Source organism: Sceloporus undulatus, chromosome 4 (assembly GCF_019175285.1).
Source record: "Sceloporus undulatus isolate JIND9_A2432 ecotype Alabama chromosome 4, SceUnd_v1.1, whole genome shotgun sequence".
NCBI classification, from domain to species: Eukaryota; Metazoa; Chordata; class Lepidosauria; order Squamata; family Phrynosomatidae; genus Sceloporus; species Sceloporus undulatus.
The window spans coordinates 242,850,986-242,923,074 of NC_056525.1; the positions used below are offsets into that span (position 1 = coordinate 242,850,986).

A 72,089-nucleotide genomic window follows, 5' to 3' on the forward strand; every position below is an offset into this window, starting at 1 on the left:
CAGGCTAGAAGAGAGGGGAGAACGAGTGTTACATACTTTAGTCTGAGTGGTGGAATGTTATATTTGTCTTTGAGAGGTGGCACATCTGGCCTTCCACTCGTTGAATTTGCACCCTACTCACCTATACTGACTCACAGGTAAGTAATGTAGAGACCTCTGCTCCAGGTATGTAATGTAGAGACAGTCAGGGACCAGGGATCCTTCTGTACCACACAGTTATAGTACAGTACTATTTTAGTCCCAGAAGAGGACATGGAGAAAGAAGCCTATTGCTAATGGACAATAAAATTTCATTTTCAAGCAGAACCACAAAGATGGGCAAAAAGGTTAGGGAGATCTATAGTAGACAACTACATGGGGGCAGGGACCAATCTCTCCCCAACCCACCAACACATCACCCCGTGATGAAACTTCTTTGTCCAATTCCTGGCCACTATGGTGACTAGAAGTGACACAATGTCACTTCCAGTCACCATTTTGGTTGGGATACAGCTGAAAAGGCAGTCATTTGGGGACAGAGAACTTTGAGGATCTATTCAGTATGTGTATGGGGGGGGGGGTGTCAATTAGACCACCATATTGGTTGGGAAACAGCTGAAAAGGGAGTCATTTGAGGATGGGGATGCTTAGTGTTAGTATTCAGTATGTGTGGGAGTGGTTTGGTGGATTCAGATAAGTGGGAGGTTGGTGTGGTTTGGGGGCACACAATGCCTAAAAATCAGGCCAGGGGGGATTGACAAGGGTCTGTCAAGGCCCCACTCACACCATCTCTTCAGCGTTTTAAAGGGACACATGCAAACACCATATTCTGTTTCTGCAAAACAACAACAACGGATTATTATTATTATTATTATTATTATTATTATTGATATTCCACTTAATCTCTTGGAATCCAAATGGATTAAAACAATAAAAGAGAATACAGTTAAAATTCTAAAACCCCTATCCCCCCCCCCCCAGTATAAAAACATAGTAATACTAAAAAGAGATTAAACCAGACAGATATTAAAACAGTAGTATAAAATCACAGTTAAAATCAATGGAAAGGTATAGTGGGGACCAGACAGGATGGAAAAAAGAGATGGAGAAAAGGGGAGAGAAGTGGAGGGGGGGGAGGCAGGAAAATAGAGGTGGACCTAGTCTGGAAAGGCCTGCCAGAAGAGATCCATCTTTAATAGCCTTCTTAAAGGTTTCCAAGGTGGTAATCTGACGGATCTCATCCGGCAGGTCGTTCCAGAGTCTAGGAACAACTGCTGAAAAGGAACGCTGGGTCACTGCCGAAAGTCTAGTCCTCTTTGGTTGAAGCAGAATCTTCCCAGAAGAATGAAGAGTGTGGGGAGGATGATATGGGAGAAGGCGCTCCCGCAAGAAGTCAGGACCCAAGCCATGTAGGGCTTTAAAGGTTAAAACCAACACTTTGTATCTTGCCCGGATACTAACAGGCAGCCAGTGAAGGGATTTTAAAACTGGTGTAATGTGGGCAAATCTAGATATGCCAGTAACCAGCCTGGCTGCCATATTCTGTACCAGTTGAAGTTTCCAAACTTGACACAGAGGTAGCCCCATGTAGAGTGCATTACAAAAGTCGAGCCGAGAGGTTACCAGTGCATGTACTACTGTTTCAAGGTTTGTATTGTATATACAAGGATTGTATATTTCTACACTCACAATTGCTGAGCCATATGATCAGGATTTTTTGTTTCTTCCCCTACACAATGATCCTATTTATCTCTGAACTATCAAGAAAGAAGAATGTGAGAGATAAACATCTGCAGTAAGAGCATTGCATTTGAGCTGGAGATTGACACTTTATTTCCAGAGCAATATTAGATCCATTAATAGTTATCCCAGAGATCACAGCGTGTAGTCTGATCCATTAACACAGGAAACATCAGGTTTCTTGAAAGCAAATTAGGGATGATTTTTTTTTTAAAAAAAAAAAACCTTACTGCATCCTCATAGCATGTTTCTTCCCATTGGACAAAATTAAGAGAGGTTTTTGAAATTATTTCCTCTACACTTTCCCTCTCCACCAGGAATTGTGAGGCACTAAAATCATTTGTGCAAAAAATCTCCAGAAAAGCAACATTTTGCATATAAAATAGCTTAGCTTTGCAAAACACTCTGTTCTGTGCTCTTTTGTACAAAACAATAATATTAAAAGACCCACAGGTTTTTACACAAGTAACTTTTATGCAACTGATTCCCCAACTATCAAGTCAAAAGTCTGAGAGAGAGCTGTTTGAGAGCTTGTGGACTGACTGATTTAGGGCCCAGATATGACATTTTAGGAAAAAACAGATTATTTGGATAGCCAAAAAGACTTTTTTGGGGGGGAGGGGCACATTTGCAAATATGGGTTGTTTTTTTTTAAAGAAACCCTCCCAAATTGGAAAAGAAATGTCATCTAATTAGAACAGAAAGTCACATAATCTCACTGAGAGGGAAGACTCCTTTGGAAATTATTCATGCTTGTATGTTAAAAAAAATGGTCAAGGAAGCAGCCAAGGAGAATAATGGATCCTGGTTTATAAGCATGTGGCTGATATACACACGCCCTTCAGAATTGTGGCACAGACACAAAAAAGTGCATTTGTGAATGAAAAAGAATTGAATTTTGCTGATGCAACAAGGTAAATATTGAGGGATTGACGGGGGGGGATTGTGGAGTGGGTTACTAAGGCTCACATCTGACCAACAGCTCCTTGTGCTATTTTTCAGTTTCATTATTTGCTACTCTGCTCTGGCTGGTTCCTGCCTTTTCACTCCCTTCCAGGCCGAATGATGTCAGATGTGTTTCTATAAAACATTGTTGTAATAAAATTTATTCGGTCTTTGACCAGTATAAAAACAAAACCACACAGTGTATCAGTATAACAGTAACAGGTTAAATACAGTAACAGGTTATATAAAACATTATATAAAATATTCAAATACAGGTCCCTTTGCCTAAATTTCAAATGTTGCAAGCATTGTTAGATATTCTGTCCATTGGATCACAGGTTAAGAAAAAAAATCTTTTCAATGACAAAGTTTCCATTTTTGAGCAGTCAAAAGGGTGCAAAAATCCACTTCCAGTGGCCATTTCTTAATTTCCAAGAAACAGGTGAATAATTCAAAAGAACATGCATGTCTAAGAATATCAATGAACTTTCCAAAACCAAATTTACTCATGCGATTAAAGGTAAAGGTTTCCCCTTTACATGAAATGTCAAGTTGCAACTCACTGTAGAGTGTGGTGCTTATCTCCGTTACTAAACCCAGGGAGCCAGTGTTGTCCAAAGATGACTCAGCATGCCTGCACTGAATGCTGTTACCTTCCCACCAAAGTGGTACTATCTATCTACTTGCATGTGCATGCTTTTAAACTGCTTGGTTAGCAGAAGCGGAGACTAATGACGGAAGCTCACTCCATGGGCCTCAAACTGTCATCCTTCCAACATTATGATCATCATTTTTTTAATCTGTGTTTTAATTCTTTGGTTTTAATGTTTAATATTGTATTGTTCTTGTTTGTCGTTTGTTGTTGCCATGATGCTGTAACCCGCCTTGATCTCAAGGAAAGGTGAGCTATAAATAAACGATTTATTTATTATTATTTATCAGAATCAGCCACTTAAATACTAAGCCACCATGTCCTGCATTCATGTGATTACTTCCTCCAAAAATGTAGCTATTACAGGACAACTCAAAGATATATGCATTAAAGAAGGATTAACAGTATCAGATTTCCAACAATTTGTTGATTTAGAAAGTCCTTTCTTGAATAAATGTTCTGGTGACCAGTATACCCAAAAGGACAATTTCTACTGAATAAGATGTATTCAGAAACCTAAAGCCATACAGTTATAGATGTTAAAACCATTGACTAGTCAGAACTGTATAACCAAATTCTCTATTCCATTCTTACTGTAAACCTTGCAGTCATATTTATTTGGAAATAACAGAAATGTGTGTGTTGTGTTGTGCTGTGCTGGTTTAGATACTTGACTGGCCTCAACTAATGTCTCTAATATTAAAGGTGCCTCAAATGCACACTAAATCTGGGACTGTAGCAAATGTTTCAGTTGTAAACATTGTCATGTGCTAGTTTAAACAGCTCTTGCAAAATTAAAAAAAAGGCAAAATCTCAACACCAACAGCCTTATCGCATAAGAATCCTATCCTGTGACAATTGTGTTTTCTGCAAAAACATGATTGCTTTCTTACCTTGCACTGCTTTGGAATAATTGCAGGATTAAAGTGTTCATTTGAGCTAAGATGTTTTCATACACAGGGATATACAGTCTGCCAAATAGGCTGGCAGACTGTTGTCAAGCCAGGTATCACCCCTCCTATATCTATGTATTTCAATTTTTTTCTTTCCACATATAGTACATTGCATTTCTCCCTGTTGAAATTAATTTTGTTAATGACTTGGTTGATGGAATAGATGGAATGCTTATCAAATTGGCAGATGCCACCAAATTAGGAGAGGTAATACTCCGCAGGACAGTACTCAAAATAATTTTAACAGATTTGAGAGCTGGACCAAAACTAACAAAATTAATTTCAACATGAAGAAATGTAAGGTACTACGTGTGGGAAGAAAAAAAATGAAATGCATAGATATAGGAGCGGGTGATACTTGGCTTGACAACAGAAAGGGATCTAGGAGTCTTAGTGGACCACAAGCTGAGCATGAATCAACAATGTGATGCAGCAGCTAATGATACTCTAAACTGCATTTATGATTTTATGATTCTCTGATTCATACAAATTCTTGTGTAGGGAGCATCTAAAATAGGAAATCATATTTGTTCCACTTATTTCTTTGAGTACTTTATCACAAAACACAGCTGGACATGCCAGATAAGGCCTAGCACAGCAAAGCCACCAGTTACCTAGAAGTAATCTCTATAATCTGATGTACATTGTAGATACTCACAGACACCAGTCAAGTGATCCTGGCAGGAAGCTACTATTCATTATTACGGTATCCTTCTCAGAAACATAGGAAAATGGAGTCTCAGCCAATGTTAAGCACACTTAGAGTGAGCCGACTGAAGTGGATGGGACTACAGTGGGGATATGAGCAAAATCTGCCATATAATCTGCAGAACTGGATTTGCCATGTTTTGAAGACAAGGCATTATTGTGATGCCAAACTGTCTTGTCTCCACAAAGTCTGTGGCCAGATGCCAAGGATTCACTCCCCTTGAAATGTATAGAGAAATATACATATGTTCTGAAATAATAGCAATAAAGAACAACATCAACAGAACAGCTCTACTGAGTGCTAGTATATTGAACCAATACCAAACTCACCAAAGTCAATAAACATGTATTAGGAAAAATCTAACGAGTATCTCCAGTAAACATTTTTTACTTTCATGTTTTACCATTGCCTTAATCACACACAAATTGAAGATATATGAAGTTATCTTCAATAAATAATATTTGGCATATTTGTCAGTTGGACTGATCACAAAAAAAAATCATTGGACAGTTTTGTTATGCTCAGTGTCAGTTAAACTATTATAGCCATTATAGTCAGCATTTTAAGAAAGATCTTTATAAATCAGTTTTCAGATATTTTGAGTAGAAATATGTTTTCCTGGAGATTTGCTGGAATAATTTTTACTCCCTTCTGGTTGACGTCTAGGTTAACGGATTGCCAGTCACCTTCCATGAGAATCATTCAAAAATTCACAGGCCAGAATTCACAAATATTTTAGAAGATAAGAGGAGCATCAGAACTGGACATCAGCCTTGAAACAAGGAGAGGTTTGCAAAAGAAATAATAGGGGAAATCCAAATTCTACAAAAAGTTAAAAAGTGGTAGGTATTCAAAGTGATCCATGTGGATTAACAAATGAAAACTCTTTCAGACTGGCAAAAAAAAGGAGAGAGTTCTATTAATATAGGTCCTTTTCTTTTGCCAAATTTTACCAGTTGTTTTTGCTTCTTCTCCTACTTATTCCATTCTTTTTAGGCACTGCTTTTAACCATTTTTTAAAAAAATGTACACTAGCACTCTTCCAAATGTGTTTAAAGCATGATGTGAGCTGTTGAAGTGTTCCTATGTTTTTATGAGCAAATTTACTTTTCTCTGGATTGTTTTAAAGGGCATTAGAATTATAATGCAAGAAAATAGTCCAGAACAACAGAAATGTCATTTGGATATTTCCATTACAAATCCCCAAACTCCCCTCCCACTCAAAAACCCCAACTAAACTAATAACCTCTCTAAACATTTGGCCTATTGCGAAGAGATCCATCTAATTTTTACCTTTTACAGTCTCCTTTTTTTTAACAACCACAAAAATCTCAGGTTTTGTGTGTGTGTGTGTGTGTGTGTTGCACTCATGATAAAAACTGCAAATTTTAAAATAGCCTTATAGAAAAAATATCAAACAAAATTTTGTGTAGTCCCTTCAGAATCTACAACATCCCCACAGTTTTGTAGGGGAGGTGCTTTAACCTGTTCTGGATAGGGTTGTACTCTCACAAATTTGGAGAAAAATACAAGTGGAAGCTGCGTTTAATATTTTGAAAAACAGAGGACTTGGCCATTACAAAAATAGAGGACTTTGTTTGGTTAACACATCCTCTTTGTTACCTGGTAGTTGCAAATTACGTTGTGGCAATGCCTAGGGATCTTTGAGCTACATAGACTCCTTGGAATACTGGAGGGCTGCACTATGTACTCATCAAGTCTGAACTCTCCCTGGAAGCCAAGGCTTTTGTACTTTGGCCACATCATGAGAAGGCATAAATCATTAGAAAAGGTGCATGGCAATAGAAAGAGAGGAAGACCACACACCAGATGGATAGACTCCATCAGGAAGATCACGGGTTTTAATTTGCTGGACCAAAGCAATGCAGTGGAGGGCAGGGGGTCTTGAAAATGTCTCATCCACAGAGTCACCATGAGTCATGGTTAACTTGAGGGCAGTTAACAACAAAACTGTGTACTGCAGCCTCCTGCATCACCACCCTCTCTCAAAAATGAAGAGAGATGCACCCCAAAATGGTCAATTGATGTCTTCCAGCATGACCAACAGCTCAATTCTAGTTTGCCACATTTTCAGGTATTTTCATACACACATGTGCACACGTGCACACGTACACACACACACACACCACTATTTAATTTCTATACAGGCCTTTTTTTAGGGAGGAGATGAAAAAGTAATCAAAGTCCCACTTCTGAAAAAGATCACATTTCATCCAAATTAGAAGGAGATTTCTGATTCTTCCTATCAAATGAAAAGGAATTAGGGGTGGGAAAATATTAGAAATATAAGAAAAATGACTGAAAACCCTGTTGTTTAAGTGTCAAGAAGCCTGACAGTCAGACTCCTGGACTGGTTATAACTGTCTTCATTCAGGATTTATTCTGTGCAAAATCCAAATATGGTTTTGCAAGGAAAACATACTTTTCTATTCAGGAAACAGTCTTTTCTGTACTGAAGTATTACTTTCTGTACAAAAAAGGCTGTTTTCATCATAAAACAAACACACGCATGATTTGCAAATAATAAATCCCAATAACAGCCTTTTCTGCACAGGAAACAGCCTGTGGTGATATTTCTTTGCAGAAAAGTCTGTTCCCTGCACAGAAATACCTGTACAGTGGGAGTTTGGTATTTGTGGGGGATCTGTTCGGCCCCCCCCCCCCCACCCAAAATCCACAGATGCTCAACTCCCGTTGTCCCAATGGTGATGCATACACATGGCTGTGCTACCATTAGGGATAGCCCCTGTTGTACCCAATGGTGGACATGCACATGACTGTACCACCATTAAAGACAATGGGCTGGGGCTTACCTGAAGTCCCACTGTCGCTAATGGCAGTGTGGCCATATGTATGCACCACCACTGACATCTGCAGATGCTGAAATCCATGAATACCAAGTCCATGAATAGCGAGGCCCCACTGTACATGGTGACTTTTCTTTCCTTTTCTGCTCAGGAATGGCTGTATTCTGTGCAAAACACTCACATGTGAATTTACACTGGCCTAAAGTAGACGGGCAGGAAAGAGCTGCCTCTGGTGCTCTGGCTGCTATCAGGCTGTGATTGGTCCAGGACTGTGGTGACCGCATGGCCCGCTCTCAAAGTAGGCCACCACCATGGTCCCAGAGCCAACAGCCAGCAGGAACAAATTAAATCCACTTCTGGAAGGGCTGGCTTTTGCTGGTTCGGTGTAGCCTTGCTTCAGTGTCTAGCATACATCATCTGAACACCACATCCCAGAAGTGGCTGGAAGCTGCTTCTTTTGGGTTATCTGTTTCAGAGGACAGGATCAATATTCAAAACGACCTGAATAGACTAGAAAGCTGGGCCAAAGCTTACAAAATGAAATTCAACATGGAGAAATGTAAGGTACTGCTCTGGTGATCCCTGGGGCAATGAGCCCTGTGCGTGACTCTTACTCCCAGGGAGTCCCTTAAAACTTCCCTTCTAGGATCTCCTAGTCTCCATTCTCACTCCCTGCTGAGCTGAATGAGACCCCTTGAGGCCCTATATCTCGCTGCCACCACTCAGTGAATTTTCCAACCAACCTACGTTTCCCCTAAGCACACACTGAGACTTGCTAGGGATCTCTAGATTCCTTCCTTGCTAGCTTACAGCAACCAGTAAACCGAGCTTAAGATGCGTGTACAGGAGCAGAGAGAGACAGCAGATACTTTTTAAAGAAAGATGTTTATTTTAAAGAAATAGCATAGGATAGGAAGGTATCTTTTGTGCAAAGCCCCCTTGCCTTGCAGGTATAGAAAGCATAGTTACAAAGATGTTCATTTCAGGCAAGCTATTAGATAAACATAACAAAACCTAAGCGCACTAACTAACACATTCCCTAGCTACTCACACAATGATAATAATAATAATAATATTTATTTCTATACCGCTTTTGATGGGATTTGCAGTCTGTGTTGAGTTCTTGGATGCAGGGAGCTGGCTTCTTGCCAACTCCACCTGCATTCCTGAGACGGTTCCCCAGCTGCCCAGAGAACAAAGAAACATCTGGTTTTCCCCAAGAGGAGGGAGGGAGAGACAAAGAAGCACATGGCCCCCAAGGATCTTTTAAAGGTTTTCCATGGAATGTTCTTGAATCTCGCAGTCCTACTCTCTGATTGGTCAGTTAGAACTTACATCAGCTATGATGTCACAGCTCATTAGCATATGATGTCAGCTCTCATTAGCATGGACCTCCCCCTAGATTAACCCTTTGTAGTTCAGGAGAAGTCCCCAAATGACTGGAGGGCCCAGTCATTACAACTGCACTTAGGGCGGAAAAATGAAATGCATAGATATAGGATGGGGGACACCTGGCTGAATGAAACTACATGTGAAAGGGATCTAGAAGTCCAAGTAGACCTCAAGTTGAACATGAGTCAACAGTGTGATGCGGCAGCTAAAAAGGCAATGCTACTTTAGGCTGCATCAATAGAAGTATAGTGTCTAGATCAAGAGAAGTAGTAGTGCCACTGTACTCTGCTTTGGTCAGGCCCCACCTGGAATATTGTGTCCAGTTCTGGGCACCACAATTCAAAAAGGACAATGAGAAACAGGAGCGTGTCCAGAGGAGGGCAACTAAAATGGGGAAGGGCTGGAAACCATGTCCTATGAGGAACGACTTAGGGAGCTGGGGATGTTTATCCTGGAGAAGAGAAGGTTAAGAGGTGATATGATAGCCCTATTTAAATACTTGAAGGGGTGTCATATTGAGGAAGGAACAAGCTTGTTTTCTGCTGCTCTAGAGAACAGGACCCGGAACAATGGATGCAAGCTACAGGAGAAGAGATTCCACCTCCACATTAGGAGGAACTTCCTGATAATTTAGGGCTGTTCGACAGTGAAACAAACTCCCTCAGAGTGTAGTGGAGTCTCCTTCTTTGGAGGTCTTTAAACAGAGGCTTGATGGTCATCTGTCAGGAATGCTTTGATTGAGAGTTCCTGCATGGTAGGACATTGAACTGGATGGCCCTTGTGGTCTTTTCCAGCTCTATGATTCTATGATTCTAGGCTGTATAAAAGGATCCAAATTGTAAATAGGCTTTGTGGTATTCAAAGACTTTTTCATTGTATGAAGAAAAATATTAAAATTGTTAATTTCCTCCTTTGAGAAGAAAAATAATTTTAAAAAATGCATCCCTAAAAAGAAGATAATCTCAGCCCCCAACTGTTAGCTGTTTGTTTCATTATGGTTCAGCATGATAGCAGAAACTTAATTTTATTGTCGTCTTCTTTCTTTTTCTCCTGCATGAATATAGAAAAAGGTGCCCAGAACAAAAGAACGAGCCTCATGACCTCTCTGCCCCCTTTGGATGTGGGAAAAGAATATTATAAATACAACGGAACTAGAGTCACAAATGGCAATGACACATTTTATATTGACTTCTTCCTCTGTGATTTTGGAGAATGCAAATATATGAGGAGCTTTGCCTTTCTCATCTCCACTTTTGGACTTGTGGGGAATGGGATTGTCATCTGGCTTCTTGGTTTCTGCATGAAGAGGAATCCTTTCACAACACTCATTCTGAATTTGGCTGTTGCTGACTTTGGGGTCCTCATATACATAGTTATTGATTGTACTCTTTATATAATGTCTTTATTTTCAAACAAAGATCCAGTTTCATGTGGGCATTTTTTGGAGGTAAAGGTGACATTCCTCAATATCTTTTTCTTCTTGCAATTCACTGGACAACTTCTACTGACAACCATCAGCATTGACAGATGTGTTTCTGTCTTCTTTCCAGTTTGGCACAGATGTCACCGCCCGACCTATATGTCTTTTACTGTATGTGCCTTCCTATGGATCACTTCCTTCGTGTTCTCTCTAATTCCCTACATTCACATTCTAACTTTTCAATATGAAATATTCTACATTGTGTTTGCTGTAACTCCCTTGCTTTGCTTCCCACTCATGATTATCTCTTCTCTTATGCTCTTCATCAAAGTCCTCTATAAGTCACCAAAACATAAACAGAGAAAGGCCTTAACAGCCATCGTCTTTACTCTTCTCTTCTTCATTATATTTGCTTTTCCAGTTACTGCTTCTCTTTTCGTCATGTTTGTAATTCCCATTCTATCGTATTATGGTGTGATTCACTATTTGTTCCTGGGTGCATCTCTAAACAGCAGTGTTAACCCCTTCATTTATTTCCTGGTTGGGAGGCAAAGGGAGGCCAAAGAAGGGAGGAGATGAAAAATATCCTTCAAAGGCTTTTCAAGGAAGAGCATGGAGCAGAAACAGACTCCCCAGCTTAAATACAGCTATTCAGCGACCTCTGAAACCAACACTATAGCAATAGCAAGTACATTTCTATACCACTTATCAGTACACTTAAGCACTCCTTAAGCGGTTTACAAAGTGTAAGCTAGTTACCTTCTAACAATCTGGGTACTAATTTTAGCGACCTTGGAAGGATGCAAGCCTGAGTTGAGCTTGAGCCCCTGGGTTGGTATTGAATTCGCAACCATATGCTTTGTGAGTGGCTGCAGTACAGGCATTTAACCACCGTGCCACCAGGGTTCAACACTATCTTTGTCAATACAAAAATAATGCATACCTGGACCTGTGAGGTGAATGGTGATGTGGGCAAAGGTATGTGTTTTATAATCTCCGGGGATAGAGACCACAGGTGGTTGCCTGTAGCATTGCATGTCAAAATGTTGCACATTATAGGGGCAGAGTCAGTCTATTTGAAACCTGACCACCCCTTCATATACTTTGGTTTCTTTTTATGAAATCAGCTTCTCATCATCGCTTCTAAAGTTTACCCTTTACTTTTGTTCATTTCCATCCACTGTCCCATATGATTCCTTCCCTTTGTTGTAGATTTTCTTTCTAACTTGTGTCATTTTTTGTTTAAGGGTTTTGATTTATTTTAATTTTAATTAGATTCCCATTTATTTCTGCTTGGGCTGGGTTACTCTTGGTTAATTTTATCATCAGGTTCTCTCCACTCATGATTTCCCCCCCACTTTATTTTAAAGCCCCCCCCCCAAAAAAAACTTGTTTGCTTTCCAGGGTGGGTACAACTTACTTCCTAGAATCATAGAAGAGTTGGAAGAGATCGCAAGGGCCATCCAGTCCAACCCCCTGCCATGCAGGAAATCTCAGTCCCATCTGTGCCTACTCAGAGAGGGCATATGAGGCAAATGGGATCTTTATAAAATTTGTTAGGCCCATCTGGGTGCCATGTCACACAACTGAGACCTTAGCAGTCCTCCTTTGGTGCATAGGGCCTTATCTAGACGATATCAGATGAAAGAGAGCTGGCTGGCCCTTTTTGGCGTCTTTGATGTTTTGGATCTGGTATCAGGAGCCTCGATGTGCCACATTGAGCATTGTGGCAGCAGTCTTCTGTTTCCAGGCTTTGCTTTTTGTGGTGCAGTCCTTGCTAGTTTGCACATGTACTGATTTCTGCTGTACCAACTTTCACATTATTATTAATCATATGATGAAGGCACTGCTTATTTGATGTTGGAGAGAAGCAATATGTTCTATGTATATTAAACAAAACATATACTTTCTTTTAAATTTTTTATTATTTTCATATTAACAAGCACAACAACTCATTTAATCATTTAATCCACACATAATACCATATCCCCATATAATCCGCCCCGCACACTCAGGTCATCTGAGAAGAGTTTATTGAGGATCCCTTCTACAAGATATAGGTCAACCTCTCAAAGGGCATTTTCCATCTTGGCCCCTGGGATCTGGAACACCCTCCCTGAGTAGCTCCGCACCGCCACCTCCCTGGATCTCTTTAAAAAGAGACTGAAGACCTTTTTGTTTCATCAAGCCTTCCCTGATGTTTCGTGATATATGTGGGCCCCCCTATATGATTAACATCTTCGAGTATATTGCTGGCTTGGTTTAATGCTGATTTTATGTATACTGTGCACTGTTTTGTAAGTTTTATGCAATTTTTATCTTGTATTGTATCGTTATTGCAATTGTTGTACACCGCTGTGATCAAATGGAATAGCGGTATATAAATAAATTTTATTATTATTATTATTATTATATCACATAAGCACATATCTAACATACTAGTATACTAACAATACATCACATATACAATACTAAAATAGACTTCTTTTCCTCTAGAGTTGAATATTTTTTGTATATACTCTTTCTTATACTTTCCTTCTTCTTGTATTATACCATATAACTTTATAACCAGTATTTCCTAACATGCTGAAAGAAATAACAAAACATATAGTTTCAGTGTGTCGGGAACAGGATTTTCTCAATTTGATGTACAGGAATGATTGCTTGCTGGGTTGACTATACGAAGGTATAGTATTACTGCCCCTTTCCAAAACTGAATTGAAATCCAAATCTCATATTTCTGTTTAGGCTGGATTTATCTGTACATTTATTCTGCTGCTTTGAAAAGTTCACAAATAAATGTATTCATTAGACCAACTCCCAGCTCTTTTACAATGGCCTGAAATGCCTGGGCCAAAACATATGGCTTCTGGCTACTTTGGGGGGCATGGTGTGCAAATGACATATGTTTCCAGATCAGCCAGAAGCTGCTCCATGGCCACCTAAGGCAGCCCGAAGCCATCAAGAAAAAGAGAGACGAAAAGCCTCTATTTGCCAGCTACCCATTTAGAACCATGGCAGCAACCAGCATCAGAACCACAGCAGCCAGTTGCCTCAATCCCAGGTTGATTGGGGGTTGATCAGAGCTGGAGCAACCAGAGGCCACCCCAAACCACAAGTTTATCTGATCCCAATGACTAGAGAAAGCATCATCCTCACTGAATTAAAAGGTTTTGTTTGTACTTTACTAATTCAAATTTTGTTTATGTTGATTTTGTGGAATAAAAAATCTCCACAGTTGCTCTTGGGTCAATAAGAGTTATTCAATTTCTGTGATAGATTTGTGAGCTGAGATGATTGAAATACTTTACAAATAAAACCCATGGAGAGAGGACATGTTCATTTAATGAGTTTGCTTTTAAAACCATTTATCCTTTATTTATTGCTTAAAAAGCTCTCATATAAATGTAAATCCATGCTGCTTAGTCCTGCTCCAAATGGAGGATGTTTTTGAATCCCTCTTGGACAGGAGGCTGGAGCAGAACAGATGCACACACCTGATTCACCTGTACTGTACATGCATTAGTCTTAACAGGAAACAGGATGTTTGACTGCACAACCTGCCCCAGCAAAACAAGTTTTGTACAACAAGGCTCTTCAAGTCAACTGGTATTTCTTTGTTTAAAACATTTATAACCTTCTTCTTGATCATGGTGTCTCCCCTGCCAGGTAAGTATATAACCACCTTCTTTACAGTGTATAGTTGGATAAGATTGATTCATCACCATTCAGTCTGACAAAATTGAAAAAAGGAGAATGAAGGAATCCAGCTGCACTTTTGAAACTGACAGAAATAGACACTTCAGAAACAGAAAGATATTAGCAGAAACACAGACTACAGAAATGCCAAACCTGTTACTCTCAAAGGTGCTGCTGGAGTCCCTTCATCCCTGCCTCTTCTCAATTTTATTTTTAAACAAACTAACATGACTTGGAGGCACATGATGACAGCAACACTTTAAAAACAAAACAAAAACACCACAGCCCCAATCTGGTGATATGCCTAAACATAACCAAGAGTAAAAAGGTTAACAATGCTACTGTCACTGTGGCTGAAGTCAGAGGTACAAAACATATTGCAGAAATGATACAGTTTGAGATGGCTTTAACTGTCCTGGCTCAGTGCTTTGGAATCCTGGAATTTGTAGTTTGTTGTGGCATTGGGTCATTGTCTATTTCTGCATCTGGAAGGGAGTCAAGTCAGCTGGAAAGATAACTGAGTGGCAAAACAGATGGCCCCGAAGTGGTGGCTTGATGCCCCCCCTTTCAGCTCCAGATCTGGCCTGCAGCAACTGCACACCACAGGCCCAATCTGATACCTTGCCAACTCTAAAAAGAACAACAAAATGCTGCTCCTTTTTAGAGTAGCAAAAAGCCACCCTTGCTGCCTTGGTGGTGAATTTCCGGGTTTCTTTGGTGTAGCGTGTCTAAATGCTGTGCCAAAGAAATGGTGTGAGAAATGGTCAGACAGTGTGACACTGGCATCGGGGCAAAGTCAGGGCATGTTGTGTGCAGTCACCTTGCTCCCACTTCACCCCATCATGTATTGAGAGTCTGTTTAGCCTTTGAGTCTTCCTAGAAAGAAATTATAAGTCTCCTCTGCAATTAGATTGCACTACAGAGAAACTTGAGAGAAAGTATAAAAGCATATCTTGGCAAGAATCTCACTGCAGCTGCACTGCAGAATTCATTCAGTTTGACACTGCTTTAACTACCAAGGCTCAGTGCTTTTGAATTAAGGGATATTCAGTTTTGTGAGAAAATTCACTTAGCATTGGATAAGGAAGCAAATTTCTCCTCTCAGATTCTCACAGCCTCTGTTGGCATTCTTTTTCTTCTGGGAAAAACTTTTGAAATGCATTGTAGTCTGCATGCAGTCTGTGGTCTGCACTGGGTACACTGGTGATGTAGGACATGAAAGGTCCTACAACTAGTACAGGATTCAGGGAGTGCAGTTTGCCCTGGAATTTTAAGTCTCACCCTTGCTTCCCTTTCCCCTTGCTATAGTCTGTTTCTAAGCAATAGTGCAACACTTCTTGTTTCTTTTTTCAAAAAAGACTTTTCTTTCCTATAACAAAAAAAGGGAGAAATTAGAGGGCAAATTGAACCCATGGCTTCTAACATTGTAATTTGCCCTGGGAAGAAATGGGAGAGAGAGGGAGAAGAGAGGGGGGCCACATGGTAATCTAAGAGATAGCAAAAATCTTGACTGGACTTTCAGAGGTTCCAAATGTTTTGGATCCCACTTATTTGAAGGACTACTTTTGGGAAGAATAGGGGCTTGAAAACAAGCAAGCAGGAACTGAACAAAGTTATGTCTCCATAACACACCAGCTGCTGAGCTCACACTGACTGGGTTCTCGCCTGGCTTCACTCATGACCTGCTAGATTTATTTGAATATTTTCACTGAAATTCTTGGTTTCTTATTACTGCAGTGAAGAATTTGATTGGACTTGGATGTCTCATGACCCAATAAACCATTTTTGCAACTCCTCAGCTTTCTTGCAAGAACAAATTCACCTCATCTTAAGAATGATCAAATTTCAGAGGGAATTTATTAGAAAGCAACATGCATATTATAAAACAGGCATGGCTAAAATGCACATAATTGGGAAAAATTCAGGAGCATGCTTGCATCAAGGAAAATTCACTTAGGGAAAAAGATATAAAAACATTGCATATGGATGTCAATGCAAGAAGAAAACACAAAACCTCACAACCTGATACAGGACTTGGACTGAAGGAAAAACTATGTGGGACTGGGAAAATGTGATGAAACTGAAACAGATTTTCACACTCTTCCTTGCTCAATTTGGCACTAGATTGTATGGAGCTTTCGCACTGCCAGACTCCTAGTCCCACATTTTCTAACAATGGTGGAGTGGATCCGCCCATCCATGGTGATAACGCATGGCGAGCTTATTTGCTATTACAGGTCTCAATCCTAAATCCTCAACTGACACCAGTGGCAACTGATGGCTCCTAGTTCTGTCCATGTTTGGCAGTGTGTGCAGCCCCCCCCCCCCAGATGTCCCAGGGCAAAAAACTGGTCCCTGGATCCATCACAGCTGCCCACCCATGATCAAAACTGTTGGAAACTCTTCATCCAATAAATGTTAAGGAATGTCCTCCCAGGAATATTTTCAATTTCATCAAAACAAGCTGAAGCCAATTAATGCTGCAGTTGAACCCACCAGCTGCACCTAGCCATCTGTGCACCTGCACCTTGTCTGGGGCATTTCTCCATCTTTGGAATTCTTCCAGGACTTAATTGGCTCTCTGTTTTATAAGACGGTTAGAGCATTACTGATTTCCCCAGATTTGTAATAGTTCATGCATACAAAATCTGGTTTTATTGAACTTTCAATTTTGTATTTGAAACTTATTGTATTGGCAAATGCATTTCATTTGTTGATGTCATTTTAATAATATGGATGTTTTCATGGTTGTTCTTTACTTCCTATGATTCATCTCTCAGAATCAGGAACAATTGGGATCAGCATATTTAACTTGTGCTGTCTCGCTCCTATTTGGAATCAGCGAATCTCCTCAATTAGATAATACTACCAGTGGAGGCATCAACCATCAAACAAATCTCCATTTGCTCTCTCAGCTGTTGCCACGAACACCAGCTGTATGTGCCAAATTATCACTGCAACTCCTCATTAACACTTACATTGCATATGAGTGTAATCTTCTGTGCATTTACTGTTTATGATTGTTTTTTAGTAATCACATGCCTAGTTTTCAATCTAATAAAGAAATTGCCAACATGTCATTTCAAGAAGTGCACAGTGTTTTACACATGCTTCCTGTCACATTCAGAGATGTTTATCTAGATAGCCAGTAAAAGAACTTTCTCTACATGCTATGATATGAAACTGACAACTGATCAAGCAAAGAGTAAGAAGAATTGAGATCTCTTTTCCAACTTGCAGTGGGTTTGAGGAACAACTCACTTTTGTCCCATTGGGTCTTGAAGTGTACATCTTCTCATCCCATACCATGCCAGCAGAGGACACAACACGTATTTGTCTTCTCCTTAACCAATCTGAAAAATGCTGATCCATTTTTCCTCCCAGGTATGTGTAACACTACAAGGGCAGGCGGGTGCATGGCTGGGGAGTATTAATTCTTTCCATGTAGAAGTTCACAGACTCAATGCTTTACATTTGGAAAGAATGGAATTTAGATAGAATGGATTGTAATGGGTATAGGAGATGTTTCAGAGTAACAGTCAATCCAAGGAAGTAACCTAACAAACTGAATGTGTTACTTTTGTATTACTTCTTTAACAGAACATTTGGCAGCAAGCATAAATAACACTGAAAGAATAGGATCCTTCTTCCACAAAAAAGAAAAGCAGTTCAACGTGCTTTGGCAACTTTTTTTAAATTTAAAACTAACAATATGCACTTCTGAAATCAAACAGCCAGGTCAGGTAAATCTTGCATTAGTAGCAAAAACATTTTGAATCTTCCAGAGACCACTAAACAGATTCTTCTGAAATCTATTTAGGGATAGGTTTTTCTTTCACAGGCCTCCATTTTTCTTTGGTGGTAAAACTTACAGATTTATGTTTTCTCTAACATGTTGGGGGCAGCTGATGAGGCAGGCTTATCTGCTTTCTCCTTTTCTGTGTTGCTGATCATTCTGTTCATGTTGTTCCATAACAGATTCTGGAGACAGCTGCTGTTTACCTTGTCTATTATAGGTAATCACACAAAACTATGGTAGTATCAGCTAGCTGCTAGAGCAGACTCTCATTTTTTCTCAGTTTAAGCTTATTGGATTGATTTTTCCCACAGTCAGGCTAGTGGGAAAATATGAGTTCTGGTGGTTCTCTATTTGCAGAGTTTCTCATGTGCTGGCTGAAGTTAGAAAACAGTAACCAGCCCACCTTTCCCCAAGATAGTATCTAGCAGAGAAAGAAAAACAAAAACTTAGACCCTATGCAGACCAGCAGAAAGCACCAGCCTGTGGGCAGAGTCAGGGCTCAGAGTCCACATGCTGGATGCCCTGATTCTGCCCCCGGGAGCCTGCTGCATCCACATGATACAGCGCCAAAGAGGAGTCATAAAGACATGCTGCCATGGCTATGGTGTCCCTTGAAGGGCACAAAAATGAGCTGTTTTTGCAGCTCCTTTTTGCACTTTTCAGAAGCCAGTTCGGGACCACAGCGTGGGTTTGCTGCAGCCCCAATCCAACCAGTAAAGGGCGGCTGCAGACTGCCCCTTTGGAGTAGTCTGTACAGCCCCTTAGTATATAAAATGTAGTTTTTATTCACAACATTTGTGCATAATCACACAAGTTCATCTTCTTGAGGAAAAGTGAAGGGTGAAAAAGGAAGGCATATATGCTGTTAGGAAAGGTTGGAGCATCTCACTCTGGAGATGACTCCTATCTCTAGTGTACCATGGAGCCAAGCTGGGAGAGGTATGGGCAGATGGGATCCAGACAACAAAAAATCTACATAATATATGAAGTGTCATTGTGAACAAACACAAACAAAACGGAAGTGTCCTGGTCTCATCCTTCCCATGCAATCATGGGGAGAACTTTCAGGCAACATTGCACAGTTCCTGTCCTTATCCCATCTGGGAAGTGTGAGTGACGGTGATTGCACAAAAGCCTTTCAAGTGGCTTTGCACTGATCCTGTCATTGTCCTATCAGTGAAATGGATTTGTCCCATCCTTGGCCTTCATTTGGCATTAATGGAAGAACCCATTAATGCAATTCCACTTCACAGACAGGTTTATGACAGGATCAGCACAACAGGTGAGAATGTCTTTCATGTGATTGCTGTCACAGATGGGAAAAGAATGGCTTCACTCTCATCCCCCATCTGATAATCTCCTATGATTATATGATTTTACTAGTGAGTCAGACATGCAAAGGGTAATAATCTCTAACACACACTGCTGCAACTGCACAATGTGTGTTTCCAACCCTCTTTCATTATCCTCCTATTGCTGATGCTGCTAAAAAAAAACCCTAAGACAGATGATGAAGGTGAAAGAGGGAACTGGGCATAAAAATACTTTGTGAAAAGGAGATTTATTTGTTGATTTTTTGTCATAGGCTTTATTAACTGAGGCATTTCAGTAGCAATAGTCTGACTGGACCTACCTTCTGATTATTACCTAGCATTAGGCAGCTTTATGCATTCACATACAAAAGATCTTATGCAATCTTGGACACCAAAAGATCTTGCCTTATGATGAATTTTAAACCCAAAGATCTAGATAGTGGTTAGAATATTCTCCCAGTGGCAAAGAGGAAAGATCATCTGCAACAACAAATGCTCATCAGAACAGATTTCTTACAGTGGTGGCAGCTCCATTTTATGTTTCATTTTGGTGAGCCATTTTATCTTAAAAAGCTAATATTCAAACATTTTTACTACAAGTCTCACATTGGCTTTCTTAGAGGCTTTGCGGGAATAAATATTCCTTCCTGTCTGAAGGCAAAGTTCAGTTGTCTATCTAAAAAAACCATGCATGATGCAATAGAGTCAAAAGAGCATAGAGAATGATATATATATATACACACATATATTTTAATTAAGCTAAATATGTCATGCCTTCTAGAGACTTCATCCTATATACTGTAACATCACACATTGTTGTGGCCATGAGGGCAATAGTATTTCAGGTGAACAGGGAGTAAGATGCAACAGATAATAAAACAGTCTGGTTCACTTCTTTTTAAATTAGTCACTTTTTAAATTACTTCACAAGCCAAACAACACCTAGCTGAAATATCCACAGAAGGAAAGTGATGGTTTCTCTATCTGTTTTGCTCTAGGAGACATCTCTGCTCCAAAAGAAACAATAATTCAGATATCGAATATGGTGACAACTTTCAATTTGTCAGTGTTATCTTCATTGGATGCCAGAATGGATGATAATGGAACACACAACAGCACTATATTCCACCCCAACAGCAGTAACAATCCAGACTTTAACATATCTAGAATGATAGGATTGCTTTCAACAAGCACCATCATTCTTCTTAGTTGCTTCCTTGGATTTTGGGGGGAATGGACTCGTCATATGGCTTCTTGGGTTTTGCATTAAGAGGAATCCCTTCACCACCTACATTTTGAACCTCTCAATTGCTGACTTCGGGGTGCTTACAGCTCTAGCTGTTTATATTATAAGTTGTATTTTTTATTGGTTTTATGATATTGACACTGTTTTTCTCATAGTATCATTTGAGGCCTTCTTCCTATTCACATTCACCACTAGTCAGTTTTTACTGACAGTCATCAGCATCGACAGGTGTGTGTGTCTCTTCTTCCCACTTTGGCATCGATGCCACCGGCCTCCACATTTATCTACCACTGTTTGTGTCATCATATGGATCCTCAGCTTCCTCCTTTCTGCTACCTTCTTTGCACTATCATTCAAGAAGTGGTATGACATAAAATTCTACCAGTTTGTCCTGAATGCCCTACTTTTCACTCCAGTCATGTCAGTCTCCACCATCACTATGTTAATTAAAATCTGCTTAATATCAAAACCTTATAAGCGGAGAAAGCCTTTAACAGCCATTTTGCTTAGTCTTCTCTTCTTCCTCCTCTTTGCTTTTCCATTAAATGCTGTTCTGTCTCTCTTCCTTAAGGCCTTCATATTAATATGTATGTCATTGCATATGGCTATATATGTGTCTCTCTAAACAGCAGTATTAACCCTCTGATCTACTTCCTTGTAGGCAGAAAGAAAAGAGGTCGATCTAGGGAGAGAATAAAGAAAATATTTGAGGAGATGTTCAAAGAGGAGGAGAACTGTACAGAGGAGGTGGATCCACCAAAAGAAACTAAGTTATGATCTCCATAATAGAGCCTTAGTATTGTAGATTTAATTATGCATATTCCGTCCCACCTTTTAATCAAATAGATTGGTTCATCCTAAAGTAATGGTTGCCCACAACAATTTTCCTATTCAAAGATATAGCCATGTGAGTCTGTATCAGCATACAAAGGAATGCTACAGGATTCTTTTGTGAACAGTTTCCATAGTATGAGATGTACAGAAATGATCTTTTATTGCTGTTGAAGAGACAAGATAGATGACACTGCAAGAGGCTTTGACATGGGAGTGAAAGAGTTTTTGTAGCATAAAATATCTATTTCTTTCTTGGAACATGGGATTCCTAAAGCTCCCAGGAAGACTTAAGGCCAAAAAAGAAAAAGAAGAAAATAAAAGAAAAAGAAAAAAATTGTGTAATAATTTAAAGACACAAGCTGTTATTCCCCATCACAATTATGGATATGTAACCCGGAGTTACTTAGCCATAACTGCTTCATATTCATGAACCCTCCATACTCCTGATTGTGCCACTATTGCCACAGTTGTAACAGTTCTAACCTACTTTATCAGGCACCACCTGCTCAGAGGGAAGGAGGTGAATTCTGTTGCGATCAAGATGCACGTTAGTGACATTTCCACACACGCACCACCAGCAAGAAACACTAAAACAACCCAAAACACACCCCTGTCACCATTTCTCACTACAACCTTGCTTGCTGGTGGGAGGATGCTGGAAACAATATACCCAATGTCTGCCAGAATTGACCCGTTTCTCTTGGAGCAGCTGCTACATTGTAAAGTAGGTTGGGGGAATGGGGTTGAGCCCAGAATTGCTGTTTAGTGAAATATACATAATAATAATAACAATAGTAATAACAAATTGTATATCTTTGGCGTGGTACAGACTGGCCTTTTGCACCGTGCTGGAGCCAATTTTAGGGTTAGGAAGCATGCACCAACCACATGCTCCCTAACCGTAGTATGTGTGAGGGCCACCATGATTGCACGGCCCCACCCACACATTGCATGCATCGGTGACATCACAGCTGCAGAGCATCCAAATGGTGCTGTGCAGCTGCAATGCCACTGCCCCGTCCTACGGCACTTTGCTGCATTGCAGCTGCACTGCAAACAGAAGCTGCTTCTAAGTGCTCCTTTTTATGCTGCACAGCAGTATTGCGCCATTTGGATGCTGCGGTAACTCTGCACAGCAAAGTGAGGCGACCCCAGCCCATCTTTTGCCGGTGGTATGTACCTCCCTTTTCCCACCTTTCCTCAAGACTTGAGGAGGGGTACAACATGATAAAATGCAAAACATAATTAACCAACAGTTAAAATACATTACTATAACCAATCTTTCTTATAACAATCGATGTTTCCTTCTCATATTATGATTGTTAATTTATCCATCTCCAGTAGTTCATATATTTACCAGTTATAAATTATCTCTCTAAAAATGAGAGAAAAAAGTGTAATTGCTTTTAAGGATTAGAAATTTATACTTAGGTTGTTTTTGTGGGAAAAGAAAAGGTGAAATATGAATGTTCTACAGTTGGTATAAGAGTAAGGGCATGATAACGATGAATGAATTTAAGAATTTAATAATATTAATAAAGAAAGATTGGTTATAATGATATACACACACACACACACACACACACACACACACGTATAGAAATGGATATTAAAAAGAAAAATAAGTCAAATATTTAATAATATTTTATTCACAGTAAAGGGAAGTCACTTTTAAATGTATAGTCGTATTTATCTAGAGAATAATAATAATACTTTATTCTTATATACCGCTATTCCTTTTTCAAGATCACACGTTAAAAAAACAGTATAAAAACAGTGTTTCATGCTTTTGTCTTTATGATTTGTCAATTCTATTCAATGTGTAAGTAGTTGTATATGTTTTTTATCAATAAAAAACACAGTACTATAAAACCATTAAAATACAAGTAAGTATTAAGTAGATAAATATACTTAGCTAAGTATCCAATGTAGAATATTGCCCTCTAAATGTTATGCTGCAATAAACTATTGAATAAAAAGATTAAAAGACTGTTTTGTGTGACTTCAAGTCATTTCAGGCTTATGGTGACCCTAAGACAAAGCTATCACATGATTTTCTTGGCAAGATTTGTCCAGAATTTGTCCTTATCTTTCTCTTAAGATGAAAAGGTATGGCTCATCCAAGGCCACCCACTGATTTTCCATGGCTGAATGGGGATTTGAACCCTAATCCCCTGAAATTTAGCTGGACACTGACTTAGAATACCTTACATGACATGTAATGCTAAAGGTCCATCTACTGATTGCTTTACATTTCTTTAAGTGATTTTGTTGTACACTGTCCTGTGGTTCCTTGATCAAGGGTGGCCTATAAATGTTAACAAAAAAATAGATGAAGTATTATTTCTTTTATATATCACATAAATTTAAGCTGCCTGCATTGTGAATGTCTTAAATTTTTGCATGTTTGTTGATCTTTAATGATAAAGTCCCATTTACCATCTCATTCTGCATTTTGTTTGATGCCTCATCTATGAGGATATATTTATTCCTTATATATATTAAAGAGTAAATGAATATAACAAATGCAGGAAAGAGCCTAGTTTATTTGTCTGTTTTTAAGTAATGATGATGTAAGCATAAGGTAAATTTGGGCTCACAGAATCATGAAGATTGATGTGATCTCAGACATCATCTAGTCCATACCTCTCCTATCTAGGAATACATGGCTACATCAATCCCATTTTGGGAAACGGTTGGGATATAAATCAGATAGATAGATAGATAGATAGATAGATAGATAGATAGATAGATAGATAGGTAACCTCTGAGAGGTGGCCATCTAATATCCATTTTGAAGTGTCCAGTGAAGGAGATTCCACCATCTTCCACCATCTTCTGAGAGAATATGTTCCACTGGCAAGCAACTCTTTGTCAGGAACTCCTTCCTAAAGTTTATTTCAGCTGGACAATGGCTAGACTGTAAGTAGTGTAGGTCATGGGACACGTTTGAAGCAATGAGGATAGAAAAGAAGTCATGCTATGGCTATGCTCTTGCATCCATGACACACCATTCAACAGAGTTATTCTGAGTGTTGAAGAGCCTGTTGGGATCAAGCTCAGAGAGAGCAGAAGTATACCAGTAGTAACGTTGTTCCCATCTTAAAAAAAAAAAAAAGTGGGGGGAGAGGATCCCAACAATTATTGTCCAGTTAGTCTGACACCAAGACCAGGAAAGATTGTAGAGCAGATCATTAAACAGAAAGTCTGTGAACATCTAGAAGGCAATGCCATAATCACAAAGAGTCACATGGGTTTCAGAGAAACAAGTCATGCCAGACAAATCTAATCTCTTTCTTTGATAAAATTACCAGCTTGTTAGATGAAGGGAATGCTGTGGGTATAGTATTGTCAGGGATTTGAAGGGTTAAAACACAGCACACAGGGAAATGCTTGATGTGTGTGTGTGTTTGGCCATGAGCATTCAGCAGAAGGACAAGGTTGATTAGTACAGCTGATGCTCATTGGCTCAAGGACACTTCAGTGTCTAGGTGCACGTAGCCATGGATGATGAAACCATGTGTCTGGATTGCACAGGGGACACATGACATGGTTACACACAGGAACTCACTGGGTTTGGGAGACCACATGGTCTGGAGTCTATATAAACCCAGGGGTTGCAAGGGATAGCTTGTGGGTTTGTAGTAGGAGTTGGTTTGGTATGGTTTGGAGTTTTGGAGATCTGTATTTGTATTATAGCACTGTGAATAAAGAGCACTTTGGGAGACTTTGCTTCTCTGGTGCTTTATCAGAAGAAGTCTGGCATCGGTTTGCTGTGTGTCCCCGGAGGTTCCTGCATTGCTTCAGTTCCTGGAAGACATCCAGTTGCTGTTATCTCAACTGCTTTTGGAGCCACGCTTCAGCTTCTAAAATTGCTAGCTCTGCTACAAAGGTCTGATTTAACCCCAAGACTCGTTTGAGTTGCTGACAGTGGTTGTTGGACCCCAGCAGTTGCGCTGACAAGTATATATTGATTTCAGTAAGGCCTTTGACAAAATTCCCCATGACATTCTTGCAAACAAGCTTGTAAAATGTGGGCCAGACAAAATAACTGTTACATGGATTTGTAACTGGTTGACCGGCCGAACGCAAAGGATGCTCAACAATGGCACCTTTTCATCCTGGAGAGAAGTGACCAGTGGGATCCCACAGGGCTCTGTCCTAGGCCCAGTACTGTTCAACATCTTTATCAATGACTTGGAGGAAAAAATTGGGGAAATACGTATCAAATTTGCAGATGACACCAAATTAGGAGGAATAGCTAATACTCCAGAGGACAGGATCAAAATTCAAAATGACCTAAATAGACTAGAAAGCTGGGCCAAAGCTAACAAAATGAACTTCAACAGGGAGAAATGTAAGGTACCGCACTTAGGGCGAAAAAATGAAATGCACAGATATAGGATGGGGGACACCTGGCTTAAGGAGACAACATGTGAAAGGGATCTAGGAGTCCAAGTAGACCACAAGTTGAACATGAGTCAACAGTGCAATGCAGCAGCTAACAAGGCCAATACGATTTTAGGCTGCATAAATAAAAGTACAGTGTCTAGATAAAGGGAAGTAATAGTGCCACTCTATTCTAATCTGGTCAGGCCCCACCTGGAATACTGTTTCCAGTTCTGGGCACCACAATTACCCCTGTTGAAATTCATTTTGGCCTAGCTTTATAATCTATTAAGGTCATTTTCCATTTTGATCCTCCCCTCTGGGGTATTAGGCCCAAAACAGACAGGCAGATGGGGCGGCTTCTGCCCATTCCAGGGGCATAGCGTTTAAATGACACATGTCCCCCGGAGCACCCGGAAGCTGCCTCAGGGTCCCACTGAGGCAGCCTAATGTGGTCTAAAAGCAGCCCCAAAAGGAGTGGCTTTTTCCCATTCCCAGCCCTCAGGGCCACAGCATGTGTTTGGGCCATGGGCCATGAGTAACTTTTGGCCACTCTTGGATCCCTGTCTTCTTCAACTCTTAGTTACCTCTCCTAATTTGGTGTCATCTGTAAATTCAATAAGCATGCTCTCTCTTCCTTCATCCAAGTTATTGACAAAGGTATTGAATAGCACTGGGCTCATAACAGAACCCCGTGCCAGTGCCCTGGCCCCTTCTGTCCAGGATCAAGAAGAACAGTTGGTGAGCACTCTTTGGGTTCAGCAAGTCAACCAATTACAAATCCACCTAACAGTTGCATTGTCTAGCCTGCCTTTTACTAGCTTGGAGAGCTGATAATCCAAAAAAAAAAAAAAAAACCAAAAAACTGCTGAACTGTTTTATGTCTATTTGTCATCTCTAATGGAGTATATTGCCTGCCAGTTGAAATACCAGCCACCCTACCAATTTCTGCTTTGTGCCTCAGTTGCTGAATCAATAAAGCATTGAGTTTCAAAGGGTGTACCAAAAACACTAGGTCGCTCCATCTTGCCATTAACTCTTCCCCCCATATACATATATGGATTTTTATTATTATTTTGAACAATCATGCCCCTGGATGTGCATCTAATAATGGAATTGTCAACTTGATCTTTTCAAGAGTGCATACAACCTTACATAGAGTATCTTCCTTTGCAGTCCAGATATTATCTTTTCAGCCAGTAAAATATGTTTTGCTGGCATCCAGATATTATCTTTACAGCCAGTAAAAATCATCTTGTGATATGAAGACAGGAACTGATTAAATGAAGAAAGAAAAAGGTTGCAGTGCAAACTTTCTTACTTTCTTTCTTATTTAGATTGAATCTGAGAAACAACAAATTATTCCTGCTAGGATCTGAGTTCTCTGCAAATGTCTGGACAATTTTTGTTGCAGTGATTTTGAAGAACAACATAATGTTAATTTTTACCCTTAAAATGTCTTTTCATAATCTGCCATTCTAGAAGAGGACACCATGACACACATTTCTTCTCATCACCATTTCTGAAGACAGATGATCCACTATTTTCCTCAGGTATGTGGGGAGAGGGGATTCTATCTGCACACACAGAGTAATCCCCAGCAAACTCAATTGGCCCTTCAATGGGTTAGGTTGGAAATGAAGCAGAATTTCTTGGGGCTGGAATCATGTTCAGCACTAGGAGGGGCTGAAGAGGTACAATCTTTTACAGACTTGACTAAGAGTTAAACCTCTATTATCTTTCTTGAAACAACTTCCCCGGAAACATGTGCACAAAATTCATGGCAATTGCAGATGGCACAACATGATGTGTGTGCAAACTGCCATCAATCATTCGGTAAGGGGGGGCATGGTTTTGACCTATTTAACCTGCGTCAAAAAGATGCTGGGAAAATGATATGTTTTTTGGGCTGAATCGATTCAGCCCAAGAGGGAACCAGGCGGATTCAGTAGAAGCTGCTGGATCTGCACTTACGTACATGTTCCTAGAGAAGTTGCTTCAAGAAAGACAATACAGGTTTAACTCTTAGTCAAGTCTGTAAAAGATTGTATCCCATGGAAACTTAGCATTGCAGCAACAATGATTTGAGCTCTTTTGCTAAATTGGTTTTAAACTTTCCACTGGCAGTGGCTTTTCCTTGGCCTTTCAACCCCTGCCTGGCCTCCTCTCCTCTCCTAGCCCTGCAGGGAAGCCAGGGAAGCTGGGAAGGAGGTCGCAAGGCTTCCCCAGCTTCTCTACAACCTCCTTCCCAGCTTCCCCAGCCACGGGAAACAGAAGGAGCCTTCAGGGAATCCGGTCAGTGGCCAAAGAAGCTGGTAAGAAGGCTGGGTCAAGCCGGGAGAGGTCAGTGATGGCCTGGGACATTGCAGCTTCCCCTTGTCACCTGAATCGATTCCTGAAGCCGGTGCAAACATAGTGGGAACCATGCTGGGACTGGCACCGGAGCTGAATAAAGGATTCAGATCCGGAACTGGACTATAAGGTAAGTGGGAATTACCCCTCAGGCAGCAGCAAACTGCAACCTCTCCTAGATGGTACTGTATATTATTCTACATTAATAACTTTTACCATCTTGATCGCACTCTTATGTCACTTGAGCACACCTGCCCCAGTTTTCATTTAGGAAATATTAGAGGCAATGCCTGTTTCATTTGTACTGACTGTTTTGCTGTTAAATCTCAAGCTTTGTACTTTTTCATTGTTTTGAAATGTCTGCATGTCTACACTGCTCAAGGTTCAGTTTTTAAGCAATCAACAATACAATTTTGGTATACAGTAGTATACATACATGAGCATAGTCTTCTATAGATTTTTTGCCTGTTCTGTTTTTTGTTTTCTCAAGCCATATTTCAAATGGAATGCATTTTAATAGTATATTAATATGTTAATTATTGTGTCCTTTTAAAATAATAATAATAATACATTTTATTTATATTTCTCACCTCTCCCTGCGAATCGAGGCGGGATTACAGCAAAAAAAAAATCAACAATACAAAATACAATATTATCTAAAAATACAAACAATAAAATGGCCAGCAATACTGTTACCAATCATTAAAATACTCAAATCATTGTCTGCTTTCCATGCTATTGAATCAAAAGTGGGAGTGTTCTTTAAAATCAGTTATAGAAGATCATATGGATAGGCCCACCGGAAGAGATCTATCTTAAGTGCCTTCTTAAAGGCTTCTAAGGTGGTGATAAGACGGATCTCTTCCGCTAGGTTGTTCCATAATTTAGGGGCTGTGGCTGTAAACGCTTTATGGGAAGCTGTAACTAGTCTAGTTTTCGATGGTAGAATTTCATCAGAAAAGTTGAAGACATGCAAAAACTGCATGAAATTGGAGTGGTGAATTCCAAAACATTTAGTTTGGTTTGAACTTCTGAGATTAGGTAAGTCCTTTAAATGTGAATTAAATATGCTTCTCTTACATCTCATAGCAAAATGAGCTCCTATTGTGTCATCTTTGGGTCTCCTTTTCCTTCTCATTGCCTACATTAATCATTCCTTATTCAAACAAATATATGCATAACCTATAGAATAAAATGTATAAATTCTAATTTAAGAAATAAAAGAAATTAAAGGAAAGTATAATTCATGTTTAATTTATGGTTTATGGTAGATCAAGTAGAAAATGATCAAGTTTATGATCAAGATTGGGTTATCGAGAGTCAAAAATAGGTCTCTTTTTTTTAAAAAAATCAAACATATTGTCTCTTTCTGGAATTTTCTACTTATGTGCTTCAGTGAACACAGAATCTACTGACTTGGAACATCTTCTATAGTCAGTGTTGGTGGACTATGTTTCCATGTATGTTGACAATGATGCCTTTTCTGACATGTTTTCAACAATCTCTGTCTGGCAGAGATGTCACAGCATATAAGCTCTATTGAAAAATATTGTCACGTATATGTTTATGTTAGTAAGGTCGATATGCAAAGGCTTATCTCATGGGTGGAGGATTTCAGCCCCTCTAGCTGCTGTTGGAATTTAACTGACATCTGCCCTAAACAACATAGCCAGTCATCAGAGATGATGAGAGATATGGTTCCATAATACCTGAAGGGCATAACTGTTGGCTGAGGACAGCCCTTAATGACTCTTTTTAGGATCTTTTGCAGTCAGAATCACTAGGGAGTCTTCCAAAAGTCCATTCAGATGGAATTGGAGGAAAGATTCAGAAATAAAATCCTTTTGGCATAAATCCTTTTGGAATTAAAGGGAGGTTAGGAAATTAAATATAAACAGGGATTTTTCCAGAAGAAACGAGGATAAGAGAGACGAAACTAAACTATATATGAAAAACATCAGTGTCCTCTGTCATGTCATTTACGTCAGGATACTTGGTATTATGACTTTAATAAAAAAAAATTAGTCTTTACTTTTGGTGACATCTTATCTGACAACACAATCTAGAGATTTCAAGAGCTCACATAAATATTTTTTTCCCCAGCTTCTCACATTGATGTGGAAAAGAAGACAGAACTGAGTTAAACTTGAACACATATTAAAGTGACATTGACCAAAAGGTAGGTATAGTCCCCCACCTATAAATAAAATTTAAATTGATCCTTTCCATTTGCCTATCAAGACTAGGCTGAAAACTAATACAACACAGATTACTATTAAGTTCCATAGTTGTAAAATGAGTCCTCCTCTGTTTCCTTCTTTCTCACAGGTGTAACCACATCAGAAGAAGCACCACCAAAGCAGAGACTGAACAGGACGATGGATTGCAACTTCTCATTAATCACTCTGCCAGATGTTGAAGTGGAAAGTAATGACACATACAATGACACATACCTACCAATATTTTTAACAACCATCTTGTCTCTTTCTGTCAGCCTTTTGGGATTTGTAGGGAATGGAATTGTCATCTGGCTTCTTGGTTTCTGCATTAAGGAGAATCCTTTCACAACCTACATCTTGAACCTCTCCATTGCTGATTTTGGTGTGGTGACAGCTGTTGTTGCTCTTAAGATATTTTGGCTTGCATATATGTTCGCCTTTGTAGATTATTTGTACCCCCTAAAGGCATTCTTTGTCACTCTCTTCCTATTCACATTCAGCACTAGTCAGTTTCTGCTGTCACTCATCAGCATTGACCGGTGTGTCTGTGTCTTCTTTCCACTTTGGCATCGATGCCACCGGCCCCCACATCTGTCCATCATTTTGTGTGCCATAATATGGGTTTTCACCTTCCTGTTTTCTGTTAGTAGTGCAGTCCTCTCACTAACTACTGAATATTTTTACCTCTGGTACTACCAATTGCTCCTAAATGGCTTGATTTGCACTCCAGTTATGACCATTTCCACTATAGCACTCTTAATCAAAATCTGCATCATATCACCACAATACAAACGAGGGAAGCTGTTTACAGCCATCTTGCTCACTCTTCTCTTCTTCCTCTTCTTTACATTTCCAATGAACATCGCTGAGTACATCTCAAATTATGTCCCTTATTTATATAATGCCTATTTCATTGAATATGCCCTCTTAGGGGCTTATATAAACAGTACTGTTAACCCTCTCATCTATTTCTTGATAGGGAGAGAAAAGAGGGGTGGATCTGGGGACAAACTAAAGAAAATACTTGAGAAGCTTTTCAAGGAAGATGAAGACAGCCCAGAGGAAATGGAATCCTCAGTCCAAACTCAGTTATAGCACTGTTATATGAGTTTAAATCAAGGGTGAAGACAAGGCAGCCCTGCAGAGACATCCAGCTCCAAGGAAGTTTCAGCTGCCATTCTGACTATATATGACAATTTTGTTTCTGGCACATACACACATACCCTATAAAAAACAACACTGAAGTGTTGAAAGTGTCCAAGATTGACAGCTCATCTTTTAATTAGGTTGTGCAGCAGGCTGCCCTACTGTAGAGATGTAATTGTTTGCATAGTTTCATCTGACATCGAAGAACAAATTCTGAAAAATTGTTTCAGAAAAATGTGGTATTCACATGCAGAAGATGTGTGGGGTGTTTTTTGGGGGAGAGGGAGAAAAAATATTTTGCTTTGATAAAAAATGTTTTTCCCAGCACATTTCAAAAATGAAGTGGTTCCTCCTCCTCAGTGAATTTTCTGCAAAATAAATGTTTTCTACCCCAGAATTTGATTTCTGTACAGGAAAACTTTTCTCTCAATGAAATCCTGATTTGTGATGAACAACTGATTTCCTTCTCCTCACCTTCAGTGACATCTTCAGTGTCAAGACATTCTTTTTTCATTGTGGGTTACAAACATTAATGAGTATTCTTAATATTCTCTCTCTCTCTCTCTCTCTCTCTCTCTCACACACACACACACACACACACACACACACACACACACTGGACATCTGACTGCTTCTCATTCTTTTTTTCCCCTTTTTTTTCTGTTTTGATTCTTGGCATTACGGGGCAATTTTTGTTATTCAGTGCATCCCGAAAAAGTCTCCAAGAAAAGAATTTTGCCTCATTGCCCAGCTGATATTCCCTATCCCAGGCTTAAAACTATAGAGCTTCACATTTTTGCTCAAATAAAGATTATTTTTTAAAAGGAAAGAAAGCCTCTTACTCAAATTTATCACAAAATGTTATCCAGAATGTCTACAGGTTTTCTTTAAATCTAAAGATTGAAAGTTGAGGGCTGTCTTTTCTCATAATGTGAACCCACAGTTTCATGTTTTAGTCTTCAGAGCACATTGCTTTCATGTCATCTCTCCATCTTCTCTTCTTCAAGCTAAACATCACGAGCTCCCTAAACTTTTCTTCACATGGCTTAGTTTCTAGATTCTTCACCATCTTAGTTGCCATCCACTGAACATATTCCACCTTGTCTACAACTGTCATCCTTCTTTACTCCCAGTTGTAGACTACAATCATTCTCTGCATGACAGGGAATTGCAGCAAGGGCATCAGCTGCTTTCAGTGGTAGAATTCAAGGGTGTGGATAAAGTTAGGAAATGACTGAATAATCTAAAAAATGCTTTTTAAAAAGTTAGAACATTATTCAGAGAGAAAATGTTGTGGGCTGGCAGCAATGCATTAAATCTTTTGTAGTGTATACAGTGGACATTTCCTATTGGTGGGCCGGCTAGGTGCAGATTTGACCACTCTTGGATGCATCTATGTGCACTTCACTGCCATTTAATAATATGGAGCATGCCCAAGGTTTTTACCATCCAAACTATACATGTATGTATGTATCTAATATGTATGTATCTTTCCCTGGCATGGGACACAATATAGACAAAAACAAAACACATTAGATTCTATTCTGCTTCTTTGATGTGATATCTGCTCTCTTTCCTCTTTCAATGGTCTGTCCATAACCAACACGATGGGGTCTTTGGCTTGTCCCCTTAGTCTTGTTAGTTTGTTGGAGGGAAATTCATGCAGGCTGTTGCATGAATGCAGGCTGTTGCAATTCATGTAGACAGGCCTATCCTCCTTCTGGCCATGTGTATACTCCAGGACAATATTAAAAAAAATTAAGTTCCCCATGGGGAGCATCTTTTTTTCCCCTTGCTAATGGGACTTTTAAAAAAATGTCCTGGAGTACCCACATGCCTAGAAGAAAGAAGGGCCTTCAAAAGTTCTTTCTCCAAAAGAACTGAGAACAGCCACATCCTGACAAAATGCAGGATTGTGACTAGCATCTTCATATACTTTCTTCTGTATGATTTTAACATCTTTGCCTGATAAATAATGATGATGATGATAATAATAATAATAATAAATAAACTTTATTCTTATACCCCACCTTTCTGCTGCAGCAATCAAGGTGGCTTACATGACTGGAATATGTTGGAATAATACATACTTTCAATAAATAAATTGACCTCTCCCCTTTGAAACAGGATTAAATACAATACAGTTTAAAAATTAAACCTATTCAAATGACAGCAATTTTCTCGTAGAGGCAGTGGTTACATATGAAGATGTAACTGATGACGATGCCAGTGGAGCTTAGAAAGTTTGCAACATGTATTTTGTGCATTTCAGCTGTTCCAATAAAGGTACCACTGTTTTGTGGATTTTGGATGTTATTGGATAAAAAAGTTATCCTGATGGTTGTTGATTCTTCAGCTTTTCTTTTGGCCACCTCTTTTTTGACAGGAGAAAGGAGGAGCTGTCTGATGGTCATTTTCAGTTCTCCAAAAGAGGAAACTCCTAGAGTGGTTAGAACAAGTAAAGTTTAAAAGAAAAGAAAAGTTTTTTTTCAGAATAGGATTATTTTGGAAGAAAACCTTTCTTTGGGGCTAAACAGATCGGTGTTTAATGCCAGCCTCGGGATAGAATGGAGGTGTGGCGTCCACATGCTGCATGCTCCAATGCCATCCCAATGCTGTCATTATGCTGTTCACCCAACCAGAACAGTTTTATATCAGGATATGGTTCCTTTCTATATATACTCAGAGGAAATTGAGATACTTTTTCTTCCTCTTTTCAGTCTTTCTCCTCTTTCTGTTGGTTGCAAAAGTGCATCTCAGAAAAGAGGAAGCTCTTTCTTTCTCAAGTCAGAAAAGTACATCTTCTTTTCCCTACCTCTGAAGGAACAAATTAAAATAATAAAATCAGTGCTTAGACTGCAGAAATTTCCATACTGTTTCTAGGACAAAGCCATTCCTCTGATTCTTTGTATTCTATTCCACCCAAAGTTTAGAAAAATGTTATTTGGGAATGCTGTCTGGTTCTGAAAGTTGTTATCAAAAAGCAGCTTGGGACCAAGAGAAAGCCTTCTCCTGAGGATATAAGCCTAAGTTGCATCAATAGGAGTGTGATTGAGGGAAGCAATAATAGCAGTCTATTCTGCTTTGGTAAGACCTCACTATGAATACTGTGTCCAGTTCTGGGCACCACAATTCGAGAGGGATATTGACAAGCTGGAGCATGTGCAGAGGATGGTAACCAAAATTGTGAAAGGTCTGGAAACCATGCCCTATGAAGCACAGCTTAAGGAACTGAGTATGTGCAGCCTGGAGGAAAGAAAGTTGAGGAGTAACATGATAGCCATGTTCATATATTTGAAGGGATGTCATATTCAGGATGGAGCAAACTTGTTTTCTGCTGCTCCAGAGATAGGGACAAAGAACAATGGGCTCATACCACAGGAAAAGAAACACCACTTAAACATTAGGAAGAACTTCAACAGTGAAATATGCTGCCTCTGAGTGTAGTGGTGTCTCCTTCATTGGAAGTTTTTAAAAAGGAAACTAGATGGCCATCTGTCACAGTGTGTGCTTTGACTGTATATTTCAGCATGACAGGGGTTGGACTGGATGACCCTTGTGGCATCTTCCACCTGAAACAGTGAGGGAGGGAATGAACACTATCATATTGGCCAGAATCCTGGTTGGTGCCATAGACCTAGGTAAATTTGCTTACATATGCAATTGCACTTTTCTTGTCTTTTGTACAATAGACACAATCAGTTCATGGTTGCATAATTGGACTTCTTCAAGGGTAACTACTGCATATGGGTCTAAATCCTATTCTTTGTCCCAGAATAGAGTGGAACTGCTGAATAAGTACTGTACTATGTGCTGACTTGCCATTCAAAATTGATACAGTGCATCTAGTCTAATTAGGACTAACCAACAAGATTTTAGCCTTGCAGTGGCACATACCTGTTCCAATATATATTCTGGGCCTGGAGGGGCAGGGAACAGGGTGAATTTCCCATTACACACTGAGACAATAAGCAAGCACATTGGTTGCTTGCACAATACTGATATTCAGCAGAAAGTTGGTGTATGAGTACCACAACCACTGTGTAACCATAAGCACAGTGTAGGATGTCTCATTCCACAATATATGTCTTATTCCACTTCTTTCAGTTATTTCTTCATTCACAAGCCAATCCAAACCATGATGCAATGGCATAATATAAGCAAGAATAGGATGTATTGTGTATGAGAGAGAGAAGATACGTGAAAAGTTGCTCAATGGAAGATGGAGCAAACTTGCTTTTTTGTATTTAGTTGATTGGTTGTTGTTGTTATTGTTTTGCTATTCCAGATGATAAGACCCAAACAAATTGGATCAGATTATAAGAATAAGAGATTTCAACTCAACATCTGGAAGAATTTCCAGATGTTAAGGTCTACTCAACAGTGGAACCGACTACCTTTGAAGGTGGTGCACTCTTCTTCATATGTGCCTTGAAACAGAACTTTAGATGCTCACTTTTTTTTACCAATACTTTTTATTGAGTTTATACATAAACCAGAGACATAAACTGAGACAACATCAGCCAGCAAAACACAACTCCTTTACTCCCCCCAAGCCTATATACATGACTTCCCACACCTCCACACCTGAGACATATATACAGATCTTTTGTGTACTTCTTGATCAATTTTTTCTACATTTACTCCTTCCCATGTATTTACAAGGTTAAATACTTTTTTTTTCATACTTCCAAACTCAAACGCTGCTTGTATTGTCATCCCTGCTTTCTTTTTAAGAAATTGAAAGAAAAATGGATCCCATTCTTTCAAAAATTTGTCTGGTGATTTTTGTCTGATTATAATGGCATGCTCACTCCTCAAATATAATTCTGTGACAGATTCCTGGCTTGGGACCCCTTCCATCTATCTCATATTCTGTGATCTGTGATAGTATGTGATATTGGACTGTGAAGGGCATCATCTTTTTTACACTGTGTGTGTGTGTATGCTCAGTCAGCCTACATGATGCTTCAAGATGGGAAAGAAAATTGCATTGCTAAAGAAGGAAGGTGGTGCTGATGAGAACTGGTATGGATGGACCATTGTGTAACACTGACAGGCAGCAGCACACACTTTTCCCGATTGGGTGGGGTTTTTAAAAGTGATGCAATATTTTTTGCAGCTATATATGAAAATATCTCTGAACTTTATTGGGATAACAAATCCTTCATCCTGAGACAGAGGAAGACTCTATGCCTTTGGAACATATACAGTACAATTCAGTATTAGCAGAATGCACGGCAGATTTTACAGGCATCTATATCCACAACCACCATTCCATCAATATATTGGATCTATTCCATCCACCAAATTACTATTATAACTGCCACTTTAAATAATGGACCTCAGGGCTCTCCCCCCCCCCCCCCCCCGTAAAAATAATACACAAATCCAATAACCCTAATGTATTTCCACCATTTAGACCACTCTCATGCGTACTATACAGTGATCTCAGTGTCAACAACTTTGCTCACTTTTCCTGGCAGTGACCATTACAAGAAAAGAAGAAGGAAGCTGCACACCCTTCTTAGAAGGGGAAATTCTCCATCTCCACTGTTGAAGTAAAATACTGTAGATCTATTTCAGTTTCCTTAGCAAACAGAAAGAACCTCTCTGATAGTCTCTATTCAAGCTTATATGTTTTATGCTGGATGGGCAAGATCTTTCAAGTTCAGGAATAAGATCATGACTGAGATCGAGAAGGAAAACATTTCAAGCCTGATTATTTGAACTTCTGGAGAACAATCTGAGATTGGGAAAAGGTAAGGCATTCTAGTCCTGAAATGTTTCCTGCTTTTATACCACATTTTTTTCTTGTGTTCTGCTATCCCCTTATTTTTATTCTCTTACACACATCTTTGTAAAGAAATCTTTATTCTGAAATCATTGACTGAACCTCTTAGATCTCATTCTATCCTCATTCCATCCAAATGGAGCTGAAGTAGATGATTTAATGATGTTATTCATTTTCATTTTTAAATTATTGTTGATAATAATAAACATTTTTTTAAAAAATAGAAATTTGTAAAATATGTGCCATATACAACAAAAATATTTTTGTTCATATCAATATTAATATCATACCAATATATGCCATATAGAACAAAATAATTACAATAATATATATTAATTTCACTTCCTACCCATCAAATGATGATTTTATTTGGTCTATTGCTTATTTTTTCTTGATGATATTCAATTTCTTATCCTTCTACAATTTATAATCTAATATATAGTTCATACTATATGGACTATATGGTATTATAAACATATATTAAATGTATATCTTTTTTCTGTATCTGGAACAGATATAAATATTAAATCTAACTTGTAATAAGGCATACTATACATAAATTCATACATATATGTAAATTATTTTCCTCTAATCAGATAAACCAATTGCAGATAGCCCCCCCCCCCCAGTTCTCTCCAATATATTATAAAATAGTTCCAGTCTTTCTTGAGGTTTATCAGTTTATATAAGGATGTTCATTTCTAATCATCACATTATTTCCATTTGTCCTATTATGTTCCCCATTTTTAAAAAAGAAAAATTAACTTATATATTCCTGATGGCTACTATCTCATCAGTTTGGTTAATTTTACAAGGAAAGCAGAAAGTACACAAATGTAAAGATGGTTGGATTGGCCTCTTAAATACTGTGAAGTCAAAGGCTTTCATGGCCAGCATCTATTGTTTTTGTGGTTTTTTCAGGCTATGTGGCCATGTTCTAGAAGAGTTTCTTCCTGATGTTTCGCCAGCATCTGTGGCTGGCGCAACATCAGGAATAAACTCTTCTAGAACATGGCTACATAGCCTGAAAAGCCCACAAAAGTCTCTTAAATATTATTTCTTCTTCTTAAAACCCCAGGCTCCTTCAAACTGGTACCAGTAATGAAGAGTTCTTCTAATATAGCTCTTTGGTTTTGATGTCTATTGACAGTTCATGGTGGCTTTACCTCTACTTGTTCTTTAGAGGTTTGTTCTGGTTCTTTTTTTTAAAGGCAAGGTAGAAGCAAATGGTGCCTTTCTTGCATGAGGGTCTGCACAAGAATGTCAGTGAGGTGAAGACAGGCTCTCTTTTGCATTATGGTGAGGAGTGATGCCTCAGTAGAAGGGCAAAGCCACTAACAAATGTAGGCTCTTTATTGCAATAGCAAAAGCCTCTAGAGCAGGGACATGGCCACAGTTCTGGCATGATGTTGGGCTAAGGACAAAGTGGCCCTGGGTATTTTCTAGCATCTCTAGGCTGAATGGAGATTGTAGTTACACAGCTCCATCTGGCCTATTGTCAACCCAGCTCTCTCTTGGCCTCCTCAGCACACCTTCAAGGTGAGGACAATCAAATACATAATCTGACTGGTACCTGTTGAAAATACAACATTACCCAGTATTTAAAGAGTTAAATATGTCTGAGTGAAAGCCGCACTGATTGGATTGAATAGTGCTTCAGTGATATAAAGTGTTCTCCTGCAATATAGACTTATCTTAACCTCTCTGAGGGACAGCCAGCATGGTTCAGTGGTTTCGGTGTCAGACTACAACTCTGGAGATCAGGGTTCAATTCCCTACTCAAACATAAAAGACGACTGGTGACCTTTGGTAAGTCACTGTCTCTCAGCCTCAGAGGATGACAATGGCAAACCCTCTCTGAAGAAACCTGCCAAGAAATACCTCGGATAGTTCCCACTTAGGCTCACCATAACTAAAATGACTTGGAAGCACACAACAACAAATAACAAAGACCTCTCTAAGGTCTGATCTGCCCTGAAGAAATAATACAGTTTGACAACACTTTAACTGCCACAAATTGATCCTATGGGATTCTGGGATTTGTAGTTTGTTGTGGCACCCTGACAGGAAAGGCTAAATATCTCACAAAACTCTTAATTCCAGAATTCCATAGCATTGAGCAATGACAGTTAAAGCAGCATCAAATTGCATTAATTCTGCAGTTCGGATTAGACCTAAAATGTAGATTGATTTTTTTAGGGTTTTTCCACTTTTTCTTGCCTCCTCCTCTTTATTACTTCCCTTCTGCAAAAGTGAAATCAGGTTAGCCCTGTTTTAGCCTAGCTTAGCTTAGCACCCTACTTAGTTTCTGCTTAGCCACGCATAGTTTAGCATCCTTGAAGAGTTTTCCTACCTCTATATTGCAGTTGCAATGTGATTTTATTTTCCATAGCCATTGATGTCATTGCTAATTAATAAGAAAAGCTAGCTGCTGAAGACTCTCACTCTCTGATTAGAGACAAGCTCAAAACTTGGATGGCATCAACTATGCCAGGTAGATAGCAGGATAGTATTTTCTCAGTATTTATCTGAGGTTTAACTAATCTGACGGGTAATGTTAATTTATTGCTAATCTGTTTGTGTTCATTTTGCATCTCATTATGTGAATAAACCTCTTTCGTTTTTATCCCACATCATACGCTAAGACTTAATTCCTCTTAAGGGGGGGAACTGGAAGTGTACTAGAAGCAAGAAATCTGCAGGCTGGCCTGAGAAATGATTAGAATTAACTGAAAAAGACTTGCTCCTTCCTAGGACTCAGTTAAAGTGGGGAGATTATCCAGATGCCAGCCACAGATGCCGGTGAAACATCAGGAACAAACCCTTCTAGAACATGGCCACATAGCACGAAAAGCTCACAAAAAACCTATCCAGACAAGGTTTGCATAGGTTCACTGTCCTGTGTTACTTTCATATTCTAATTTGTCTTGTGGTTAACCACTGTAATCTAAAAATAAGGAAGAAATGTCATTGCAAACCATTGCAACAGATGCTTTTCACAGGGAGCGAAAGTGAAATGTGTTGGTTTAACTTTGGTACTATGCCTTCTTTGTTTATGACCTAACTATCAAGCCACACTACTGTGCACAGACAGTTGGGCAGGTACATAAGAGATTATAGTGGAGCAGGGGGAGTTTTAGTGGAGGTAGATACCCTTCCTGCAAAAGGTGGAGTATGAGGTCACTTTGGGACAAACCAGAAGAGAAGGACAAAAAGGGAATTAAGGAAGCCACTTTCTCTAAGTAACTTTCTCTACCATGAGGGCAGGCTTTGACTTCGAGTGGTGTCTCTGTGATTGAAATATTGAATGGAGGTTCTTTGGGGCCAAATTTAGGGGGGAAATAATCTTGTGGGGAACATTTGAGACCTCCCTGTCTGAGTATGGTGGGTTCATTCTGGCTCAAGGCCCTATGTGAATACAAAATAAAATTTTGTGAATACAAAATATGGCTACTTTGGGTAGCCTATTAGGCAATCCATGTAGTGTTTTGTTTGAAACAGAAAATCCATGCCAATGATGGATTTTTCAAACTTGTTCGATATATGAAAAAAGAAATAGTAGGCTGTGCATTAGAGCCACATCTTTGTGGTTTATCTCCATGATAAAAAAAAAACTAATTTGATCTCTGTCTTTTCTTCCAACAGAACTTTTTATATGAAAAGAACCCTATAAGCAAAGATTGAACATAATGGCCAGTTTCAGTCAGACAGCCCTGCCCACTTTTGATGCTGTAAACAAACACTATGGAAAATTTAATAAAACTCCAAATAACAGTACCATCTGTTCTGATCCAGGACTGGATGAAGGCGTACTTATTTTTGCCATCTTCACTATGATGTTTTGTGTTTTGGGGATTTTAGGGAATGGAATTGTCATCCAGCTGCTTGGCTCCTGCAAGAGGAACACTTTCACCATTTATATCCTAAACTTGTCCATTGCTGACTTTGGCTTGGTCACCATTGAACTGATTATAGAAATACATTGGCTTGTGTCGCACTTGTACTGTGGCTTTCCCTACGAATTATTCCAAACTATCTTCCTACTGATGTACAGTGCTGGTCAGTTTCTACTGACTGTCATCAGCATTGACAGGTGCATCTCTGTCCTTTTCCCAGTTTGGTACCGATGTCACCGTCCAGCACACTGGTTCACCACTGTGTCTGTCCTAATATGGGCCATCTCCTTCATCCTCTGTTTCATTCACTTCACTCTCATTCTTACAACAGGCTTTGGCAATTTCCCCATGATGTACCAATTTATAGTAAATGCTGTGCTTTGCCTCCCACTGATGACTATCTCCAGCCTGACTTTGTTAATCAAAGTCTACTTTATATCAAAACAGAGGCGAGGAAAACTTTTACTCGCAATCCTGCTTACTCTTATTTTCTTCTTGATCCTGGCTTTTCCACTTAATGCCTTTTACTTTACCATTTATCTTGTTCATGATATACATCCAAATCTTGTGCATTATGGATACCTATGTGCATGCATAAACAGCAGCATTAACCCACTTATCTACTTCTTGGTTGGGAGACAAAAGATGAGCACAGCTAGGAAGACCATGAAAGAAATACTCCAGAAGGTTTTCAAGGAAGAGGAAGATCAGTCAGAAGAAATGGAGACCTCTGAATGTAAACTATGATGGTTCAAAGAGGTAAAAACTTCAAACTTTGTCATTCTAGTTCTACAAGACACTCTAGTTTCTTCCAAGTAAATATGAATATCATTGAGCTACACTTCTTGTAACTGTTTTTGACAAATATAAATTTTGGAATTAGAATATGCATAAAAATTCATCCTTAACCTGCACATAGACAGTTACTTTTGTGGAGCAGCACTGGACCGATAGACTGGCAAAAACATATGTTGTGCTACACATGCAGAATTGCTGAGGGAAAAGACAATATGCAATTATTGTATCTAGCTGATGGTGGCATAAGTGGATTTGTTCATGTAAAACTGTTGTGCATTCGGTACCACATTAACGTGCACAGAGTAGCATGTGAATGGGCATTGCCTTTGCCCATTTCACATTCTAATTGCACAGTGGGTTGACAGTCATGTATCTTAACCATTGATCCACATACTTTGGTATTCAGTTTAAGGGTTGTGTAACATAACCCTACAGGGTGAAGTAGTGAAGCATCTTGAAGCATAGGCTGTGGCTTGGCTCCTTACCTCAATGAGCATTTGATGTCTTAAGAGAGAAATATTCTTATTGTTGTGCCTGAATATGTCCTGAAACCTTGTGCCTACCAGATGTTTTAGGTCACATGTCCCACCATCTCAAGACCATCAAGACCCAGAAAGTTTCATCAGCTTCAGACATCAACCCCAGCTAGCATAGTCAATGACCATGCATGATGGTGACTGTAGCCATGCCATCTGGATGGCACCATGTTGAAGAATGCTATCCTGTGCCAAGATTCACTGCATCAGGAGAGGATAATTATTAGAAGGAGGGAGAAGCCATTAAAAATATTCAAAGAAGAATGTTTTCTTAGATGGCTTCAACATCAAGAAAACCTATACAAAAACAGAGCAAGAGTTGAATACTAGAAACATTGATGGGGGGAAATCCATTCAGTTCATTTCTAATACACTTTTTCCAAAATTCACAGATTCCTTCATATTCCTTATGGGAAGGAGAATAATAAATAAGTAATGTGGCAGAAACTGAGATAAATCCAGAACGCTGAATGGTCAGAAAATTAAAAACATGACTTTGAATAGCTGTGTGTTTGTCCATATTAGGACTGAAGGAGAGTAGCAATGTTAAGACCAGTGCACTAGTTTTACTGTTTTGTGGAGGTGAGGAGGCTTTTCCAGGCACTAACTCTCTGTAGAACCTTGCAGGCTGAAGGTTTTTAAAAAAGACAATTAACCAAAGTGACTCCAAGTAAAAATGGAGTAGAAGGACAAATTGATTTTGCAGCCAATATATATATATATCTTTATTTAAAATACAGGAAAAGATAGAAATAAAAACCAGTAGGACAGTTCATACTCAATGCAAGATACTTCTCAAAATAGAAGGGGGAAAGCAGCAGAGAAACAAAGTTGGGGGAGGACCCTTTTCCTAACCAATCTAAGAAAGCTAGAGTTAAACTTAAGGTATTACAGGCTAAGAAGCATGCCTCAGAGAGAGGAGGGAGCAGGTCTAAAAAGAAGCAGCGGGTCTAAGAGAGGGGACCAAATCAAAGAGAGGGATGGAAGTCTAAAAGAGAGAGAGAGAGATTTTCTCTGTGTGTCTGGCTTTTAACGTGAGGGGAACAACTTGCCCCCTTGACCCTTGCCCTTCATGGTTGACCACTCAGGAGGTGATGCCATAAAAACTCTATTACATCTTATAATCAATGTTTCATTCAAGGAGGGTATATTTCCATCTAGCCTAAAAAGCCCTCCCTTGACCCCCTGGTGAGAGAGAATTATAGGCTGGTCTTCCTCTTACCATTCTTGATTGAGAGGGCAGTTGCCTCCCAGCTCCAAGCTGTCTTGGTGGAAGCCGATTATCTAGATCCATTTCACACTGGCTTCAGGGCAGGATATGGAGTTGAGACAGTCATGGTCACCTTAGTTGATGATCTCCATCTGGGCATTGATGGGGGAAGTGTGACCCTGCTGGTGCTCTTGAACCTCTCAACAGCCTTCGATACCATCAACCATGGTATCCTTCTGGAACGGCTGAGAGAATTAGAAATTGCTTTCAAGTAGTTCCAGTCATATTTCTCGGGCAGATTCCAAATGGTGTCACTTGGGGACAGTTATTCATCCAGGAGGGACCTCAAGTCGGGCATCCCTCAGGGTGCTATTTGGTCCCCAATGCTGTTTAATATTTACATGAAGCCGCTGGGTGAGAACATCCAGAGACATTGCATGCACCAGACAAAAGCCAATCAAGTATAGATATTTATCCTCTTCTAAATCCATATGTGTTGGCCAAACTCTCCAAAGGCTGCAAAATACTTCAGAATGTGTGAGGGAAGGGTGTACCAGTCTGAACCAGTTTGGCTGGTCTCCATTCAGTGGAGACAGACGAGACAGTTACGCCTTGATTCTGTCCATAAATGCAACCATTTCTTTGTCAGCAGGAGGTGGGGGAATGAGGGACTTTCCAGTTTTCAGATTAGATTAAGGCTTGGCTTTTTCCAAGATGGAAGAAAGAGTCCATGCTATCATCAGCCCTTCTTACCATTTTGTGCTGACTTTGGAAACATACAGCTTTCCTATCGTATGCATTAAAGTCTAATATTCGTATTTATTGAGCATAACATGTAATGGCAACATCCTTTTTTTCCGAGGAGTTCTTCATCTGTAATATATGTAGGATGTACATGTAGACCATGATTTTCACTATGCTATGAATAACTGTACCCATTAAATTTGGAAGATCCAGAAATTTTCATTTTTTGTCTGTTTCTTAGGAATTCGTCAAAATTAATTCATCACTTATTTGAGATGGAAAGAAACTGAGGCCTAAAAATGTGAATACACGAGAAAGCAACACTGACAGATTTCTCTCATCTGTAACTTCAAATAGTGCACCTGCACTGATGTACAATATATGTAGCTGTATTGGACACATGTTTTCAGCAGAAAAATGCAAGGAGATTTTGATTCATCAACATGATTATCTTACCTAAACCTGCACGTAGATGAGATATGAGATGTTTCCTGATACTGAAGACAGAAACAGATATGCTTGAAAACAATATCATGTCATGAAATGTACATACAAAGCAACATTTTTCCAGAGACTGCTTCTAGAGAGATCATGCCACTTCTATCTGTGTGATGCCTCCACTGCCCAGAAAATACATATCCTTCTCAAACAGACTTTTGGTATCTAATGCATTTGCAGCTAATCTCGGTTTTTAATTTGGTAGGTGCTTCTATTCCTTTTTTATTGGCATGTAATTACTTTTTAATATTTATTCTTGTCGAGGAGGGTAATTTGTGGTTTCTAATATTTTAATTATAATACTGTTATGAGCTTTATAGTTCATATTTTTTATATTTTGTATGTTACTGTTAACGGTCTCAAGTACTATTGTGTATAAATATGCATAATAAATACATAAATAAGCATTCAGTGGTTTCAACAATAACCTCCTTAAACATAAATGGGAAGGGAATATGGGAAGATTAGTGTAAAATGTTTGCCTGAGAAAAATGATCTATCTTGTTAAGCTTACCTCTAGCTTTCTTTCAAAACGAATCCCCAAACGGAGGAAGTGGTTTTTAATCCACAAAAGCTCATGTATGCAAATTTAGAGTTGTCAACAAAATTTGTTGCTGTATAGCTGTAGCAGAATGCATTGGCTAACACTTTGAATATCAAAAAAAAATGCTGTTAACCACAGTAAACCAGTGGCATCACTAGGTGACAATACACACCCACTAGGTGACAATACACACTAGGTGACAATACACACCCCATTGACCTTCTCCCATTCTACATCATTCAGAATCCTTAGCAATATTTTTGTACTAATTTACTTATAAATCGTAATTCTTTTATATTACTGAATTTAATGGTAATAGTTCTGAAATAAACATCTGGCAAAATTAAATCTGTACTTTTAAATTACAATATAGACACAGAAGAAATGTGTTCACATATGCATAGTATCATGTAGCTAAAGTGAAAATTTGGTAAAATGTGGGTTTTTAAAAAAATTAAAATAAAAATTTGACATTTTATTTTTTTAAAAAAAGAAATAAAACCTGGGGCCTCTCCTAAGCCACTAAGCCTCATCCCACTCATAGCATCTCTTCAGCATTTTAAAGAGATACAGGTGAATGTCACAGCCCATTTCTTCCAAAATTGTAGGGGAATTTCCAGTCCTTTCTCTAGGGCTCCTATCCCCTCCTTTGCAAGCTGCCTACATGGCATCTCCTGGCTTAGTGTGTTAAAGCATATAGATTAATATTAAATTCATTTTGACCCCAAGCTGACCTCCTAGGGGCACTGCCATTTCTCTAAAGCAGAGATGTCATGTAAGCAGCTTGCAAAGGAGGGGATAGGAGCCCTAGAGAAAAGGACTGGAAATTCTCCACAGGAAGTTTGGGAGTTGCTAGACAAGAAAAACCAATGCATGCTGATTGATTTCAGCCTCACACCTGATGGTCCAGTGATTAAGTCAATGGCTACTTATTCATCTGTTTGCCTTCCCCGGTTGTGTTCAGGTCTGAGTGCACTGGCTAAGTCTATTCTTCACCTTGGTTTAACAAAAGCCCAGGTCTTTACACCCTTTGTCTTGGCTGCAGCTAAGCCATTAAGTTCCTTGCCAGAAGCTAGAAATTGGCTATACAAAACTCAGTCTAGCACACACCAGTGTGCTATACTGTATTCAGAATACAGCCTGGTTGCACGTCAGACCAAACTCTGATTTTAGCTCCCTCTGCCATTTCCCCCCACGTTTCAGTGACCATGTCCTTTCATCATCTACATCATCGCTTCACTTCATTTGGAAATGATTACAAATAAAAATTCTTCGTCATTTATCGAGAAGTGCTTTTTCCTGAGCAGTAAATGTTGGGTTCTGTCCAAGGAAATCATGTGCAAAATTTTTTAATAATAAGTTCTCCAAAAATTCATATCAGTGCAGGATATTTCTCACGAGAGTTTCCTGTCAGTTGAGATACATCTGATGGCTTTTTTCTTTAAAGTATTTTGGAACATTCTTTCCATCTCTAGATGCCAGGCTTCTAAAATTCCACTCAACAGTCATAATCTTCTGACAAACTACTTTCCCCACAGACAATATTGAGCTCGGAAAAAGTAGTTTGCCATTGCCCCCAATAGTATCAACTTAACCTCATTCAGGGAAAACCACACCTTTAATCAAAGATGGGAATGCAGGTGAAATTTAGGGAATTGTTGAAATTTAGGGAATTGAAAGTTTCATATCTATAGTTTATATACCTTTGAGGAAACAGACAGATAGCTGACTCTTATCTTGGAAGATTCATTCCAGTCAGGATTTAGTCTGTTCAAAATCCACATGTGGTAGTTTTTCATGGGAAACAGCCTTTTCAGTGCAGGAAAAGTCTTTTCTAAAAAGAGTACTTCACTGAAGTATCCTTTCTGTACAGAAAAGACTGTTTTATATGTAAAACAAACACATGTATGATTTGCACATTATACATCCCCTATAATAGCCTTTTCTGCACAGGAACCAGCCTGTGATGACATTTCTTTGCCGAAAAGTCTTTTCCCTGCACAGAAATAGCTGTACTTGGTTAACTTTTTCCTTGCCATTTTCTGCACAGGAATGGCTGCATTCTGTGCAAAACACTCATTTGTCATTCTACACAGACAAAGTCCCAAATTTTAAATGGACTTTGTGGTTTTCAAAGAGAAGAAAATTAAGAAAGAATTACATCCCAAAAAAGAAGATACTCAGTGTCACCCAGCCCACAGGCCCAAGAATACAACCGTTAGCTATTTCTTTCATTATGGTCCAACATGATAGCAGAAACTGAGTCTAATGGTCTTCCTCTTTTTTTCTCTCTATATGCACATAGAAGAAGGTGCTTAGAAGAAAAGAATGAGCTTCATGACCAATTATAGCATGGTATCTCTGGCCCCGTTGGATGATGGAGACAATTATATGCACAATGAAACTGGATTCCCACATGACAACAACTCAAATTATGGTTCCACCCCCCCTCTGTCCTTCTTCAGAATGCAAAGTTATCGAGAGCTTTGCTTTTCTGATCAGCTCTTTTGGACTTGTGGGGAATGAAACTGTCATCTGGCTTCTTGGCTTCCGCATGAAGAGGAATCCTTTTACAACATTCATCCTGAATTTGGCTGTTGCTGACTTTGGAGTCCTCATATACATAGTTATTGATTGTACTGTTTATATAATGCTTTTATTTTCAAACACAAATATAGGTTCTAGGTTGACAGAGCTGTTATCTATCAGCATCTTTTTCTTCTTGCACTTCACTGGCCAATTTCTACTGACAGCCATCAGCATTGACAGGTGTGTCTCTGTCCTCTTCCCAATTTGGCATAAATGCCACCGCCCGACCTTTCTGTCTACTAGTGTATGCGCCTTCCTATGGGTCGCTTCCTTCCTGTTTTGTCTAACACCCTACATTATTTTTATAACTAGTCTATATGAAATATTATTCATACTGCTTGCTGTGACTCTCTTGCTATGTCTCCCACTCATGATTATCTCTTCCCTGGTCCTCTTCATCAAAGTCTGCTTTAAGTCACCAAAACATAAACGGGGGAAAGCCTTAACAGCCATCTTCCTTACTCTCATGTTCTTCATTATACTTGTTTTTCCAGTGTTTTCTTCTCTTCTTCTCACGTTTCTAGTTGACATAAAACTATATCAAAGAGTTTCTCATTACTCTTTCCTAGGTGCCGCCTTAAACAGCAGTGTTAACCCCTTCATTTATTTCCTGGTTGGGAGACAAAAGAGAGGCCAAAGAAGGGAGAAGATGAAAAATATCCTTCAAAGGCTTTTCAAGGAAGAGGAAGGGCATGGGGCAGATATGGACTCCCCAGTTTAAACTTTGTTATTCAATAACCCCAGATACCAACACTACGTATCTTGTGAGGTATCATTTTCTAAGTACCAGAGTACCAAATTAAATTAATCAAGACAAAAGAAGTGAAGGAGCAATAGTCTATTTATTAGTTGCAATCTTGCAAGAAGGGGTTTCCAAAGCAAGTAGCCACACCCCAAACTTGACTCAGGAAATTTTTAATCCCTCTTCCAGGCATCATTTTCCCACTTCTGTGATTTTATTGGTGAAATAATCAAAATATACAACAAATTCCAAACAACTAGAATTAATACCTTATCTCTGCCCCTGTTTATATTTTTCTATCTACTCAAATTAAAGAATCCCCTTATTGTTATTTATTAACTTTCTTCTTTTGGTTTCACTGACTTAATCTTTGGCAATTAACTGGGGTCCACCCTGCCATCTTAACCAGTCATGGTTCCATTGAAATGTATGGCTGTTCTCCTAGCCCATTAGTTTATCTTTATCCAGAGCTAAGGATGGCACATATAGCATGTAGAGAATGTTTTTCTACCAAAAAATAACACCATTCTGTCTATTTTATGTCTTAATGAACAATTCTTTTTGTATAGAAAAATTTGTCCAATTCTCTTCCCCTGGGGTTCATATAAAGTTGAAAAACTCTCCTTTCTATTTTCTATCTCTATTAACTAACTTTTTATATAGATTTCAGTAACTATACATACATGTGTGGCTAATTTCACATAGATATATATTTATGTGCAGGTATATATGTATGTATGTTTATACATGTTATTAACCATATACATAAGTATGCTACCAACTATGGTGTGGTACAGACCGCCATAAAGAGGTGTACTTGTGCCGATACTAGGGTTAGGGAGTGCACACCATCCGCATTCCCCCTAACCCTAGTACAAGACTGTGCCGGCATCATGGTGGCTTCCCATCTACACAGGGGCCGTCATGACACCGGTGCCGCCACTGAGAGCCCAAACGTGGTGCACAGGAAGTGGCATCATAGCAGCACCATTTCCTGGTTGCGGCACCACAACAAAGGAGCTGCTCTTCATTCCAGCACAGCCCCTTTCTTCCATGGCTGTGCGTATTGGGGTGTCCTGGGGCATGAAGCCCCAAGGACACCCCTTTTCGGGACCACGGAGAAACAGTGAGGCTGCCCTGGCCTCAATTCAGCAAGAAAAGGAGCGGTCTGTACCACACCTATATATATGTAGATATATGTCAGGAACCTTGGTGAGCTTCATTTTGCATTGTGGCAGCAACCTTTTATTTCCAGGCCTTAATTTTTGTGGTGCAGTCCTTGCAAGCTTGCAGAGGTATTGAGTTCTGCTATACTAATGGACACATTTTTCTTAATCTTAGCACTAAGGCACTACTTATTTGATATTAGGGAGGAGCAATATATTCAGTTTATTTTGAACAAAATGTACACTTTCAATGTGTCAGGAACAGGTTTTTCTCAATTTCATGTACATGAATGATTGGTTGCTGGGTTAACTATACCAAAAGAGCATGCTGAGCCTCTGTCAAATGTTTTAGTCATTCACTTTGGCAGGAATGACTGGGACTTACTCATGCGTAAAATTCGCATTTTACAGGCTCTGCATCTTTTTTGTGGTAATTATGGCAGATGACATTTTGTGTTTGGGGAGTGCACTGCACTTCTCTCTGCATGTTAGACATTTGCCTGAGTGGGAATGACTTGGGCTTGCTTAAAAAGCAAGACCCTCTGTTTACAGGCTCTGCATGATTTTTGTGGTAGTCATGACAGATGGCCACTTGTGTATCAGAAGTGCAGTGGGCCTCCTTGGTATGTTCTGGCCATTTACCTCAGTGGAATGACTTGAACTTCTTCAGGAACAAGGCTCTACAGGCTTAGGATGTATCTTGGTATTCAAGGCAGATAGTGACATGCCCTGCCTCTAGGAACCTGAGATGGACTCTGGATCTAAGATATAGAGCTCTGATATAGAGCTTGAAAGGCCAGAGGACATGCTAGGCCTGCAGCCACAAGAGAAGAGGATCCAGAAGCCAGAAGAACAGAGCCTTCAGCAACCACAGGAGCAGCATTTCCAGCAGCCACAAGCCCCAGAGGAAGAGGCAGACTTATCCATACCTACCCCATGGAGAGACATCAGGGCAGAGAAAGAAACAAACGCTTGTAGCTTTTATATAGGAAGCATACAACAATTAGAGAGCACCTGCAAGACCTAGGTGGGCTATAAATAAGCAGATCCATGGTACAAGCATATCTGACAACCAACCTTTACCTTGGGAAGCTACATTGGTGCTGTATTCTGTGACTGATTGCCTTTTTGCCTTGAACTCTGCCTAAGCTTCTGACTGTTCTTTTGTGCTACCCTTTGGACTGCCTGCCTGGACTGCATGACTTGGACTGAACTCTACTACTTCTGTTACTCAGCTGACGTTTTGCTGAGCTTGGACACTTTCTGACTCATCAAAAGCTCTGTAAGACACTGAGCCTTCCTTCTGAGAATCTGGTTTGCTTCCCAAGGGCAAAATGGGACAGATGGCATGACACACCCTTGCTTAGGCTGTTTCCCCACACCAAGTTTGGCATGGTGTGGGGGATCCCCAGTCTATTGACCTTGCTTGTGGAAGGGAAATAGGAAAGTCTGTAATGATGTAATGACTGAACTATTGGGACACTTTCTCTCATATCCCAGCATAACTTTCCAATGGCTGGAATTCTGCAGAGCTGATGACATTAATCTGTTAGAAAGGATTGTTCTTGGGAGATTTGCAACAGGGAATGAAACTCATGTTGACTGCCCTGGTGGGGGAAAGGTACTAAGCTGACCTTGTTTGTGGCAGGTAACAGGGGAAAATATGTGTACACCTTGGCATCCAGTAAAGGGTGGGGCTGTGAAATACTAGGTCATACTACTCAATGCTATTTTCATGATCTTCAGTTTGTTAACAGTGACCATCTCAGTCAGTCTTTGGACTCATCTCTCTCTTCACTGTCTCTTGGGGACCCTGCTGACTCAGCGATGTCATTATTTAACTCTACTCTTTCTTCAACTCTTGACAGCTTTACCCCTGTTTCTGTATGTGTGTCTTCCTCTATGAATAGGCACCACCCCTGGCTTACCCCTATTGTTAGGTTCCTCGGGTCCTGCTCTCGAGTGGCCAGACATCTTTGGAAAAAGTCCCAGGAGTGGGCCAATTTTATTCATTATAAATTGGTCCTTTTATCCTTCTCACACGTCCTGTCTATGGCAAAACAGAATTATTATAAATCATTGATCTGCGCCAATGAGAGGCATCCGCAACATTTGTTCTCCTGCTTCAAAACCTTGCTAAAACCTTCCTCTCTCCCATCTCTTCATTATTTTCCCCTACCAACTTTGCTAACTACTTCATTACTAAGATCAATACTATCCGATCTGAGATAGTTCTTCCTGACTTGACTTATATCACCAATCCTCTGGTACCTTCAACTAAAAAATTCTCTTTGTTTCCTCCTGTCTCTTTGGACGAACTCTCTATGCTGCTGAACTGTTCCAAGCCTACAACCTGTTTTCTTGATCCAATTCCCTCTCACCTCCTAATCTCTATAGCCCCTTCTTTCCTCCCCTCATTTCTCTTTATCTTTAATCTCTTTCTTTTTACGGGCTCCTTTCCTTCAGACTTTAAACATGCTCTCATTTCCCCAGTTCTGAAAAAAATCCTCTCTTGACCCCTCTTTGTCCTGCTATCATCCAATTTCTCTTCTTCCTTTTCTTTCTAAGGTTTTGGAATGGGTCGTTTATTCTTGTGGTCTTGAGTTTCTCAAAGCCAACTCCATTCTAGATCCCTTTCAGTCTGGTTTCCGCCCAAGGCATTCTACAGAGACGGCCCTCACAAAGATGTCAAACGATTTTTTACGGGCCAAGGTGAATGGCCTTTACTCTGTTCTTATTCTTCTCAATTTGTCTGCAGCCTTTGACACCATGAATCACTGTCTTTTAGTTGATATACTTTCTGACCTCGTGTTCTCGAACTCTGTTCTTGTTTGGTTTAAATCTTATTTGTCAGATAGATGTTTTGCAGGGGTCATGGGTGGTGAGACTTCGTTCTCTGTTGCCCTAGCTGTTGGAGTTCCTCAAGGCTCTGTTTTGGGTCCCCTACTGTTCTCTCTTTACACATTGTCCCTAGGAAACTTTTCAGCTCTTTTGGTTTTTCCTGTCATCTGCATGACGATGACACACAGCTGTATCTTTCCTCCCCTGACCTTTTTCCAACTGCAAATTTCATCTTGTCTTACAGCTGTCTCTCAGTGGATGCATCATCGGCGTTTGAAGTTCAACATGTCCAAGACAGAGCTTTTTGTCTTTCCACCTAAGTCTTAAATAAATAAATAAAATTTTTATTTATATACCGCCCTTCCAGAGATCAGGGTGGTTTACAATTACAATAAAACATCACACTCACAATAAAAACATCAGAAAAATACACAAATAATAAACAGAATAAAAGCCCCGTTAGCCGGCCCTCTTGCGGAATACGAAGGAGGGGAGGCCTACTAGGACTCTGATTGGGGGAATGCGGTCTTAAATAGAAAGGTTTTAAAACCCTTTCTAAATTGGGCCAGGGAGGTGGCCGAGCGGAGCTCTGTGGGCAGCGTGTTCCAAAGGGCCGGGGTTGCGATGGAAAAAGACTTCCTCGTGGTTGAGGTAAGCCTAGCCCCTGGCACCCTAAGTAATTGCTGCCCAGATGTTCTGAGGGTGCGGGACGGAATGTACGGGGAGAGACGGTCCTTCAGGTATCCTGGGCCCAAGCCATTTAGGGCTTTATAGGTCATTACCAACACCTTATATTGTGCCCGGAAGCGAATAGGCAGCCAATGCAGATCTTGTAGCACCGGTGTTATGTGGCTGGCCCTGGAAGTACCAGTAACCAGCCTGGCTGCCATATTCTGTACCAGTTGTAGCTTCCGGGTTTGGTATAAGGGTTGCCCCATGTAGAGTGCATTGCAGAAATCCAATCTCGAGGTTACCAGAGCATGTACAACAGTTTCAAGGTCCCTCTGGGCCAGGTATGGGCGCAGCTGGCGAATAAGCCGAAGCTGATAACAGGTGCTCTTGACTGTCGCATTCACCTGAGCAGTCAGGTGAAGCGACGAGTCAAGAAGCACCCCCAGACTGCGCACGGAGTCCTTCACAGGGAGCGTGACCCCGTTCAGGACAGGTGGAACCACCGCCATTCCTGGACCAGGGGAACCTATCACAAGTCCCTTCAATGCTCCTTTTCTGTTTCTGTCGACACATCGACAACACCTCTATTCAACCAGTCCAGGAAGCCCACAGTCTCGGTTTCACTTTTGATTCCTCTCTGTCTTTTATACTTTCTGTGCAGACAGGCCATTGGCATTTAATGTATTTGTGGCTAGTCTTCGTTTATAATTCAAGGGGTGCATTTATTCCCTTTTTACTGGTATGTAATTACATTTAATATTCATTTCTTGTGGGATTTTTTTTTTAATTTTGGGTTCCAGTGTTTTAACTGTAATGCTATTAGGTGTTTTGTATTTTATATTTTGTATTTTGTTGTTAGCTGTCTTAAGCACTATTGCATGTAAATATGAGAAATAAAGAGGAAGGATTACAAGGGTTTGCCACCATTCAAGACAGTCTATTCCACCATCAAACAGTTCTTAAAATCAAGATGTTTTTTTCCTAATGTTTAGGTGGAATCACTTTGGTCATACTGAATTCCTGATGAGTCAGAGAACAATTCTTAGCCTTTCCCAAAACATGCACTCCTGCTTCCCTAACTGAAATGTTCCCTTAGGAGTTGGATATAACTGTCAGGCTTCAGACAACTGTGTCTATGGGGTCTATATACCTTTATCTTTCATTTTTAAAGGAATTGCCAGTCACATACTATTGTTTCTTGACAGAACTGAAAGAAATTTGTGAGCAGAGCTACCTGTCCTGAAGGAATCAAGACTGCCAAATATCAGATGTATACATAACCTGTTGTTTCTCTATGAAACACATTACAATAAGTGTATTTAATAATGCAAAGTGAAGGATGAATAAGGTCAGCACATATTTATTCTAGATTCTACATTTGTATGGGGCTGTTGGATATCTACTCTGAGGGTTAGTCATGAGAGGGACAAGAATTTATGTTGTGCTTGATTATCCCCACTGTTTGAAAATTGCCTTCTGCAAGGATGATGCTGATGATTTTCCAGACTTTCCTGGATTGACGAAGGGAATAACAACAGATTAAAATGCAATATAACACCGGTTTTAAAAAACCAGTTAAAAGAGCATGTAAATACATATTACAAACAATTCGTTTCTACTTTAAAATTCTTGTTTTAAACTCTCACAACTGCTTGCAAACACCTACTGCAATGATGACATCTAAAAGTTGATACCTAAGTATTTTAAGAACCTGAAGTTCACAGTCAAGATCATATTTTGAAGGAAGGTTTTAGCTCACTGTGGGCACTATAAGCTGACATACATCCCTGCTTAAAAATGCAAATGTTTTGGTTTTCTGCTTTAAAATTCATGATTTAAATGCTCACAGGACATCAGCATGTTGCTTACAAACATCTTCTGTGAATAATAATAGCTAAAATTTGATTTATTTAAATAAATACCTATGTATTTTAGGAAGCTGAATTTCACAGTCTAGGTCATATTTGTGGAGGGAGATTTTTTGGTCACTGTAAGTTAACACACATCTGAGGCTAAGAATGCAAATGTTTAGGGTGATACTTGGTTCCAAAGATCCAAGAGCATCTTTCTGATATTGCTGCATAATCCTAGAATCCTCCTAATGTTGAAGTGGAATCTCTTTTCTGGAAGCTTGCATCCATTGCTTTGGGTCCTGTTCTCTAGAGCAGTAGAAAACAAGCTTGCTCCCTCCTCAATATGACATCCCTTCAAATATTTAAACAGGGCTATAATATCACCCCTTAACCTTCTCTTCTCCAGGCTATAAACATCCCCAGTTCCCTTCGTTGTTCCTCATAGGGCATGGTTTCCAGACCCTTCACCATTTTAGTCACCTTCCTTTGGACACGCTCTAGTTTCTCAACATTCTTTTTAAATTGTGGTGCCCAGAACTGGACACAATATTCAGGTGGGGCCTGACCAGAGCAGAATAAACAAAAGATTATTATTCTATCATTTCACACTCCTATTTGCCATTGGCATCAACTTAACTTCAATCTGGGAAAAAACATACATTCACTTTATGGTGGTAATGCAGGTAGGAATTTGATGAAATATAGGGAAACTGAGAGACTTTCATACCCATAGTTTTTATAATTTTAATCTTATAGAGAAACGGAAAAATGCCTGACTCTTATCCTGGAAGATCCATGACATGCTAGTTAAAGGTAAATGGCTGATAAGCAAAAACAGGACTGGAAGATCAGGCATAAAAAAAGAAAGCAACAGAGAAATGGCTCTGGAAGCAGAACAGCATTAGGAAGAGTTGCTCCATATTCCATGAAAATCTGTGATGTCATCAGGCACCATAGAAGTAAATTTCTGATTGGTCCTAAGAAATAAAAAGGATATTAGAAATATCTGAAAAATAATTGAAAAAACTGTTGTTGTTTTTTAGTGTCGAGAAGCCTAACAATAAGAATCTAGACTGATTGTAACATTGTCCATTCAGGTTTTATTCTGTACAAAATTCAAATATGATTGTTTTGTGTGGAAAACAGGCTTTTTCTCTCCAGTCTTTTCTGTGACAAATTCTGCACAGAGGTATCACTTTCTGTACAAAAGCATCTGATTTCAAAGTAAAACAAACAAATGGATGAATTGTACATATTAATGCCCAATAACAGCCTTTTCTGCACAGGAAACAGACTTTTGTGTGCAGAAAATGATATTTCTTTGCAGAAAAGGATGCTCTCTGAAGAAAAAACCCTGTAGTTTATAACTTTTTCCTTTTCATGTTCTGCACAAAACACTCATGTGTGATTTTACACAAAGTCCCAAATTGTAAATAGCCTTTGTGGTTTTCAAAGACTTTGTCACAATGAGGAGGAATTTATTAGATTTCCTTTTTCCTTCCTCTGAGAAGAAAATTAATAAAGAATTACATCCTTAAAAAGAAGATAAATGAAATTTTGCTTTCTAAAACACCGCGAAAAATAGCTAAAATATATAGCATTTTATTATCATTTGAGCTGGAGGAAGAACATATTAAAAAAGGCATGATTAAATGGGCTCAAGATTTGCATCATAATATCCCTCTAAACCAGTGGGGAAAAATTGGAAAACAAGGTTAAAGTATACAGCATGTTATGCCCTCAAAGAAAATTATTATAAAATGCAATTTCGTTGGTACCTAACGCCATCAAAGCTCACGAAAATTTATGCTAACCAAAATCCAAATTGTTGGAAGTGCAATAAAACCCCAGGTTCCTTTTTACACGTTTGGTGGAACTGCCCTTATGCATCCAGATTCTGGAAGCAGATTCATGAATGGACACAACAGATATTGAACTATAATTTCCCCATGACACTGGAATATTATTTATTAGGAATGAACCCAATAGAGGATTTAGAAAAAGAGCATGGCAACTCGGCGGCGCGACTAATATATGCTTCAAATTGGAAAAAGAAAGACACCATTGATTATAATATATGGATAATAAAAGTGTTAGAGTTGGTAGAGATGGACAAACTTACCTGTTTAATAAGAGGAAACTCCTGGGAGGCCTGTAAAAAAATTTGGAAACCATTAGTTACCTTTTGGGATAAAAACATGCATTTTAATTGTATGATTGAGTAATAAATTACATTATAAATAATTGTTCAGGTAAAGCAAAACCATATTTTATTTGTAAAATTACATTTTGCTATATTAATAATATTTTCCCTTTGTTTCATCTTAAAGGATGAAAAAAGGACAAACAGAAAATGACCAGGAAAATAATATGATGTAATGTTTCTCTTACATGCTCAACGTTATTATCACTGAATTTCTATAATGGATCTCTTAGAAATGCCAGTTGGCTTCAATTTTCTTTTTCTTTTTTTGATATTATATTGTAAGTAGGTAACATTAAGAAAATTATATAAATTGCTATTTGGGATTAGATAATTAAGGAAAGGTGTATCAACTGAAGGAAGTTTGTAATAGGTTTCAGGAAGTCAATTTTAATTTGTCATATGTACTTGTAAACTGTATGTGGATTGTATGTAATTCAATGTTATGTCTCGTTCAATGTTATGTCTCATTTTTTTTCTTTTTCTTTTCTTCTCCTTTCTTCTTTTTTACTTCTTTCTTTTCAGATGTATTGTAATTTTGTATCTTTTACATTGAATAAAATCAATTTTAAAAAAAGAAGATACTCAGACTCACCCAGTGCATAGGGCCAACGAAGAAACCTTTAGCTGTTTGTTTCATTATGATTAGCATGATAACAAGGCCTGAGTCTTACTGTCTTCCTCTTTTATTTTTCCTGCTTAGAATGAACATACAAGAAGTTGTCCAGAAGCAAAGCCTAAGTCTCATGATGAATTATAGTGTCAACTATCTTCCCCCTTTGAATCATGAAAAGGAATACGAGATACACTTGCTTTATGAGTACACCTCTCTCTGTTCTTCTTCAGAATGTAAAGTTATCAGGAGCTTTACTTTTCTTATCTCCACTTTTGGACTTGTGGGGAATGGGATTGTCATCTGGCTTCTTGGCTTCCACATTAAGAGGAATCCTTTCACAACATTCATCCTGAATTTGGCTGTTGCTGACTTTGGGGTCCTCATATACATGGTTATTGAATGTATTGTTTATATGATGCTTTTATTTTCTAACAGACATGCAGTTTCAGGTTTTTATTCTTGGTTGGCAGAATTATTATCAGTCAGCATCTTTCTCTTCTTGCACTTCACTGGCCAATTTCTACTGACAGCCATCAGCATTGACAGGTGTGTCTCTGTCCTCTTCCCAATTTGGCATAAATGCCACCGCCCGACCTATTTGTCTACTACTGTTTGTGCCATTCTATGGGTCACTTCCTTCCTGTTTTGTCTAACTCCCTACATTGCCATTCTAACTAATATATATGGACTAATATACATAAAGTTTGCTGTGCCTCCCTTGCTTTGCCTCCCACTCATGGTTATCTCTTCCCTGATCCTCTTCATCAAAGTCTGCTTTAAGTCACCAAAACATAAACGGGGGAAGGCCTTAACTGCCATTTCGCTTACTCTGCTCTTCTTCTTTATATTTGTTATTCCAGTGATTGCTTGTCTTTTCATCTCCAGTTTCATAATTCGTCATTTAAAATATCACAGTATAACTCAGTACTCTTTCCTGGGTGCATCTCTAAACAGCAGTGTTAACCCCTTCATTTATTTCCTGGTTGGAAGACAAAAGAGAGGCCAAAGAAGGGAGAGGTTGAAAAATATCCTTCAAAGGCTTTTCAAGGAGGAGGAGGAGGAGGAGGAGGAAGGGAATGGGGCAGATATGGATTCCCCAGTTTAAGCACCATTATTCAGAAACCAAGACTACCTTTGTCAATACAAACATAATCTGTACCTGGACGTGTGAGGCGAATGGCTCTGTGCAGAAACAATATGCCTTTGATGGCTGCCAGGGATAGAGAGCAGATGTAGTTGCCTGTGGTACTGCATGCCAAGACAGGGGCAGAGCCAGACACCATTTAAGGCCTCCAGATTCATTGTAAATTAAATAGGTTATAGATCAAATAAAGTGGCCTTTATTCAACCTAAATTTATGTGTCTGGTCTCATTTTTCCATGGTTGGTAATCAGTTGAGAGGATTGTCTTCCCACAAACAAGGGATTGAATATTAAGCTCTTACAATATGACTATGAATGTATGAGTATTTATGTATATTAGTACTAAAGTAGTGCAGCCAACTCCTTTTTTCCTTGAGGAATTCTTCACCTGTAATATATGTATGATATCCATATAGAACATGGTCTTCATCACGCTGTGAATAACTAGCAGTTAAATTTGGTAAGTACGGATGACAGAAAATTTCATTTATTGTCTGTTCCTCAGTAATTTATCAAAATTCAATCATCACTTATTTGGGATAGAAAGAAACTGAAGCCTAAAAGTGTGATACAAGCGAAAAGTGTCATACAGGTGTGACAGATTTCTCTCATCTGTAACTTCAAATAGTCCATATTCATTTATGTGAAACGATTTGTATAGTTCTACTGGACACATATTTCTAGCAGTTAAATGCTAGCCGATTGTGATCAGTCAACAGAATTATCTTGCCCAAACATATGTAGATGAGATATGACATGTTTCCTGTACTTGAAATCAATATCATGTCATGAACTGTGCACAAAAAAACTAAGATTTCTCAGAGGCTGCTGCCAAGGAGATCATGCCACATCCGTATGTGTCATTCCTCCACTGTCCAGAAAATACACTTTTATCCAGGCAGGCCTTTGGCATCTAACGTATTTGTGGAAGTTTTTACTTCCATGGTGCTTCTATTCATCTTTTACTGGTATGTCATTACATCTTAATAGTTATTTCTTTTTGTGTATACTTTAAGTGTGGTTTACAATGTTTTAACTGTAATGCTATTGGATGCTTTGATTCTTATATTTTGTGCATTTTTCTATTAATTTTCTTAAGCACTATTATGTATAAATACACAAATAAAGATGAAGAAGGATGACAAAGGTCTGCAACCATTCAAGACAGTCTATTCCATCATCAAAAAGTTCTTACAGTTAAGATTGTTTTTACCTGATGTTTAGTTTGGAATCTTTTTTGTTGCACTAAATTCCTGATGTCAGAAAACTATTCCTAGCCTTCCCTGAAACATGCTTGCCCAACCCCAAGACAACTGTATCTATGGGTTTTCCATAAGCCTTTAACTTTTCTTTTTAAAGGAGCTACCATTAACATATTATTATTCCTTGGCAGAACTAAAAGTTAGGCATGAGCAGAGCTGGCTCTTCTGAGGGAATCAAGACAGCCAAGTGTCAGATGAAACTATAACCTGCTTTTCCCCTCCAGGGCCCATTACTGTAAGTGTATTTAGCAATGTGAAGGTAGGATGGATAAGATTAATGCATAAGATACCTATGTTTATTCTATACACAGCTACATTTCCTTGGGCTCTTGAACATCTTAGTTGAACTCTAGTCATGAGAGGGGCAAGAATTGCTGTCGAGTTTGATAACTCCTCACTGGAGAAAAATTTGGTTTTTCACAGATGGTGATGGTGATGATGATGATAATGATGATGATTTCTTACCCATAGTTTCCTATGGATTGAGGCTGGAAACCACAACAGATTAAAATATAACAATTTACAACCTGTTAAAAAACACAAAACACCATTTGAAAGATCATAGAAATACATATTAAAAATAATCAGTTCCTACTTTGAAACTCATGATTTAAACTGTCACAAGACAACAGTACTATGCTTGCAGACATGTACTGAAACAATAACATCTAAGAAGTTGAAAGATTCACAAAGCTGAATTTCACAGTCGAGATCATATTTTGGAGGGAGCATTTTAGCAATCTAGGGGAACAATAAGCTGGCATACATTCCAGGCTAAGAATGCTTTATGTGGTACTGACCCAGATACTTGAGCATTTTTCTAATGTTGTTGAAAAAAAAGCTGTCAGGAAACCACTGTGAAGCCACCCAGCTGTTTACCCAGTGGAAGCTTTTTGGCACTCTGGTGGCATGGCATTTAGATACTGCATGCCACTGGAGTGCCAAAAAGCCATTGCGGCAGCAGAAGGGGTAGGTTTTTTCCTCCACAAAAAGGAATGGCATGTTGCCACTTCTTTTTGCACCAGAAAAATGCCTGATTGGCACTGCGACATGTGGTTGCCACAGCCCTGATCTAGGGATCAAAAGGCCGGTGTAATGCCACTCCTTTGAGGTGGTCTGTTTCACCCTGAAGTAGAATCACAGAATCATAGAGTTGGAAAAGACTACAAGGGCTATCCAGTCCAACTCCTGCCATGCAGGAACTCTCAATCAAAGCATACCTGACAAATAGCCATCCATCCTCTGTTTAAAGACCTCCAAGGAAGGAGATTCCAAAGTAACTTTGCTGGAAAATGTTCTCTCCTTTCTCCTTGTCCTATTTCAATGTAGGCAGTGACAGCCTCACTCAGAAGTCAGAAGGAATGTAATTCTTCACTAATTTTAAGCATATGTTCTGCAAACATTCTCATCAATACAGGGCTCTCCTCATTAGGGTTTCCTAAAAGTTGAGAATCATATGAAGTTGTTGTTGTTGCTGAATATTTTTTTAATATCCTTTCCATCCCCAAATCGCACACTTCTCACGTTGCACTCAACATATTTAACCTTTTGGCAAACTACTACCTCAACAGGCAATATTGAACCTCCAAAGAGTAACTTGTCATTGCCTCCATTAGGATCAGTTCAGTCATATCTTCACTCTGAGGTGGGAATGTGCGTAGGAATTTGGTGAAAGTTAGGGAAACTGAGAGACTTTCATATTCATAGTATGTATAATTTGGAAATCAGGAAATAAAGAATTGAAGTTTCATCTGGCTGTTAAGGGTGCCATCTTATAGGGGAACAGACAGATATTGGACTTTTATCTTGGAAGATCCATTACATGTTAGCCAAAGATAAAAGGTGGATAGACAAAAGCAGGACTAGATGATCAGACCTTAAACAACCATGGAAACATCTCTGGTAGCAGACCAGTTTAGGGAAAGTAGCTCCACATTTTGACCATATCTGCAGAGTCATTAGACTCTTTAGAAGGCGACTTCTTATTCTTCTTAGAAAATCAAAAGAAAGTAAGACAGATCTCTTCCAGTGAGCTTACCCACCTGACTCTGTATAAGAGCTTTATTAAATGAACTGCTCCACTTCCTTGATTATGATTGGCCCATTACAGACGGGCACCCTAGTATATGCTCGGCATGTACTAGGGTCAGAAACGGGGGTCCTTTCCAGATGCCCCTAACCCTAGTACACACCGAGCGCATACAAAATGGCGGCACCCATTCTACATGGGTGCCGTCATCTTGACATAGCGGACGCTTAGCGTCCGCACGTCACGGCGCAGTAATGATGTCGTGAGTGCGCCATTGGCGCCTTGCAACGTCTTTACCGTGCCGCAAGAAGAAGCTGCATTTTGCAGCTTCTTTTTTGTGGCGCGGAGGAGTCGTGTGGTTTGGCTGCTGGGGCTCCTCTGCGCCGCAAATAACGGCGCCGGAAGCCCAGCCTTTTCGGGCAGTCTGTAAAACGCCATTGTTATGCTGCTGTGATCCCTATGTAATTTTAGTATTTTATTGACTGTATTTTTTATTTTTTATTTGTATTTATTTTACAAGATGTAATCCCGCCTTGATCTGCAGGGAGAGGTGAGAAATATAAATAAACTATTTATTTGTTTGTTTGTTTGTTTGTTTGTTTATTATATAAGTAAGGGTGGAATAAATATTTGACAATATCTGGAAAACAGTTGAGAAACATGGGTTTTTGTTTTTTTTCAGAAGCCTGAAAAAGAATCCTGGACTGATCATATATTTACAATTGGTATTTATCCTGTGAAAATTCCAAATGGGTTTGTTTTGCAAACATAGCAGCCTTTTCTTTAAAGGAATCTATCTCTTTTGCACAGACGTTTGTGCAAAAATATACATTCTTTATAGAAAAGGCTGTTTCCTGTGCAGAAAGTACTGATTTCTATCTAAAATGAACTCATGTTCTTTTTGCATATAATAAATCCCCAATAAAAACATTATGTACACAGGAAACAACTTTTTATGTGCAGAAAATTATATTTTTGGACAGAAAAGCCTGTGCTTGGTAACTTATTCTTCACAGAACTTTTATGTGATTGAATTACACTGAAAGCAGTCATTTTTGTGTAGGAAACAGCTTTTTCCTTTTCCTTTTTCTACATAGAAAAATACTATTTTCTGAGCAAAACACTCATGTGTGATTTTACATAGAGAAAGTCCAGAAGTGCAAATAGGTTTTGTGGTCATCATCATCATCATGCTTTATTTATATAGTGCTGTAGATTTACACAGTGCTGTACATACAAACAATAAAATGGATAAAGTAAACTTGTCCATGGTGTACAATCTAAGAAATAATAGCATAATACATATAAATAATGCATAACAATACAGAAAAGGGTACAATAAAGTAAAGCAGGCAACAAATTTAAAACGTCAAATAACAAATAATAGTCACGCAATGCCTGGGAACGCTTCTCTGAACAGGATGGTCTTCAACTCAGTTTTGAAACTGGTTAAAGAAGTGCTGCTCATGGGGAAGTAGATTCCAGGAGTGAGGGGCAGCAAGTGAAAAGGAACGAATCCAGGACGGGACAGTGAAAATCCTAGGCTGGGATAGCAGACCTTGACTACTAGAATGGGGGGCATGGGTGAGAAGGTGAGGAGAAAGAAGGTCTGACAAATAAGGAGGGGACAGCCCATGGAGGGCTTTAAAAGTCAACAACAGGAGCTTATACTGAATAGGGAAAGGGAGGGGGAGCCAGTGAAGAGATGACAACAAAAGAGAGATATGGTTGGAGCGTTGGATGGATGTGATAATGCATGCAGCTGAATGCTGGACAGAAATTAAAGGACGGAGGTGAGAAAGAGGAAGCCCAGCCAGGAGGATGTTGCAGTAATTGAGTCGTGAGACCACTAGGGCATGGACCAGAATCTTGGCAGTGGAGGCGGAGAGATATGGTCGGATTTTGGCAATATTGTATAAAAAGAATCTACATGCCTTATATCAAATACTTTCTCACAGTGCTGACAAAATTACTAAAGTTACTAATCCTTCCTTTGAGAAAAAAAAATGAATAAAGAATTGTGTCCCTTGATGGAAGATATTCAGACTCACTCAGTCCACAGGACCAAGGATGCTACCTTTCTCTATTGATTTCATTATGGTTCAACATAGATGTTTATCACACTATGCTCTTAAAGAGCTACTATTCCAGTGTGACTCTTCTAGCAGCCTCCTGTTGCATGCTGGGATTGGCAGTTTTAAGGAGCTGAACTTCTCTGCCTGAGAATTCTAAATACCCCTCCTTAAAACTGCCAATCCCAGCATGCAACAGGAGGCAGCTAGAGGAGTCACACTGGAATAGTACCTCTTTAAGAGCTCGTCTGATAAACACCATAGTCTCAGAAACCAAGTCAAATAACCTTTTTTCTTCTCTTACTTAGCAAGAATATAGAAGAAGGTGCCCAGAACATAATAATGAGATTTATGACCAATTATAGCATGACATCTCTGACCCCTTTGGAAGATGGAGAATACTCTACAGACAATGAAACTGGATCCTATATTGACTATAGCTCATATTATAATTTCTTCTTCCTTTGTATTTCTGAAGAATGCAAAGTTATCCGAAGCTTTGCTTTTCTTATCTCTACTTTTGGACTTGTGGGGAATGGGATTGTCATCTGGCTTCTTGGCTTCCACATGAAGAGGAATCCTTTTACAACATTCATCCTGAATTTGGCTGTTGCTGACTTTGGGGTCCTCATATACATAGTTATTGATTGTACTGTTTATATAATGCTTTTAATTTCAAACACAAATACAGATCCTAGTACAGAATATTTGTTGACAGAGATGTTATCTATCAGCATATTTCTCTTCTTTCACCTCACTGGCCAATTTCTACTGACAGCTCTTAGCACTGACAGGTGTGTGTCTCTCCTCTTCCCAATTTGGCATAGATGCCACCGCCCAACCTATTTGTCTACTACTGTTTGTGCCATTCTATGGGTCACTTCCTTCCTGTTTTGTCTAACTCCCTACATTGCCTTTCTAACTAACATATATGGACTAATGTACATAAAGTTTGCTGTGCCTCCCTTGCTTTGCCTCCCACTCATGGTTATCTCTTCCCTGATCCTCTTCATCAAAGTCTGCTTTAAGTCACCAAAACATAAACGAGGGAAGGCCTTACTAGTGATCTTTCTAACTCTGCTCTTCTTCTTTATATTTGTTTGTCCAGTGATGGCTTGTATTTTCTACATGTATGTAATGACCGATGCTGACTATCACAGGGCGACTCAGTATTCTTTCCTAGGTGCAGCTCTAAACAGCAGTGTCAACCCTTTCATTTATTTCCTGGTTGGAAGACAAAAGAGAAGCCAAAGAAGGGAGAAGATGGAAAACATCCTTCACAGGCTTTTCAAGGAAGAAGAAGGGCCTGGGGCACATATGGACTCCCCAGTTTAAACACCGTTATTCAATGAACTCAGAAACCAAGACTACCTTTGTCAGTACAAAAATAATATCTACCTGGACATGTGAGGTGAATGGCTCTGTGGGAAAAAGTACAGCTTTGATGGCTTCCAGGGATAGAGACAGAGGTTGTTTTCCTTTTAAAAAAATATTCAAAAAATTAATATTCCAATACATGCATTCAGTCTTACAAAATCAACAAATAATGTGTTCAAAATAAATTGTTTTAACTATCCTTCAATGTACTTCCTAAAGATTACTAAGTTTCCCCCCAAAAAATAAACAATAGTTAATACACTGACTCTTTTCTATAACTTATAAACAACTATTAGATTCTACCAGTTTTCTATCAACCATTTGTGTTTTATCTTATGTGTATATATTCTTTATAGTTACTTAAATACTATAATTTTACACCAAATTGTATATTTATAACACAATTAATCTCTTAACAATGCTATATGTAATTCTTTTTCCCCGATTGTATATAGTTCTTCCACGGTTCTCATTCTTTATAAATGGTTTCTAATGAATCTTTTTCCAGCAAGGTGGACATTTCATCCATTCCATATACCTCCATGACTTTCAGTCTCCATTCTTCCACTGTAGGAATTTTGTCAGATTTCCAATATCGTGCAAATACGATCCTTGCTGCAACAATCATATAAAATAATGGTTTTTCTTTTATATTTTCCAAATGTAAAGTTTCTGTTATATTCAGGAGATACATTTTAGGATCTGCTTGTACATTAAAGTTTTTTAAAAATTATCTCAATATGGTTATTCTTCCAATATATTTTTGATTTTTGAAAGTTCCACCAACAGTGTTATATAATGCTTTTATTTTCAGACGGAAATACAATTATACTTTTCCATTCTCTATTGGCAAAGATGGTATCTATCAACATATTTCTCTTCTTGCACCTCACTGGCCTGTTTCTACTGACAGCCATCAGCATTGACAGGTATGTCTCTGTCCTCTTCCCAATTTGGCATAAATGCCACCAACCGACCTTTCTGTCTACTACTGTTTGTGCCATTCTTTGGGTCACTTCCTTCCTGTTTTGTCTAACTCCCTACATTGTCTTTATAACTAGTCTATATGAAATATTATTCATACTGCTTGCTGTGACTCCCTTGCTTTGCGTCCCACTCATGATAATAATAATAATAATAATAATAATAATAATAATAATAATAATTTGTTTTATTTATATACCGCTATTCCAAAGATCATAGCGGTGAACAGCAAGTAAGCTAATTAGCAAGTAAGCTAATTTGCCCCCAACAGTCTGGGTACTCATTTTAATGACCTCGGAAGGATGTAAGCCTGAGTCGAGCTTGGGCCCTTTTGCTGGTCTTGAACTCGCAACCTTGTGGTCTTGAGTGAATGGCTGCAGTACAGGCATTTAACCACTGCGCCACCAGGGCTCTCTTCCCTGATCCTCTTCATCAAAGTCTGCTTTAAATCACCAAAACATAAACGGGGGAAGGCCTTAACTGCCATTTTCCTTACTCTCCTCTTCTTCTTTATATTTGCTCTTCCATTGATTGCATGTCTTTTCCTCTTCAGTTTTATAATTCCTCATTTCCAGTATCACAGTATCACTCGGTACTCTTTCCTAGGTGCATCTCTAAACAGCAGTGTTAACACCTTCATTTATTTCCTGGTTGGGCGATAAAAGGCAGGCCAAAGAAGGGAATAGATGAAAAATATCCTTCAAAGGCTTTTCAAGGAGGAAGAAGGGTATGGAGCAGACACAGACACCACAGTTTAAACACCATTATTTAATGACCCCAGATACCAACACTATCTTTGTCAATACAAAAATAAATATGTACCTTGATCCGTGAGGTAAATGGCTCTTTGGGGAAAAGTATGGATTTGTTGCCTTCAAGAGACAGAGACCAGAGGTGGTTATGTGTGACATTCAGTGCCAAGATGCTGCAAGTGACAAAGGCAGAGTTACACTTTATTTAAGCCCCAGCCAACCCTTGACACACCTTCTTTCAGTTTCCCTTTGTGGAAATCAGCTTCTGATTGTCGCTGGAGTTTGCCCTTTACTTTTTTCATTCCATTTATCTTTCGCGTTTGCTTCATTCCCTTCATTTAAGCTTGTTTCTTTCTATCTTTCACCTTGCTTTCTTTAATTCTTTTAATTTATTTAATTGGTTTCCCATTCATTTCTACTGGGGCTGGGTGGCTTTTGGTCAATTTCATCATCAGAGTCTCCCCACTCATGATAATTTTAAACCTTTTACTTTAAACTGTCTTGCTTCTGGGGTGATGACAGCTTACTTTTCATCTGTGTTTGTTCTGAGAGGGCATATGAGGCAAGCAGGGCCTTTAGAGGTGTTAGCAGTCTTCCTTTGTTACATAGGGCCTTGTCTGGACCACATCACCTGAAGGAGGGCTGGCTAGCGATTTTTGGTGTCTTTGATTTTTTTTAATCATTAGCATTTTTAAAATATTTTTTCTTAATTTTTCTTAATCTTAGCATCAAAGCACTACTTCTTTGATGTTGGAGAGAAACAATATATTCTACGTATACTAAACAGAATATAGATTTTCAATGTGTCAGGAGCATGTTTTTCTCAATTTGATGTACATGAATGATTGGTTGCTGGTGTAACTATACAAAGATTCTACTTTAGGTGAAAGCATTGTTGCTCTTCCTCAACACTGAATGGAAATCCAAATCTCATATTTCTGTTTAGTCTAGAATTTTCTGTACATTTATTTCACTACTCCCATGTTTACAAACAAATTTATTCATTAGTCCCACTCCCAGCTCTTTTATAATGATTAGAGAACATATTGTCATCACCAAAATAAAACATTTGATTGGTATTTTACTAATTCAAATGATGTTTATGCTGGATTTTGCAAAACAAACACTGGGCACAGCTGTGCTTGGGCAAATAAGAATAATTCAATTTCGCTGGCAGGTTTGTGAGCTAAGATCCTTTAAATATTTAACAAATAAAACACATGGGAAGGGGACACATTTAATGAGTTTTTTTTAAAAAAAAACATGTATCATTAACTTATTTGGTGGAATAAATAAGACTCAAATCAATGAAAGCTCATGCTCCCAACTTTGGTCACCTTGGTGGATGATCTATGCAGGGAGCTGGACAGGGGGAGTGTGTCCCTGTTGGTCCTGCTGGTTGTCTCAGTGTCATTCAAAACCATCAACCGTGGTATCCTTCTAGGCCCCCTCTCTGAGATGGGACTTGGGGACACTGTTATGCAGTGGTTCAAGTCTTTATTAATAATAATAATAATAATAATAATAATAATAATAAATTATTTATATCCCACCTCTCTACAAAATGCAATTGAGGCATACTTGGAGGGGCGTACTCAGAAGGTGGTGTTGGGAGACTTCTGTTCGACTCCCTGGCCATTGGCCTGTGGGGTCCATCAGGGTTCTGTTCTGTCCTCTGTTATTCAACATCTACATGAAACCACTGGGAAAGGTTATCCAGAGTTTTGGGGGGGAGAGGTCACCAGTATGCGAATGACACCCAACTCTATCTCTCCTTTCCACCTGATTCCAAGGAAGCTGTCTCTGTACTGAACCAGTGTCTGCTATCAGTAATGGACTGGATGAGGGCAAACAAATTGAAACTTAATCCAGACAAGACAGAGTGCTCTTGATCAGTCGTAAGACAGATCAGGGAATTGCTTGATGGGGTTACACTCCCCCTGAAATCTCAGGCTCTCAGTTTTGGTTTCCTCCTGGACTCCACTCTGAGCTTGGATTCCCAGATCCCAGCAGTGGCCAGGAATGCATTTGCACAGTTAAAACTAGTGCGCCAACTGCACCCATTCCTTGAGATGTCAGCTCTGGCTATGGTAACGCATGCCTTGATTACACCCCATTTGGACTACTGTAACACACACTATGTGGGGCTTTCTTTAGAAACTGTTCAGAAAATTCAGCGGGTTCAAAACACTACAGCTAGAATGCTGAATAGAGCCAGTTACAGGAAGCATTTAACTTCCATATTAAACAGCTTCACTGGATACCGGTTCATTTCTGGGCACAATTCAAAGTGCTGGTCATGACCTATAAAGCCCTACAGGGCTTAGGTCCAGACTGTTTGAGCGATTGTATCTCCCCATACAAACCAGCTAGAGCCCCAAGATCTTCCGGGGAAGGCTTTCTCTTTGTCCCACTACCATCCCAGGCTCTTTTGGTGAGGACAGAAGAGAAAGCCTTCTCAATGGCTGTTCCCACCCTCAGGAACTCCCTTTCATGGGAAGCTAGTCTGGCCTCCTCCCTGGTTGGTTTTCTACAACAAGAAAAAACATTTTTATTCAAGCAAACTTTTTAATGTAATATCAAGAGAGATGGTTTATATGGGGTATGTATTTTAGTGATGTTTTCAACTTTGTATATTTAATATGAATTTTATATTGTTTTAAATTGAGAATTTTAATTGTTTTAAATTTTTATTGTGAAGTTTGTTTTTTAGAAGTTTTTATCTAAATTACATGCTTGTAAGCAACCTTGGGTCCTTTTCTGGGAGAAAGGCAGCATAGAAATTAAGTAAATAAATAAATAATAAATTATTTTTTATCACTTATCTCCTATACATAGGTAAAAGTTAGAATTTGGATATCCCATTCTAGTGGCTATAGCAGATTTTATTCGAATTTCAAAAATGCAAGCATGGTAGGTGGAGATGCTACAGAAATAGGCTGCGTAGCTATCACTATCAACTTGCCCACATTTCTGGAATGCATTTTTTTGTTGATAGTGTGTAAGGGTTTTGGTGAATGGGTCTTGTGTTCAAAGGGATCTTGCAGCACTTTTGAGATAAACTGAAAAATAGGAGTTGGTACCATGAGCTTTCACTGACTTGAGATTAGGGGCAGCTACATGCCATGGCCCCAATCTGGCCTTTCCATGGTGCAAAAATAAGACTCAGACAGTGGCTCCTTTTTGCACTGCAGAAAGGGTGCTCTAGCCACTGCGGTGGTGGTGGATGTTTGCCACTTTTTTGGTGCAGAGCATGTAAGAGCTTTTTCAAAGATGCGGCATGATGCCACCTGCCATCTAGTCAGGTAAGCAGTGTGGGGATGAAGTCGGGCGGCTGGCATAGGAATACCACGTCCCCACTTTGCCCTGAGGCTGGCATATAATGCCAGTCTGTAAGGCCTTGTTCTGTTTCCTCTTGTATAAAACTCTAATTAACTCTCCCTTGTGCTGGGATATGCTGTAAGCCCAGCTATGTCTGCAGAATATTATCCAAGCAGACATTTGCAGGATAATACATCTTGCCATGGACCTATAGTAATAGGGATATTTGTTAGTAGGTAGTCAAACTGGGAAGCCCAAACAAATTATAACAGATCCTTTGTGTTGACAACTTCGTTTTTGGAGAATTTTGTCTGCATCACGCATACAAATTGGTGCATGAATGCCCCCAGGGTAGTGGCCCTCACCCCCTTTAGGAATTGGAAACAAAAATATGCCTACAGAGCTAACTATAAGGGTTAATGTGCTGGGCTTCCTCCAAATGTTTTAGTCATTTGCCTTGGCAGAAGTGGCTGGGGCTTCCTTGCAGAGAAAGGCCCTTATTTTACAGGCTCTGCATGGTTTCATGGTATTCATGGCAGATGGACCCTTGTATTTGGAGAGCAAACTGCCGCTTCTCCTGCATGTTCATCATTTGCCTCAATGGGAAAGATGGAACTGCATGAGGTTGCTCCTCGTCTTGCACCAGTCCAGCTTCATTGTAAACTAAATAGATTATAGATCAAATAAGGTGGCCCTTATTTAACCCAAATTTCTGTGCTTGATCTCATTATTCCATGTTTGGTTATCAATTGATAGAATTGTGTTCCCAAGTCTAAGGTATTGAGTGGTAAGCTCTTAAAAATATGAGTATAAATGTATACCCCGCCCGCCCG

The 72,089-nt window shown here is 39.2% G+C and overlaps 7 protein-coding genes across 8 annotated transcripts; all 7 read left to right on the forward strand.

Annotated features, from left to right (window-relative positions):
- The first annotated feature begins 120 nt into the window (after positions 1-120).
- On the forward strand, positions 121-11,259 carry LOC121929167 (proto-oncogene Mas-like). The gene is given in 5 exon segments (XM_042464477.1): positions 121-137; positions 3,561-3,565; positions 5,645-5,820; positions 10,263-11,165; positions 11,168-11,259. Coding segments are annotated over 2 exon segments (963 nt in total). The 5' UTR covers positions 121-137; positions 3,561-3,565; positions 5,645-5,820; positions 10,263-10,294.
- A 9,212-nt stretch (positions 11,260-20,471) lies between these two features.
- On the forward strand, positions 20,472-22,251 carry LOC121929980 (mas-related G-protein coupled receptor member H-like). The gene is given in 3 exon segments (XM_042466073.1): positions 20,472-20,633; positions 20,635-21,258; positions 21,261-22,251. Coding segments are annotated over 3 exon segments (978 nt in total). The 3' UTR covers positions 21,453-22,251.
- Positions 22,252-29,156: 6,905 nt separating this feature from the next.
- Positions 29,157-32,150, forward strand: LOC121929907 (proto-oncogene Mas-like). The gene is made up of 3 exons (XM_042465900.1): positions 29,157-29,291; positions 30,354-30,429; positions 30,579-32,150. Exon 3 carries the CDS (start codon positions 30,629-30,631, stop codon positions 31,562-31,564), a length of 936 nt encoding a protein of 311 aa, XP_042321834.1. The 5' UTR covers positions 29,157-29,291; positions 30,354-30,429; positions 30,579-30,628; the 3' UTR covers positions 31,565-32,150.
- Positions 32,151-37,214: 5,064 nt separating this feature from the next.
- LOC121929263 (mas-related G-protein coupled receptor member H-like) lies at positions 37,215-44,959 on the forward strand. 2 transcript variants are annotated; one of them, XM_042464634.1, is made up of 4 exons: positions 37,215-37,377; positions 40,164-40,288; positions 41,055-42,064; positions 44,835-44,959. In XM_042464634.1, the coding sequence occupies exon 3, from the start codon at positions 41,099-41,101 to the stop codon at positions 42,050-42,052; it is 954 nt and encodes a 317-aa protein (XP_042320568.1). In that variant the 5' UTR covers positions 37,215-37,377; positions 40,164-40,288; positions 41,055-41,098; the 3' UTR covers positions 42,053-42,064; positions 44,835-44,959. The 2 variants fall into 2 exon arrangements, with proteins under 2 accessions (XP_042320568.1, XP_042320569.1); XM_042464635.1 differs by lacking the exon at positions 40,164-40,288.
- Positions 44,960-45,205: 246 nt separating this feature from the next.
- On the forward strand, positions 45,206-48,945 carry LOC121929168 (proto-oncogene Mas-like). The gene is made up of 2 exons (XM_042464478.1): positions 45,206-45,292; positions 47,941-48,945. Exon 2 carries the CDS (start codon positions 48,010-48,012, stop codon positions 48,943-48,945), a length of 936 nt encoding a protein of 311 aa, XP_042320412.1. The 5' UTR covers positions 45,206-45,292; positions 47,941-48,009.
- Positions 48,946-58,405: 9,460 nt separating this feature from the next.
- Positions 58,406-59,422, forward strand: LOC121929170 (proto-oncogene Mas-like). The gene has a single exon (XM_042464479.1). It carries the CDS (start codon positions 58,406-58,408, stop codon positions 59,420-59,422), a length of 1,017 nt encoding a protein of 338 aa, XP_042320413.1.
- Positions 59,423-67,054: 7,632 nt separating this feature from the next.
- On the forward strand, positions 67,055-67,941 carry LOC121929171 (proto-oncogene Mas-like). The gene is given in 2 exon segments (XM_042464480.1): positions 67,055-67,325; positions 67,595-67,941. Coding segments are annotated over 2 exon segments (618 nt in total).
- The last annotated feature ends 4,148 nt before the right edge of the window (positions 67,942-72,089 follow it).

Bases quoted from the DNA above. Each gene is read 5' to 3' on its own strand.
- LOC121929168 (XM_042464478.1), top strand. From the start codon at position 48,010: ATGATGGAGACAATTATATGCACAATGAAACTGGATTCCCACATGACA.
- LOC121929263 (XM_042464634.1), top strand. From the start codon at position 41,099: ATGGCCAGTTTCAGTCAGACAGCCCTGCCCACTTTTGATGCTGTAAAC.
- LOC121929170 (XM_042464479.1), top strand. From the start codon at position 58,406: ATGAACATACAAGAAGTTGTCCAGAAGCAAAGCCTAAGTCTCATGATG.
- LOC121929907 (XM_042465900.1), top strand. From the start codon at position 30,629: ATGGATTGCAACTTCTCATTAATCACTCTGCCAGATGTTGAAGTGGAA.